General features: G+C 45.3%; 5 protein-coding genes and 2 long non-coding RNA genes across 17 annotated transcripts in view; 6 read left to right on the top strand and 1 right to left on the bottom strand.

Moving 5' to 3' along the window:
* LOC146755539 (uncharacterized) overlaps positions 1-2,605 on the bottom strand; it is a 7,505-nt gene extending 4,900 nt beyond the window's left edge. The window contains exons 1-2 of one of the 3 annotated variants that reach the window (XR_014938024.1): positions 2,097-2,604; positions 604-691 (exon numbers count right to left, since the gene is read on the bottom strand). This is a non-coding gene — a long non-coding RNA (uncharacterized LOC146755539). Of the gene's footprint in view, positions 1-603; positions 813-2,096 lie in introns of those variants that run through there. The other 2 variants (XR_014938025.1, XR_014938023.1) reach the window with 2 other exon arrangements.
* Positions 2,606-13,713: 11,108 nt separating this feature from the next.
* On the top strand, positions 13,714-19,839 carry LOC146755538 (obscurin-like). The gene is made up of 4 exons (XM_085525530.1): positions 13,714-13,729; positions 17,724-17,990; positions 18,614-18,883; positions 19,580-19,839. The coding sequence occupies exons 1-4, from the start codon at positions 13,714-13,716 to the stop codon at positions 19,678-19,680; spliced, it is 654 nt and encodes a 217-aa protein (XP_085381656.1). The 3' UTR covers positions 19,681-19,839.
* Positions 19,840-20,325: 486 nt separating this feature from the next.
* On the top strand, positions 20,326-23,651 carry LOC146755537 (obscurin-like). 2 transcript variants are annotated; one of them, XM_085525557.1, is made up of 4 exons: positions 20,326-20,588; positions 21,572-21,838; positions 22,482-22,751; positions 23,386-23,651. In XM_085525557.1, the coding sequence occupies exons 1-4, from the start codon at positions 20,339-20,341 to the stop codon at positions 23,478-23,480; spliced, it is 882 nt and encodes a 293-aa protein (XP_085381683.1). In that variant the 5' UTR covers positions 20,326-20,338; the 3' UTR covers positions 23,481-23,651. The 2 variants fall into 2 exon arrangements, with proteins under 2 accessions (XP_085381683.1, XP_085381684.1); XM_085525558.1 differs by having other exon boundaries at positions 20,494-20,581.
* Positions 23,652-24,277: 626 nt separating this feature from the next.
* On the top strand, positions 24,278-27,430 carry LOC146755536 (uncharacterized). The gene is made up of 3 exons (XR_014938039.1): positions 24,278-24,548; positions 26,679-26,760; positions 27,357-27,430. It is a non-coding gene; the product is annotated as an uncharacterized LOC146755536 (long non-coding RNA).
* Positions 27,431-27,844: 414 nt separating this feature from the next.
* LOC146755535 (rho GTPase-activating protein 33-like) lies at positions 27,845-31,365 on the top strand. 2 transcript variants are annotated; one of them, XM_085525553.1, is made up of 8 exons: positions 27,845-28,254; positions 28,627-28,695; positions 28,823-28,894; positions 29,241-29,363; positions 29,513-29,590; positions 29,775-29,855; positions 30,126-30,252; positions 30,450-30,497. In XM_085525553.1, exons 3-7 carry the CDS (start codon positions 28,841-28,843, stop codon positions 30,171-30,173), a joined length of 384 nt encoding a protein of 127 aa, XP_085381679.1. In that variant the 5' UTR covers positions 27,845-28,254; positions 28,627-28,695; positions 28,823-28,840; the 3' UTR covers positions 30,174-30,252; positions 30,450-30,497. The 2 variants fall into 2 exon arrangements, with proteins under 2 accessions (XP_085381679.1, XP_085381678.1); XM_085525552.1 differs by lacking the exons at positions 27,845-28,254; positions 28,627-28,695; positions 28,823-28,894; ... (1 more) ...; positions 29,513-29,590; positions 29,775-29,855 and adding an exon at positions 30,915-31,365 and having other exon boundaries at positions 30,171-30,252; positions 30,450-30,595.
* A 1,298-nt stretch (positions 31,366-32,663) lies between these two features.
* LOC146755534 (rho GTPase-activating protein 32-like) lies at positions 32,664-42,423 on the top strand. 7 transcript variants are annotated; one of them, XM_085525623.1, is made up of 8 exons: positions 32,664-32,797; positions 35,391-35,529; positions 36,039-36,242; positions 36,730-37,137; positions 38,381-38,863; positions 39,346-39,544; positions 40,231-40,376; positions 40,587-42,423. In XM_085525623.1, exons 5-8 carry the CDS (start codon positions 38,692-38,694, stop codon positions 40,958-40,960), a joined length of 891 nt encoding a protein of 296 aa, XP_085381749.1. In that variant the 5' UTR covers positions 32,664-32,797; positions 35,391-35,529; positions 36,039-36,242; positions 36,730-37,137; positions 38,381-38,691; the 3' UTR covers positions 40,961-42,423. The 7 variants fall into 7 exon arrangements, with proteins under 7 accessions (XP_085381749.1, XP_085381751.1, XP_085381747.1 ...); XM_085525625.1 differs by having other exon boundaries at positions 36,027-36,242; XM_085525621.1 differs by having other exon boundaries at positions 35,759-36,242.
* A 17,513-nt stretch (positions 42,424-59,936) lies between these two features.
* The window catches only part of LOC146755533 (man(5)GlcNAc(2)-PP-dolichol translocation protein RFT1-like), a 9,371-nt gene continuing 1,511 nt past the window's right edge, over positions 59,937-67,796 (top strand). Inside the window, exons 1-12 of the mRNA XM_085525485.1 lie at positions 59,937-60,027; positions 60,149-60,234; positions 60,344-60,460; positions 60,848-61,037; positions 61,664-61,765; positions 62,210-62,344; positions 63,038-63,116; positions 63,387-63,437; positions 64,175-64,305; positions 65,423-65,567; positions 66,180-66,285; positions 67,361-67,610. Of these exons, the coding sequence (XP_085381611.1) occupies positions 59,965-60,027; positions 60,149-60,234; positions 60,344-60,460; positions 60,848-61,037; positions 61,664-61,765; positions 62,210-62,344; positions 63,038-63,116; positions 63,387-63,437; positions 64,175-64,305; positions 65,423-65,567; positions 66,180-66,285; positions 67,361-67,610 (1,455 nt within the window). The 5' untranslated portion in view covers positions 59,937-59,964. The remainder of the gene's footprint in view (positions 60,028-60,148; positions 60,235-60,343; positions 60,461-60,847; positions 61,038-61,663; positions 61,766-62,209; positions 62,345-63,037; positions 63,117-63,386; positions 63,438-64,174; positions 64,306-65,422; positions 65,568-66,179; positions 66,286-67,360; positions 67,611-67,796) is intronic.

Here is a 67,796-nt window from a genome sequence, read left to right as displayed (position 1 = left end):
GTTCAGGCGGGTCTTGAATATCTCCAGAGAAGGAGACTCCACCACCTCCCTGGGAAGCCTGTTCCAGTGCTCCGTCAGCCTCACCGTAAAGAGGTTCTTGCACACATTTGTGCGGAACTTCCTATGCAGAAGTTTCAACCCATTACCCCTAGTCCTGTCCCCACGCACTACTGAAAAGAGACCAGCCGTGCCACTATGGCCCCCACACCTCAGGTATTTATAAACCTGGATCAAATCCCCTCTCAGCTCCGCCAACGACAACCCTCTGCACTCTGCCAGTCAGACAGTTCTTGACCCAATTCACTGTCCACTCATCTATCCCATACTTCCTCAGCTTTGTTATAAGGATGTCGTGGGGGACAGTATTAAAAACCTTTCTGAAATCAAGGTAGACTACATCTACCACTCTAGCCCCGTCCACCCAGCTAGTGACATCTTCATAAAAGGCCACCAGGTTGGTCAAGCACGACCTCCCCTTGGTGAACCCATGCTGAGTACTCCTGATAACCTCCTTATCACCCAGTTCTCTGGAGATGGCATCCAGCACAAGCTGTTCCATCACCTTCCCTGGGACAGAGGTGAGGCTGACTGGCCTATAATTACCTGGCTCTTCCTTCTTGCCCTTTTTGAAGACTGCAGTGACATTGGTCATCCTCCAGTCTTCAGGCACCTCCCCAGTTCTCCAAGACCTCTGAAAGATTACAGAGAGCAGCTCAGCAATGACCTCCACCAGTTCTCTCAGCACCCGTGGATGCACCCCATGCACCCATCCCATGTATTTATGGACATTAATGTTTCCTAGGAAATCACAGACCACCTCTTCCCTGACTAAAGAGAAATCTCCTATTGTCCAGACTCTCTCATTAACCTCCAGGGTCTGGGATTTCTGAGGGAGAGCCTTTTCACTAAAGACAGAAGCAAAGAAGGCATTCAGTGTTTCTGCCTTCTCAGCATCCTCTGTTATCAGAACGCCTTCCTCCCCCCCTTGTTTTTTGTTTATTAGCAAACTATTAATATACTACAAAATAATAGCACTAATTACCAAGTAACATCACCATGCCAGCATACCGACCACCTGCTTTAGAGATTTATCCTTCATTTTGTGCAACACTTCAAAAACTGCAAAGGAAAAAAGCAAGTACAGAACCAGGACACCACTTCCCTCAGGATTTTACAGTCTCATTCATGTCTCACAGATGGAGGCCCTGACAACAAGAGCTGTGTCTGTCCATAACAAGGACTCACCTCTGCAGGTGCAGGGGCAGCTCTCAGAGAAGCCTTCTTCATTTCTGCTTTCTTCTCTTTTTGTCTTTTGACTGGGAGGTGGTGTTGATCTGCCTGAGGGAAGGGAGGCCCCTTCAGAGGGATCTAGATAAGCTGGATCAACCTCACTGGGCTGAGGTGAATGGGATGTGGTACACCCAGGCCAAGTGCCAGGTCCTGCACTTTGGCCACAATAACCCCATGCAGCGCTATAGGCCTGGGGCTGAGTGGCTGCAGGACTGTGCAGAGGAAATGGACCTGGGGCTGTTGGTCGATGCTCAGCTGAACATGAGCCAACAGTTTGCCCAGGTGGCCAAGAAGGCCCACGGCATCCTGGCCTGTCTAAGAAATAGTGTGGCCAGCAGGAGCAGAGAGGTAATCATCCCCTTGGACTCAACACTGGGGAGGCTGCGCCTCAAGTCTTATGTTCAGTTTGGGGTTCCTCGCTACAAGAAAGTCATTGAGGCACTGGAACTTGTACATGGAAGTCTGTCCCTCGAGCAGCTCCCACTCATCATCAGCTCCCATTCTGAACCCCACTGTGCAAAACAGCAAAACTTCTACTGCAAATGGCTGCAGTCACCAAAGCTCAGCCCACTATCCAGGTATCAGCCTTCTCCCTTCTGTTTTCCATCTTAGCCCATAGTTTTGCTTCCAGAAATGGAACTCCTCTTTAACAGCCAAAACACAAACTAATACATCACTTTCACTGCTCCTTCCCGCACCCCCATAGGAATGGTTACCTGACATCCCCTACAGCACAGCACCTGCTCACAAGTATCATTCAAACTCTATTCTTTCATACTTCTTGAGAGAGGACGGTAAAAACTCACTTATGCATGGCGGTAAGGACAGTCTGTCCCCATCACATCACTCTGTGTGCTGAAAGCTGCCATTGGATCTCTTGCAGCCTGCTGGCTGCTGCTCACAAACACAGGGAACTGCACCACACTGATTCTAAAGAGAGAAAGGAAGAAACTCTGGTGGGAATGAGCACCCAAGGTTTGCAGAGATGCTCCAGATTGTGCCAGAGATGGAATATCAGAGTGCTGGGACATGATTGATCACTAAGGAAAACACTTGGAAGCACATTCAATCTGCAGAAGCTGTAATTACTGGGCACAGTCAGCTTTCCTATGGCTCATCTGGAGGAGGCGGGTGGTCTCACACATCTGCTCAGGGGCTTCAGCTGAGACACTTGCACAATGCTGGGATCATTCTGATGGAAACTATGTCTTCAGATACCATGGTTAAATCCATCCAAAATGATCAAGCCGAGCCTTAGCTCTTGAGCAGCACTTCTTCCCCACCCTTCACTACTCCAAGCAGCTCCAACAAACTTCTCAGAAGAAATCCAGGCCAGCACAGACCTGGAAGACCAGAACCAAGTGCAGCCTGTTGGACGGCAGTGCCCACTCCTTGCTTCCACCCTGCTCCAGCAGGTTAAGGAGTCTGAGCCTCACTGGCCTTTGACAGCTCAAGACTTTCAGCACCTCATGCCAACATTTCTCACTAAGATACACCTCAGGCATTGAATTCTCTTCTCACTACCTCCTCCCAGTCCTCTCCTAGGAACAGAAACCATTCAGATTCTACAGCAAACTACAGCATCTGCACTGCAAGAGCACACTGAACCACCTGCAACAATGAAACATGGTTTTGGAGAGTGGGTTTGAAAACACACCTTTAGACAGCTGTCTCCCTGTAGCCAAAAGGAAACCAAGCAGCAAAAGAAGAGTCCAGCCTGAAACATGCCCATGCTACTAGCCCAGGTTTTTCACAGTCAATGCAGAATCCATCCTGTTCATGAGGTGACAAATGACCAGTGGGTCTCCCCTTGCTCCACCCCTTCTCCTTCAAAGCCAGAAAAAGAAAGAAAAAACAAGCAGAAGAAACCCAGACGTACCTTTCCACACACAGAGCAGAAAGTGGAACAGCAGTTGGTCTCCTTCCTGAGACATGGTGGGGAGCATCCCAGAGGAAGCCCAAGTTCTTTGCTTCTCTCCACAGGGACTTCAAGCACTCTTGGCAAGAGCTGCTTTGGTTCTTTCTTCAACTGCTTCCATCACCAGAATCTCCTTTGGAAAAGGAACACTAAAGAAAGAATCAGCAAATGAGAAAGAATGAGCAATAACCACTTTCCCAGCTTTCTTCTGACATGCAATTAAGACTCACGACTTGGGCAAGGTCTTAAAATCAGCTGGTTACAAGAACTGTCCCAAAATATATCCAGCTTCTGTACAGCTGCCGTTATTTCTGTCAGTGAGTGTAATCACAGAATCATAGAATGGCCCGGGCTGGAAGGGACCTCAAGGATCATGAAGATCAATCGCCTCCCTGTCCCTGCTGGCCATCCCCTCTTCTGATGGAGCCCAGGGGACCATTTGCTCTCTGAGCTGCAAGAGCACGCTGATGGCTCACGTTCTGTTTTTCATCCACCAGGACCCCCAGGTCCTTCTCTGCGGGGCTTCTCTTAAGGACTGCTCCTCCCAGGCTGTAGAAATGCCTGGGATTCCTCCAGCCCAAGTGCAAAACCTTGCACTTTGCTGTCTTGAACCTCATTAGATTCACCTAGGCCAACCTCTCGGTTGAGCTCCCTCTGAATGGCATCCCTTCCTTCCACTGCATCAGCCGCACCACTCAGCAAACAGCAGAGGGTGCACTCCATTGCATCATTGGTGTCACTGATAACCATGTTAAAAAGCACTGGTCCCAAGACAGACTCCTGGATGACACCACTTGTTATCAGCCTTCACCTGGACATAGAACCATGAATCACCACCCTCTGTCTGTGGCCTTTCAACCAATCCCTTATCCACCAGGTGGTCCACCTGTCAAATCCACATCCCTCCAGTTTAGAGATAAGGATGTGGTGGAGGGCCATGTAAAAGATCTCGCTCAAGTCCAGGTCAATGAAATCTGTTACCTTCCTTTTGTCCACAAATGCCGTCACTCCATCATAGAAGAGCACCAGATTGGTTAGGCATGGCCCTCCCCTGCTAAAGCCACGCTGGCTGTCTTGGATCACATGCTCATTCCTTATATGATCAAGCATGTCTTTGAGGCAGATCTGTTCTTCAGCATTTTCATCACAGTTCTACATTTGAATCAAATAATTGGTGTTCCTGTCACCAAGAAAACCTCTTTGTCTTCTACTCCTGCTGCAGCTTTCACCAGAAGCAAAGGGAGAGGCCACCTCCTAGATCCAAATTTTAAGAAACCAACACCCAATAGGTGTCATCTGAAGTAAAATAGGAGAGAAATCAAGATGACTCTTCTGCATCCAGCTTGGATCACTCCCTCACTCAGGCACACCACCATCAGATCAAGGAGATGCTGCCTTCAGCTTAGAGATTGTATGGGAAATCACACCTTGAACCTCTGATTAATCAGCTGAGGCAAGTGTTGGGTCAGCTGCGGGAGCACAGGTGAGAGTAATGGAGCTGTGCTCCCAGAAGGGGTGGACCTCGACTCCACCTCCTCTGAGACCTCATTTAAAGGCTGACCACCACTGAGGCAGCATCTCTTGGAGATTGCTCCCCAGTTGAGACTGCCTCAGCTTTCTGGTCAAAACATCAACATTGGTGAGTTTTCCTTTGCTAACAACCTTTGACTATTTACCACCATCTTGGTTAACATCTTTTTATTAGCCACCCTTACAGAGACCATAAGGGTTTGGGCTTCCAAACTCTCAGCAAGCATTTGGATCAGCCAGCTTTCTGCTGGGGAGCCCCCTGCATCACTGCTGCCTCCTTTGGTACCGTACCTGCAGATGCTTCAGAGCTCATTAGCATGGACTTCCTTCCTCCCCTCAGCAGCTGCTCCTGCACTCACCTTCATTCCTGCTCAGATACCGTCTGCTTCCAGCACCAGCTGACCTGCAAGACACAGAAAGGAAAGGTGGGAGTCATGCAAATCCCCAAGAAGCCCAAGGCTGCATCACCACCACGTATGGCAGACTCGGGAAGTCAGCTGCAACTACAGCCTTTGTCAGAATGGAAACAGGAATCGTCAATTAAGTATGACCTCTGAACTCATTGCCACCATCAGAAACAGGCACTGAAATCGCTCACTTCACTGCAGCTGGTTACCTCCAAATTCTTTTACTTTTAGGAAAATGCGGACACGGAATTGAAGGACACTAGAAAAGTGACATCTACTTCCCCATAGGTGGTTAAACTTGGAAGCAGGACTTGAGCAAGAAAAGCTTCTCAGCTCAGAATCACAGAATTATCAAGGTTGGAAAAGACCTAGAAGATCATCTGGTCCAACCATTGCCAATACTTCCCGGATAAATCATATTCCATACATCACATCCAAACGTTTCTTGAACACTCCCATGGTCGGTGACTCGACCACCTCTCTGGGCAGTTCATTCCAGTGCCTGACTACCCTTTCTGAGAAGTAATATTTCCTAATGTCCAGCCTGAATCTTCCCTGGCGCAGCTTAAAACCATTCCCTCTAGTTCTATCACTGATTACTCGAGAGAAGAGGCCAACCCCCAGCTCACTACAACCTACCTTCAGGAAGTTATAGAGAGTTATAAGGTCTCCCCTGAGCCTCCTCTTCTACAGGCTGAACAATCCCAACACCGTCAGCTGCTCCTTGTAAGGCCTGTGCTCCAAATCCCTCACTACCTTCGTAGGTGAAGACATTCCAGAACCGCAAGGTTTTCCTGCATGGAGAGGCTCAAAACTGAATAGGTCAGACCTCCTCCTCTCCATCATTGCTGTCACGTGAAAGGCTGTCCTTGGAACTGCAGTGACTCATGCATCCTAACTGCACTCCATTGATGGAAGCACACCGTGCATGATCGCTACTTGCCGGGGTGTTCCTGCACTGGCAAGGGATGGATTCACCTGGAAAGAGTAGATACACAGCAGTTAGTGTAAACTTTCACTATCCAAGGAGGCAAAGGCTTGGTGCTGCCTGTCAAGCAGGTTTCAAGCAGCTTGCGAGACTCATTTGGGAAAGACAAGTGTCAACCAAAGATGTCAGGCACGACTCGAACGCAGGAATACAGAAAGAGGTACAAGCCCACTGAAAGCATGAATTCTACCTGTGTTGCTGACAAGCAGTGTTTTGAAAGCTGGATTTGCACCCTTACCTGCCAGGACCAAGACTTCAGCTTCAGAGGGCTCCCTGGCACTGCTCTGCAGTTGGTTCTCGGCCACAGGGGATGGTTTGCCCAGGCAGAAGCAGGAACGCCAACTGCCAGCTGCTGACTCTGCCCTCTTACTGGGAGAACTCAGTCTGGAGAGAAAACAGAGCATGCTGTCAGTCGTGGTGCAGGGTGAGGGAAGAGCTGCACCGAGCCCTTGCCAATAGTTGCCTGTTCCCAGCACTACCTGGTTTCTGCTGAAACACAGCTTAGAAAAGCCCTCTGTTTCAAACAGCAGAGGACGCTTCCATTCCTACAGCTCAGCCCTCAAGTCCTGCTGGCTACATTTGCTTTTCTCTGGGGCTGGATTCTATATGAATTTGGTCTTGTCCCACATAACACAGCCAAACAACTTCTCAGCCTGACATTTTATTGAGTCTGGCCCTCCAGAATAATTGGTGCACTAACAAGCTCACAACATGCTTGATTAAAGCACGGAATTAAAAAGAAAGTCAGCCAAACAGAGGGTCACATAGAACAAGAAATGACAAATAAACACTCCTGAAAGGCTACGTACTGCAAACAGAGGGAACGGTGCGGAACAGGCTGGGTAGGGTTTATTCCACATCGAGCACAACAAAATCTGCACTAAAATGGGATGGGGGAATTCCATTCCACCACCAAATACAGGTGTCTCCAAGAGGCAAAAAAAAAAAAAAGAAAAAGAAAAAAAACAACCCAGAAGTTTGAACTTCAGAAGTTCAGTTCCTTTTCCCATTTCTGTTACTGTGAAGAAAATAATGCCATTTGTGTCCAAACTAAGGGCAAAAGAAATAAGTAACTCACATGACAAATGCACAGGTGTTGAATCTTCAGCATCCATTAAATCCAAGTTCCTTGTTTTTGTGGGTTTTTGTGTGTGTGTTCTGCTTTGTGTTGTGGCATTTATTTATTTATTTATTTTGTTATTTTTTAGTCAAAAGTTATTAGCAAAGGAAAACTCACCAATGTCGATGCCTTGACCAGAAAGCTGAGGTAGTCTCAACTGGGAAGCAGTCCCCACATCCCCCTCTGCCCCCCCCCACAATGGCCACTCCCGCACACTGCAGCTCAGCCAATCGGAGCCGGCGGAGCTGCCGCTGCCCAATGGGAGGCCGGGGGAGGCCGGCGCTGGGACGGGGAGAGGAGAGAAGAGACAGAGGCAGCACTGAGGTGGGATGGGCTGATGGGGAGTGCGGGGAGGACAGGGGGGTGTGGGGCTGTGGGGGGGCAGAGGGGGATGTGGGGCTGCAATGTGTCAGCGTCAGGAGCACAGGTGAAGGCAGCTGAGCTGTGTGAGCAGTTGTGTTTGAGTCTGGCTGCAGCTCTCTTAGACCCCACTGAAGGGCTGAGTGCCACTGGGAAAGGATCTCTGTGTGGAGATTGCTTCTACTAGAGGTAGTTCTATCAGACTGTTCTATAGAGCTGTGCAGGGCCTGTAAAAGGAGCTGAGGGGGACTGTAGGGGGGATATGGGGCTGTGGTGGGCCATAGGAGGACTAGGGGCTCTAGGGGGCTGTGAGGGTGTGTAGGGGTTGTGGGGAGCTATTGGAGGATATGGGCAGGTATGGGGCTTTAAGGGGTGGTGTATGGAGAGATAGAGGGTTGTGGGGGCCTTAGGGTGATATGGGGCTACTGGGGGCTGTCGGGGGCAAATATGGGGAGGAATATGGAGTTGTAACAGATTGTGGGGGTGTAGGTGTGGTATATATATATCTATATATATAGATCTGTCATTGTCTTCATTCGAAGAAATCTGAAAATAAAGAGTCCCAGCTGATAGTAAAGACTACCCAGAGGGATGGGATGACCATATGGACTGTGCTGAGGATGCTTTATAATGTGTGATAAACACTGTGAAGCAGTGTTGCTCCAGGAAATGGCCCAATACGGCACAGAAGCAACTTTAAATATCTTCCAGTCACAAGCTGTTCATATCTAATGTCTATTTTACCCAATGTTTTCCAGTTCCAGAAGCAGAGGATGCCTTTATCAACAAGCAGAAGGTGCAGAAGGAGGTGAAGGCTGCACCAACAGAAAATGCCACGCTGAGCTGTGAGGTGGCCCAGGAGAAGATGGAGGTGAAGTGGTACAAGGAGGGGAAACTGATCACCTGGAGCAAGATGTTCAAGGTGGAGTCAGGGCAAACAGCGTCGGCTGGTGCTGAGCCAGGTGGAGAAGAAAGATGCAGGGGAGTACAGCTGCGAGGCTGCTGCGAGGCTGCTGCTTGACTCACCTTCAAGATTCATGTCACAGGTAAGACAGGTGTTGTATGAAATACAGCAGAGAACAGTCAAGTAAAATCTAGTTTCTATTATACAGTGATCCAGTTGCAGTAGTCTGTGCTGAGGATTTTTCCCTATACTTGATTGCCTGGGTTTGTAGAAAGTATTTGGTTTTAGTATGGCACAACGACCTGTTTCAGTCTGTCTGTAGAATAATAATTACTGATATATGTACAATGGAAGCAATATTCAAGATATTATTCAAATCTCTCCTGTGCCTGAGATCCCAAACTGTAATTCCTGTTCACCGAAACATTTGACTAAGCTAAGTATTTGCAGTGAGGCTGGAGTGCATGTTGTACGTGCAGCCTTTCATGGCAGGAGAAGCAGGAACTTCTCCTAGTAGTACACTGCCTTTTTACTATGCCTTTATGTTGGAGGCTGCATCTGGATAGGTGAGTCTGCTACTCCCAGTAAGAGACCTGGTAGAGCTGACTATTCCCAGAGCTCAAAGTAAAATAGATATCTGGAAATCACACACAAAGAACAAAGGACTGCGTTGGTGAGCATATTTCCTTTGTGCCTTTGACAGTCACAGTTGTGGCAATGGTAGATGCCATGAGGAGTCTGTTCAGGAAGCCAGGAGTACTGTTCTGGGTCATGAAAAGGCAGCCAGTGATTTGACTATCACATGTTTATATGTTTTGATGTTTCACAGTGGGTCTTAAGTAAAAGGAACTCAGGTTTTGGTTGCCTGCAGGACAGATGTTCTTTTGGGTTCAATATGTTTGCATAGTGACTTGCAACCATGGGACTGGTGTTCAAGGACCCTCTTGGTTCCTTCAGTTCCTAGGTTCTTTCTTGCCTAGATTTGACACTTTGTTTCAACAGAAGAGCTGATATTCTCTAGTGAAGGCTATTAGTTTGGGCACAAGTGGTAACCTAAACCTGTTCCAACCTGTACATACAAACCTGCAAGATGGTCTCATTTCAGTCCCTCAGTCAATACTTCTTCTTTTCTTCCCTCAGAGCCAAAACCTGTGTTTATAAACCAGGAGAAGGTGCAGAAAGAGGTGAGTGCTGCCCTGACAGCAAGTGCCTCCCTCAGCTGTGAAGTAGCACAGGATCCATGCGAAGTAAAATGGTACAAGGATGGAAGACTGCTTGCCTCCTCCAGAAAGTTCAGAATGGAATCTGTGGGCAAAACACGGCATCTGGTTGTGGAGCAGCTGGAGAAGAAAGATGCTGGAGAATACATCTGCAAGGCTGCTGGCCAGAAGATGACCTTCAAGTTGGAAACAACTGGTGAGCATTCGCTTTGGGAGCACTAAGCAGCTGTTTATGTGGCTTAGAGGAAGAGGAAGTGAGCCATGCCAAAGGGAAGGTGGTGTGGTGCAGGAATGCAGTTGAGATCAAACCCAGCAAACGTTTCCAGATTGATGAGGAAGGGGTCAGAAGAACCCTGACAATAAGAGGGATCCAGGCTGAGGACGAGGGAGAGTACTTCTGTGAGTCCAGAGATGACAAGAGCAGCATTAGCATCACCCCCAAAGGTATGTCTCTGGAAATGAAGGCTGACAGTGTGGAAGGATCCTTGGCTTCCCTCATCAGCCATTACAACACTGCAAAGCTGAGTTCATTTGTGTGCTTATGCTGTTCTCTGTGTTAAGAGCCAAGTACAAAATTTCTTTCTCTCAAAATAACTGTGGAACAACTGCTTCTGAAGAGCACAGCAGTTAAGTGGGCAAATCAGCCTTCAAGGCTGGAATTAAGCATCCCAAATGTAAGATGGGATTTTTTTTACCCCTTCTTTGCCTCTTTTCTTCTTGCATCTTTGTAGATGCAAGGAGGATCTCCTCTACAGACAGGGGATGTGAGTGTGAGTTATGGTGATCACTTCCTGCGAGTCATAAAATCTGATGCTTCCAATAAAATCATTGACTCTGTTGGCTCTTTGAAGGTGCTCAAACATAAACGAGCTCATACACTTAGGGACACATCTTTTATGTGCTCCTAAGTGGTTTCTTCTTCTCCATCAGCTCCCAGGGTGGTGAAATTTGTTACAAGCCTCAACCACGTGGCTTCTGAAGAAGGCAAAGAGGCTGTGTTCAAGTGCACTGTTTCTCCCAGTGATGCTGTGGTCACCTGGTTCAGGAATGGTGTCAAGATTGAAGCCAGTAAGAAACTCGTGATCTCACAGAAGGACACCAACCACAGCCTCACCATCACCGATCTGACACTGGAAGATGCAGCTGAAATCTCTGCCAGTGCTGAGGGCGTAGAAAGCACAGCCAATCTCAGAGTCTGAGGTAAGGGGCTGTAATGCCCCATTGATAGGCTGTCACTGGTGCTGTGGTTTGTGGGTTTCATATTGCCTTTCCTCTGGTTATGGTGACGATATGGAATTTTGCTTCCTTAAGTAGGGTTCCAGCCCTACATGCCATGGGGGCAGGGAGACACAGCCCTGGGCTTGGACACCATTGTAATGCTTGAAATAAGGTGAAAGAGAGGGCGGTCTTCCCAGCAGCCCTCAGCCATGTCATTGACATAAGCTCTTAGCTGATTCTCCTCTGGAATTTCTCACTCTGGTGCAGTCTGTTTTTCTTCATCTGTAAGGCTATTAGCAACCTATTCCCTGCTTATCCATCTGTTCTTCTCTACAAAACATGTCTTTCAAAGCATCTCTTTATAAGCAGTCAGAGTTAAATGAAAAAATAAAAATAAAAACAACAGTGCATCTATCTATGGATGCTTTCCTTTCAAGTAAGCTAACAGTGTCTCAGCTGTAGCCCTGTACTTCTGTCCTATTTCCTGCATCCTTTTGTCATGTTTGCTACGGAATGGACAAGGACAGAATTGAAGGTCTATCTGATTTTTGTCTACAAAGCCCCTGCCACCAATTGCTGCTGTGTAGGTCATCAACAGGTACTGAAAGGCTTGATAGCAGGCTTTGAGTACATAAAAGGCTCTTAGAAAGTGGAAGCAAACAATCTGTTCTCTGTGCAGAAATAATGGACTTCAATTGCAATAACAAAGATGCAAGTTCTACAACAAAAAAGCTTTTTAATGGTTGGATGACTGGATAAGTCATTTGGAGGGGCTTTGAAGCCTTCACTGTGGGTTTCAGGAAAGGTTAGTGAAATATCTGGGGCACAAAGAGCTGAGCCATGTCCTGGAGCAATGGAGAAGGGCTGGATGATTTTTGCGGGTATTTTCAGCCGTAGAATTTTGTGTTCTGGTGGTGTCAGTACATTCTGTCATACAACATGGACGGGTTGGTTTGTTGCATTGGTTCAGACTTTTGTACTAGGAGCTCAGCAGTGGTTAAAGCTCACACTTCTGCAAAGTAAACAAGCTCCTGCAATTCGTCTCTACTCTGTTTTAGCTGTGGATTAGCTTGACAGTTCCCTTCCATAAGCTTTATGGTTCCCTTCTGTAAGTCTACTTACACAGACTGAGTTGCTTAACTTGAAGTCTTGCTCCAGGATTTTGAGCATATTATTAGCAAAAATATCACAAATAATTTCACCAACAATTCTCCCCACCTATATGTAGCTTTCCTTTTTTTCACTGGCAGGTTTTACACTGGCAGATAGGGTGGGCATGTAGAAACAACCTCACCTTAATTCTCACGAAGCTCTGATTTCTCTGACTGGCCTTTGTTTTGTGATTCTGCATGCATGCCCTGTAGCTAAAGCCTGGATGTCTTCCCCAACACCTTCAGTCTCCCATCCTTACTTCAGTTACTCCATTGCAAATCTCTCTGCTAGTCCAAGAGAGATTTTATTTTACCCCTGACCTTTAACTGAGTTAGTTCCATTAAGTGGCTGAAGCCCTAAGTGATCCAAGGTGAAGCATGATCCAAACTGGAATTTAGCTAATTGTAGTAGGGAATCCAAGCCTTAATGAGACGAGTTATTTAAAATATGTGTCCTCCATCTAAAACAGCATTGAACTCTTGCCCTGGTTTATGATAGAAGTGAGAGTTTAACAGCAGAAGTCTGAAGTTATGCTCCATATTTCTCATCACTCAAGAGAATATTTGAATATATTAATTTCTTTGGCTGTGTTAGAGCTCATAATGAGGTAAGCTGATGTTCTTTAAATGCTCGGAGTCTAGCAATGTGGGGAAGTGGACTGCTATTTGCTGTTGAGCTTTAGGCTAAGAAGCCTGATATTAGAGAACCGTGGACTTCCCCTTTCACTTCCCCTCTCCTCTCCTTCTTCCTGGACTGATCCCTCATGGTTTGAGAATGATTTCAGAGCAAGGTAAATGAGGAATAGCCATGTGAAAACCTGTTGTTTTATTGCACTATAAAATACACTTATTCAAAAGACAAGTGTGTGTTCCAAGCTTAAGTTTGCAGGAGATCCTAGAAACAACTCAGATGCTCAAACCTGTAGTCTGGCTGAATATTTTATTGTCAGTTCTGGTCAGGAGGAGATGCTTGAGTAAGACAAATAAAAGGTCATGGGTAAGTTGGTCCTTCTTGTGATATACTTCTAGGCTTTCATCAGGGAAAAGCTTAATTAGTCCAAATAATTATAGGAGAAACCACACCAAGAACATGAGAGTGAAATTTCAAATGATGTGAAGGTAAATTTTACCTCGTTCTGCCATTCCCCAAATGTTTGTTTCCTTATGACAAGAAGAACTTTGCAAAAGTAATTTTTTTTTCAGTCTTGTGTGCAACACAAAAAGGGGTAAAATCTAGGAGACCACCTGAAATCTTTTTTCCATCTGGAAGGATCGATTTAAGAGCACCCATGGACCTGGTTATGAACAAGATTTCTTCTTTGCAAAGGCTGTTGCTTAATTGGCAGATAGTGTACCTGGGAGAGGAAGAGGGAAGTAACTTGTTTTGGAAGTCCTGATGCTATTCAAGCATTCAAGGCCAGGCTGGATGGGGCTTTGTGCAATCTGGTGTAGAGGGAAGCATCCCTGCCTACAGCAGGGGGTTTGGAACTGGGTGATCTCAAAGGTCCCTTCCAACCTAAACCTTTCTCTGATTCCTTTGATGATTCTATTTCTCAGATGCTGGTGTGAAATCTCCAACCTCTCCCCATTGTCTTTCAGTGCGGCAGATGAAGCTGGTGAAAGGTCTGCAGCCCCTGGAATTCCCTGAGAAGGGAACTGTCACCTTTTCGGTGGAGGTGTCCCATGAGGATGTGGAAGGGACTTGGCAGAAGGACGGCGTGCGGCTGAAGCCTGCACCAAATATCACGATGGGTGTCCAGGGGAAGAAACATTCCTTGACACTTTCTTCTGTGACCCTTGAAGATGCAGGACTCATTTCCTTTAAAGCAGAAGGCATTAATTCATCGGGGAGGCTCACTGTGACAGGTATTGGTTGGTGCAAGGTGTGATTATCTGCTCCTGTCCCAGATGACTTGAACAGCAGAACCAGCTTTCCTTCCAGCTGCAAAGAATGTTATGCACTGGGCCATTGCCACCAGAGTATCCCTCAGATATCAAGAGGATTGTTGTAACATGATTGTCCCTAGCACAAGTAATGATAATGTGCTCAAAACAATAGGTTTTTTTGTTGTTAATGACATGTTCTAGTAAGCATGGAGAGTAGGCACTGCCTTTCATTATTCCTTATGCCAGATGCTCCTAGAGACCTAATTCCCAACTAAATCCACATCCTTCTTTCTCCTTCTCAGAACTGCCTGTGAAAATCAGCAAACCATTGGCAGACATTAGCATCACTCAGAAGGACAAGGTCACATTTGAGTGTGAGCTGTCCAGGCCCAAGGTAGACGTCAAGTGGTTCAAGGTATGGCATGTAATGGTATTTTCCTTTCTGACTTCTCTGGAAATGAATGAGAGCCTTTAATTTCACTTCCAAGGGATGCAAGTCTGAGCTTTTGCTTGATAGCTTTTGCACTGCTCTCTTTTCTTTATGCTCTTTTACTTGCCCAGATCAGCCCTCTTTGATATTATGTCCTGAGTTCATTTATCAAGTTGAAATGGAAGTTTGTTTTGGGTTTCATGTGAACTCCTGAGGTCTTGCTGCACAAAATATTGTTGGTTGGAGCACAGTCTTGAGCTTCAACTCTAACACAGAAATTCTCAGCCAGGATTTTGTAGCCTTGTTGTGAACTTGGTTTTAGGGTGAAATTTCAGTTTTCTTTGCACCTGACAGTGTGAGAATTTGCTCTGGCACTTTGTGTACCTCCCCGGTGCTCAGCTGTTCCTTCCCTTACTTGGGGATAATGTCATTTATTCAAGGTGATGTCCAAACGAGCTTGTTAACAGTCCTCCACAGTGCTTTAAGCTGTCATAGGTCAGCCAGAATTTCTGCATGTTCTATAGCCATTCCTACATGTTGAAAACACTGCACTGTGCTTAAGCTTCAGCATATGTTCCAGTAAGCACAGTTCCATTAATTCTAGGGGAGTGGGTGAATTAAGCATAGATCTGAAGGCTCCCTTTGCTCAGTGCAGAGATGGAAGGACTCATGGAGATCTGACTTGATATTTTCCCTTGTAGGATGGGAAGGAGCTCCATCAAAGTAAAAAAGTGGGCATTACTTCCCAGGGAAATAAGAGAAGTCTCATTTTTCACAAGTGTGAATATGAAGATCAGGGAGGAACATGCACGTGCCAAGCAGCTGAAGACAAGACATCAGCTACCCTAAAGGTTCGTGGTATGTTTACCTGAATGAGCAAATAAACTGTGTTTTGCACCACAGGAAAAAATGCTTCCTGGGCAGTTTGAGCATTTCTTCGTTAGTCCTTTTGGATACCTTTCTCTTTCTTCTTTATGCTCAAGACAGATTTTCCCTCCTTGTGTTGCACTGGTTAAACCCCAGTTTGTAGCTCATCACCAGGCTCTGAAGCATCAGACTGGTTACTGAACACACGGGTCTGCTGTGCCCTGGTAAATGCCACCTGCCAAAGGGACGTATGAAAGGATGCTTTTTTCTGATTTCCTACTAGATGCTGTCCTCATGTGGCCACTTGGGTTCAGTGTTAGCATGAACATGAACATGTGTCCTGTCCCATGACTTTGGTGAACTCTCATTTTCTCTCTCAGTCTGCAACCAGGTTGCATTGCAGTTTCAGTACTGGCTGTTTTATGCAGCCATTCCATTTGTTCTGGTTTAGGTTCTTTTTTTTTTTTTTTCCTTTTCTTTTTTCAGGCATCATTTCTATACAGTAGACAAAGCCAGCTTATTACATTTGATTTACAGTTTTTAGCTTTTGCTGGTAAGCATTTCAGCTCTCGGGCAGTTTTACCGACAGGTTTGAAGAGCTGAAATGGACCAGCCTGGACACGATGGTCTGTTTTTGGTGGTGTAATGAATTTCTGAAGTTAAACTGATAGACCCTGTAAGGTTTTACAGTGTATGACTCACGTCTGGCAGAGCTATCACTGCAAGGAGTGTTTATGTATTTAGCATTTGGGGAGGCAAATGGTTGGGGATACTCTTTCATTTGCTTGCGTCTCAGAGTGAATCACCAGTATGTGAACCATCCTTCATCTCCTTTGTATTGCTTTTGTGTGTGTCTGTGTGTGGTTTCCCCTGTGAATTTCATCCTTTCCAGTTATATGGAAGTTCTCTTTTGAGCAGTGAAATTAGATGTTCCATCAGCAGTCATAATGGTAAAGCTGAGTTGCCACGTTATCTGTGTCCTTTCTGTCTGGCGTCTCAATAACTGCTGCCCCACCACAATATCTGCCTAATACTTCAGCTCCATGGATGCCTCCTTGTGCAAACTGAGAGCCTGGATTTGGTGTGCATAGATCTGGGCTTACATCTGTGCTGGTAAATGCACTAGTGCATGGGCTAAGCAGTCCTGCCTCCTGTGCTGTGGGCATTGAGATGGGGCTCCTACAAGCTGCCCATTGCAAGATATTTAGAAACTAATTGCTGCGGAGGTTTCCATCCTCTTTTCAGACTAACTAAAATTTGGTTAGTGGGATCAAAACAGAAGGGGCAGGGAGGGAGAGCTGACCAAGGACTACTGATGGAACAACTATGAATCCTTGGTTCCTCAGGATTCCCTGCATCAGCAGTTGGCAACAGGAGTAAGGGGGCTCAGGAGGACACTGTAGAGTAGTGTGAAAAATGAGCGAAGGGAGTTACTAATTGATGCCTCTTGGAAAGCAGTCCAAGAGTAGTCCATAAACTCTCCCCTTGTGTGTGGTTTTATCTTTATGAGGTGTTCATAACGAGTGATGTGTAGATCTCCCTTATCTCATAATGTCTTTGCCTGCCTGCAGTGAATATGCAGGATACAGGATCATATACGAGCTTCTTTGAATTACTGCTCACGTCAGGAGATAAAATCTGCCTATTCTTTGAACTAACACTGGCGAGGGTTAGTTATTCTGGCTACCAAGAGAATGACACAGCAGACTAAACTTTTTCTTTTCCTTCTTTGTCAAATGCCTTTTCATCCAACGACGTGTCCCATAGAAATTCAGAGCAGTGTTGGCTGAGGGAAGTGGAAATATTTATCTCCTGCGTGTATCTGCCACCCTATTTAGACATATCCCTCCTGGCAGAGCACAGAGATTGGAGGAGTTGTATTAGGCACAGGAAAAGAGCACAGGGTTGTTTTTTTTTAATATATACAATGTTAGGGTATATATATGATGTTAAGTGTGATGAAGAAAAGGGAGACATTTGAGTTAGCACACTACTCAAGAGTTCAGTCCCCAGCTTTGCCACTTCACTGCTGTACAGTGCTGAGAAAATTACTCCTTACCTCTGAAATTTAGCCATCCAAGTGGTAAAATAGGGATAACAGGTCTTCTTTTAATTAGCTCTTTATTTGCTGTGCGTTAGATCAAGTGCTTAACAAAGCGTCACCATCTAAGTAATCATTCATAGAAGAACTATCACTACTGAGTTAGCCTCTCTCACAGAAACTGTGCTGATCATTATATATATATATATAACATATATATATATATAAAATATATTGATCAATACATATATAGATAATATACATATGTATATATATACATATGTATATATATAATGTGTATATATACATATGTATATATATAATGTGTGTATATACATACATACATACATACATACACACATATATTTGTTTGTTTGTTTTCCTCTTTTTAGAGCTGCCTGAGAGAACTGTGAAGCCTCTGCAAGATAAGATTGCACTTGAAAAGCATCGGGGATTCCTGGAGTGCCAGGTGTCTCGTGCCAATGCTAAAGGGAAGTGGTACAAAAAGGATCTTGAAATTCATCCCAGTGACAAATATGAAATTTTGAGCGATGGCGTGTATCAGAAACTCGTCATCAACGATGCGAAATATGAAGATGAGGATACATACACTTGTGATGTTTTTGATGATAAAAGCAGTGCTCATTTCTTTGTTGAAGGTAAAAATAGTAATAATAATAAAATAAAATAAAGGCAGTGGAATGCAGATAGATTTATACAAAAGCCATTCTCGCTTACTTTGAAAACAAAATGCAAATTAAATGTATATTTAAATTCAGAGGGTTTTTTGTTTTCCCAAAGTCCACCGATATTTTTCTTGTTACAATTATAAGGGCAAGAACATCCTGGAAAATGAATTTATCCTAAGTAGAGCCATTACATTTGAGCTACAGGGACCTTTACTAGGAGAAAACTTGTTGTTCAGAGCTAAGTTGCTGTATTTAACCAAAGTAATTATCAATGTCCGTGTTTCATTGAACCTCTATTCCACTTAGTAATGCGAGGAGTTTGATATCGGGATGGGAAGGTCATGGTTTGATTTGGATGTTGGACTGGGAATCAGAAGATCTGGGCTCTCTTCAGGTTGTCAGTCTTATTGTCTGACTTCATAACAACATTCCTTTGTTTCTACTATTTTTTTAATGATGTTTTAAGGCATTTTGAGCTGATAGGTGTAGTGTTCATGTGCAGTAATGCTGACGTGAGTAAGTAGGGTGATAATGTAAGGGTTTTTTACATTCCTTCTAAATCTCTGCTTTCTCTTGTTCCATCCTTCTTAAAGAGCAATCCATTAATCTAGTAAAGGAGCTGTGTGATGAGGATGTGACTGAGCCTGAAGAAGCCAAATTTGAATGCGAGATATCCATTCCTTCTGTGAAACTTCCCAAGTGGTATCTACGTGGGGAAGTCTTACAGGCTGGCATAACCTTTATTATGCAGCAAGAAGGCACCATCCACCAGCTGACCATACCGAAAACCACCACTGATATGACAGGCACCATTCAGTTCTCAATTGGCAAATCCAAATCCACAGCCAATCTGCTCGTCAGAGGTAACATATCCTGGCTTGGTTTACATCATGAAGATGAAGAATTAATTAACATACAGTCTTCCTTCACTGGGGTCGTTGAAATATTGTGTGTGTGTCTGGAGGGTCTGCTCCATTTCCAGTTCAAAGTCGTTGGACACTAAATGAGACAGCTGCATCTCAGTAAAATATGTGTTTGAATAGTTGTGATGTGCTTACTATTCAGATCTAAAGAGCTGTGGTTTTGTCCTTGGCTATTCCAAAGAAGTCAAATCAGGTGAAATTAATTGTATTTCTGAAGTAGACAAGTTTAAGTTTGGTAGCACCTAAATTTGATGCAGTTTGTCATTGATTTCATCTGAAAGAAACTTCCAGGCTTTTTATCAGCTGTTTTCCCGTTGCAGCGTAAGAGTCTCCATTCACATCCTAAAGTACTTGTTATATTTTCAACTCACTCTTATTTGAATAAAAGCCTTAACTGGGAGCAGTTTAATAAGCACAGAACAAGAGCTGGACCTTGCATTTGGTAGATAATATACAGTATTACTTTATAGAAATGTAGTCAATGGCATTCCCTATAGGCAATCGTTTGTTTTATCTTTAGAGTGGTTCAAACAACCATTGTGAAGATGAAATTAATTGGGATGGAATACACACAAGAGACTTTCCTCTTCTTCCAATTGTCCTCATCCTTTCTTCTCTTCCACCCCCGTTTTGCAGATTACCATATAGAAATCACCAGGAAGTTGGAGGACAAGACAGCTTTGGAACATCATTCTGTCATCCTGTCCTGTGACTTCAGGCCTTCTCAAAGGTTGTGAAATGTTTCAAGGGCCACACACCCATCGAGCCCTCTGAGAAATACAAGATCAAGAGGGATAAGCATTCAGCAGAGCTCAAGATTCTGAAGCTGAAGCCCGATGATGCTGGTGTGTACAAGTGCAAGGCGGGAATTGCAGAGACTGAGGCCACGCTGACAGCTGAAGGTATGAGCAGGGAGGGTGGCCTCTTCCATGTCCTATTTCACCTCAGATTTCTCTTCTCTTGGTTGATTTCTGCCGTTCTCTCCTGCTAACTTTATAAATGTATAATCTTCACTGAGAAGATTACACAAAGATCATCTAGTCTAACCATTCTACCACATCCCAGTATGCGTTAGTAGTGTCACATACATAGTGACAGCGCTGCTTCTAGCCTCAAAATACGAAGAGATGTACTCTCCTGATGTAGCAGACTTTGTTTATATTACTGATAATACCTACAGCAGTGCTGATGTTAGAGAAATGGAGATCACGATTCTGAAAGAACTGAACTTTGATTTGGGACGGCCTCTTCCACTTCACTTCTTAAGAAGAGCATCAAAAGCTGGGGAGGCGGATGCTGAGCAACATACACTAGCAAAATACCTCATGGAACTGACGCTGATAGACTAGTGGTAACAGTTCACCTTGTTTCCCCACAGCCCGCAATGTAGAAGTAATGAAGCACCTGCAGGATGTGGAAATTGAAGAAGAGAGCTCTGCTGTCTTCTCCTGCGAGCTGTCCCATGATGACGAGGACGTGGAATGGTTCCTGAATGGCAACCACCTTTACACCAACAATTACAATGAAATCAAGAACGCTGGCAATTGCTGCACACTGACAATGAAGCAGGTTAAGCCTGAGGATGCTGGCACAGTGACAGTGAAGTCAGACAAGGTGTCAGAAGGCGCGCGCCTGAAGGTGAGAGGTGGGTCTGATCACAGCCCTCCTGGATGCAAGAGATGCTAAGGAGCTCCAGTTCATTCTGTTGTGCAGCAGTCCTGCTTCTAAAGCTCACCTCTCTGGGGTGACAAGTCATCAGGGGCTTTCTTCCAGTGGAAGGTTCCATTGCAGCAGATATCAACGAAGGAGGATGGTTTTGGTGTCCTGCCAAAGCATTCCATTGCTTTTTATCATCGTTTTACTTAACACAAGGAGAGTTACAAGAGCAATTTCTTTTACTGCTTCAGTAACATGCAGTGTCAATGCTGTTGCCCCAAGGATTTATGACTGCAGGGAGAGATCATTCAGTGTGTGTTTTGCCTCTGGAATGACTAATGACCAGGCTGTGAACAACCTGATCTAGCTGTGAATGTCCCTGTTTATTGCAGGGGAGCTGGGCTAGATGGCCTTTAAGGGTCTCTTCCAATTCTAAGGATACTGTGATTCTAATCTGCTCTCCCCAGCAATTAAGCTCTTTTATTCTATGCGCTCAGAGTTTGAAGGTTTTCCTCTTTCTCCTTTCCTTTGCATTTGGTGGATGTTTTTTCCCCAGTATAAACATTTGATGTGTGAAATAGAAGATAGATAAAAGGAGTCAATAAAAGAGGAAAATCAAAAGTGTTCAGCAGCTTATCCTCTTAATCCTGTGGCCTGCTGTATGAGCTCTGCTCCATGTGAGGGCAATGCCAGCTCTCCAGCTTTAGAAGAGCTGCATCCCAATAACTTCATATGATATCAGTCCCACCCACAGCAATGCAGGCTGTCCCTCCTGTTCCCTGTATTCTCCTACTGATTAGTTCAGAATTCCTTAAAGCGCATTCTGTCAAGAGACATGAAACCGCTTTAGGTTCTATATTGGTGTTGTCAGTACTGGTAAAGATTTATTGATCTCTCCTTAAAAAGCTGAAAGCAACTGGAAATGTCTCAACTTCTGTATCACGTTGTTCTGTTTTGGCTGTTTAATTGCAGAGAAGCCTGCTGTCTTCATGAAGTCCTTGGATGATGTTTTTGGTGAGGAGCGGGGTGTGATTAAATTGGAATGTGAAGTCTCTAAAGAGAAGGTCAAACCAGTGAGGAAAAAGGACGGTGATGTGCTCACTTCTGGCAACAGGTATGAGCTGGTACAGTCTGGGAAGACCCTATGTCTCCTTCTCCATGACCTCGAGAAGTCAGATGCAGGTTTCTATACCTGTGATATTGGCACTGATGTTGCCAAGTCAAAGGTCAGCGTTCAGGGTAAGTACTGTGGAAAGTAAAGGAGTGCTAAAAGCACATTCAGTGTGGTCACTATGTCTTACACCTATTCCCCCACGAGCCTTAATAGTTTCTACAATAGAAGTGTATTACTGCAATGTAGCGCAGTGATGTCTGGAAAATTCCCATTGCTTTTGATGTAAATGTATCTCCTTTTGCCATGAAAATCACCAAACATGTCAAGAATGTCCTGGAAATGTTTCCTTTCTAAACATCCCTAAAATGGAGAAATGGTTTGAACACCAGTAGGGGTAGGATGGTAACAAAAGAGCTAATAGAAACAGTTAATTTCTTGTCATAGGCAAAACCCTTTTTCTCACCCAGCTTCCTAGAGTTGTCCTCTCTGTTAGGTTTTTCCCTCTGTAGCTCATTGAATCTTCATTGTGCTCCATGGACTGAGCTGCTCTCCTTGTAGTTCTTCCAGAGCAAAGCCAAGAGATTCACGTCTCTTTTTTTTATAGCTTTCTGGTAATTCTGAGTGGAGAATGTCTTAGAGAATACATCAGTGAGGAACGCAGCCATGTTCTGCAAATCCTGAGTTAAAACACCAGTCCTGCTACTCACGTCAGTCACAAATGCCTTTTCTCCATATAAACCTCATACTAACCTATCTCTTATCTTCCAGAGCTGAATATTGGCATTAGCAAACGGCTGAAAAACACTGAAATCCAGGAGGGAGAAGATTGTACTTTTGAATGCATTCTGTCCCATGAAAGCATTGATGAGTTCAAGTGGACACTGAATGGAAGCAGAGTGGAAAGTGGTGGGCGATTTAAAGCTTCTAACTTGGGTTGGAAATATACTCTCCTTATCAAAAGTGTGACTCCTACTGACGCTGGGGAAGTCATTTTTACTGCCCGTGGTCTAACCTCCAAAGCCTCTCAGTCTGTGAAAGGTAATGAGATGGGAGAGATTCTGGGGTCTGATTCCTTCAACTGTCTTCTGATAAGATTGTCATGAGAGCTAACTCATAATATGGTTAAAGTGAATAGCAACCTTCTACTTGAACCTTGAAGCACTGAGAATTTCTCTTAAAAATAAGTAAAAGGAGGAACCATTTGACACAAATGTGAGAACTACCCAAAGCACTGGGGTAGTGTTGGAAATGGGCATCTCACTCCAGCTTGTTCCATTACCAGTAAATCAGGAATGATCTGTTGAGGGAACTGTGGGAGCAAATATCCTCTAAGTATAAGCTGAAGGGATGGCCTTCACATCATCTAGCTGTACAACAAATTCCTATCTAGAACATGTGCATCTGAGAGCATCATCCGAGGCTCCCAATGTGATGAGTGGAGAGAAGAAAGAGGCAGTTTTCAGTCATGGTTCATCATCCTCAATTGGGTAGATTTAAGAGAGAATAAATGGTGCCTTGAATTCTATTGTCTGTACTTTGCAGATTACTGCTGGCTGTAGGATGGCCTCTGTTGCAAATGCCTCTCTAACTTATCTCCAGCATGTAGATGCGTGTATTTTGAGAGAGGCATCCTACCGTGTGTGTGTTACTTAAAAAGCATGTTTTCTTCCAGAAAAAGCTACTGAGGTTACAAAGCAGCTGGAGGATACGACAGCAGCAGCAGGGCAGGACATCAGCCTAAGCTGTGAGCTGTCGAAACAGATGTGAACATCAGTTGGTACAAGGATGGCAAAGCAATCAGAAAAAGCCAGAAGTACGACTTGCAGCAGGAGGGAACTGGGGCCATTCTGATCATCCATGATTCTACTGCCAAGGACAGCAGGGAGTACACCTGTGAGACAGAGGACTCTGAAACAAAAGCCAGGGTCACTGTGCAAGGTGAGTTGAAAAGCACACTGGGGATGGCATGTAGAGAAGTCGAGGTAAATATCTGCAGCCTGTGGGTGATGTTTTTCTCTTCTGTTTCCTTGAGCGGGATCAGTTCTTAGTTTTCAGAAAATATGATGGATTAAAGTCTTTTCCTTAAAATAATCTGGAAACTGAATGATTCTCCAGTGTGATGTGGATCTGGGCAGCCTGGTCTGGTGGTTGGTGACCCCTTGGCAGGGGCTTTAAAACTAGATGATCTTTGAGGTCCTTTTCAACCCAGGCCATTCTATGATTCTGTGATCATTCTATGATTCTATGATCTTGGGTGTTAGTGAGCTAAGAAAATATGGCAATCTGAATTAGTCTATATTGAATATGTGTAATCTAAACTATATGCAGTTGATCAGATGAGATCCTACCAGCGCATGTATAATGGTATTAAACTTTCCAGATATCTTCTGGAATGATCAAGCCTATGTAAATGGGTGGACTCTGTGGACTTCTTAGATTCTTTGCATCTCTATGTGATGTTCTAGAAGTGAGGGCAAAGGAGATTCAGGACACCTCTGTATGCTTGAGACTTGTTCGGGTAACAAATCCCTTTGTCCCACACCCTCATCCTTTTTTTTTTCCTTCCAGAAAAACCTAATTACTTTATCAAGGAACTTTCAGATCTGAAAACTGAAGAAAGTGGAACTACAATTTTTTCATTTCAGTGCGAGAAATGCTCATACACCGTCATATGGAAGAAAGGCATTGCTGAGCTCAGGCCTGGCAGGAAATACGAGATGGCACAGAAAGGACGAGACCTGCAGCTGAGCATAAAAAATCTGGAGAAAAGTGACAGTGACGTGTACACCTGTGACATTGGTGATGCCCAGTCCAGAGCCAAGCTGGTTGTACAAGGTATGTGTGAGAGCCATATGACTGCGCATCCTGTTTCTCCACTCCCAAGACATTATCCTGGTAGAATTTGTACATTTATGGCAGGTCTTTGGGGCTGCAGCTGTCTGGCCTGAATAGCGGTTCACAAGCCATGCACAGAGTAAGCTGCACGGAAATGGAAAGAACTACCGACTAGAGCAGTGCCATTGAGAACTTTATGTATCATTTAAAAACCAAAAATGCTGATGTACGGTGAGGCTGGTGACCCAGAAATCAGTGTGAACTTTCTATCTCTGACCTTTCTGAGTTAAAAATAGTTCTCTAAAGTTCTAGGCAAAAATTCCCTGATGCAGCATTCTGGGTAGTTGTCACGGTTTAAACAAAAATTTACCTGTGTTCGTGACAGGGGGGCCACAGGCAAGCGAGGTGCTAGAAGGAGCTGAACCTCAGTCCCAGCTACTTCAGAAGCAGCCCGAACCCCCTCATACACGGCTAAGATCTCCTTCTCAGTTTAAGCATAGCGCTCCTCAGACCCTTTATATGCTCAACTCCAAAATCCCAGGGGTCGGCCTTGGGTCTCTCCTGAAGCTCTTTGCCACAAACTCCAAGTGGGACCTTTTTCTCCAGCAGCAGTGTAGATTATGTTTTTCACATCCTGTCCCGTCCGTACTGGCCCCAAGGCCACGGCATGGGCTATCTCTTGTTTTATCTGCTCAAAAGCCTGCTGCTGCTTAGGACCCCATGAGAAATTATTCTTCTTCCACGTTACCTGATAGAGGGGGCTCACTATGTGGCTGTAGTTTGGGACATGCATTCTCCAAAAGCCCACTACTCCCAGAAAAGATTGGGTCTCTGTCTTGTTGGTGGGCGGAGACATAGCAGTGATTTTGTCAGTCACATCTGCTGGGATGTGTCGATGCCCATCTTGCCGTTTTACACCTAAAAACTGGATTTCCTGGGCAGGCCCCTTCACCTTGCTGCGCTTAATGGGAAAACCAGCTTGCAAAAGAATTTGGATTATCTGTTTTCCTTTCTTGAAAACCTCTGCTGCTGTATGGCCCCACACGACAATATCATCAATATACTGCAAGTGTTCGGGAGCATCACCCTGTTCCAAGACAGCTTGGATCAACCAATGGAAATGGTTGGGCTGTGCTTCCACCCTTGAGGTAAACAGTTCCAGGTATACTGAACAGCTCTCCAGGTAAAAGCAAACTGTGACCTACATTTTGCAGCCAATGGGATGGAAAAGAAGGCATTAGCAATGTCAATGATGGCAAACCACCTTGCTTCTTTTGACTCCAGTTCATACTGGAGTTCTATCATGTCTGGTACAGCAGCACTCAATGGAGGTGTGAATTCATTCAGGCCACGGTAATCCAGCGTCAGCCTCCATTCTCCATTGGCTTTACGCACTGGCCATATGGGGCTGTTAAAAGGCGAGTGAGTTTTGCTAATCAATCCCTGATTCTCTAATTGGCGAATTAGCTTGTGAATGAGGAGCAATGAGTCCCTATTGGTGCGGAACTGCTGTCTTGTACCACTTTGGTGGCAATTGGTACCACTTGGTCTTTTACCTGGAGCAACCCCACAGCAGAAGGATCATCTGACAGACCAGGTAAAGCTGACAGCTGCTTAACACAGTTTGTGTTAACAGCAGCTATCCCAAAGGCCCATCGATAGCCCTTGGGATCCTTAAAATATCTCATCCTAAGGTCATCAATACCCAAAATACATGGAGCCTCTGGACCAGTCACAGTAGGGTGTTTTTGCCAGTTTTTACCATTGAGGCTTATTTCAGCCTCCAACATAGTCAATTCTTGGGAACCCCCAGTCACTCCATGGATCTATATTGGTTGTGTCCCTTGGTGACTTGAGGGCATTAGGGTGCATTGTGCGCCAGTGTCCACCAAGGCTTTATATTTCTGTGGTTGAGATGTGCCAGGCCACCTAATCCACACAGCCCAGTATACTCTATTGTCCCTTTCCCCGCCCAGGCTGTAGTCAGGGCCCCTCTATTGGTTACCTCGATGGCTTGCAGCAACTGGAACTTCCCCCCTTTTGGGGCATGTAGCCCTGTCTTTCATGTCTCATGTCCAGTTCCACATGTTGTTTGAAGCACCATCTTAGAGGCAGCCTTTATTTCTCCAGCCCACCACTCTCTTGTACCACGAGAGCTCTCCTGCTTCTCGCTGTGATGTGAGACCAAATGGAAGGCCCTGCAGAAGTCTGGGTAGGTGATGTCAGTTGCTGTTCCTTTCCCCAACTGGTGCTGGGAAAAGCAGGGAATGGGACTGGGAGACATCCCGGCGGTGGGATCCTGCCTAAGCAGAACTGAATGGCTGTTCTGATCCATGTATTTTAACCTGAGTGAATCTGACACTAATGAGGGAGGTGAGGGACCTGTGGGAAGAAAATGTATGTGCCGCAGTTTGTGGTGCAAGGTGTTCTAGGAGCTGCTGGTAACAGTGCCCAGAAGTCTTCCTTTTTTGACGGGGAGAGGATTAACAAGGTTATTTTAATGAATCTATTTCCTTTCTGTTCATCTTTCATACTACCTCTCAAAAAACTGTCTGTGGATTCTGTCATAGTTTTGTGCTGTTGCTGTCAATATTCTACATCATAACATCATGTGCAGTATGAATCATTAATTGAGGGTATAAATAGTGGAATCATGTACAAAGGAAAAAGGGTTAAAGAGAAAGTAAATTTATGTGTGGATTCTATGCATTCTCAAGTAGTAGTTCTTGCTAAAGAGAATTCGTGTGCACTCTGTGCTTTCATCTGCACAAAGGATCTTGTAATCATCTCTGTCTGTGTTTCTTTTAGACCCAGAGATGGAGCAGAGAGGAACACAGACTTGGGTGAATCTTCATTCAGGAGCAGGGACACGTCATGCTCATCTGAGGTGTCTGGCTGACAGCAAGAGCAGAGAGGTAAGTTTCATAGGGTCGCGTGCCCATTTTATTTTTTTTTTCATTCATGATGCATAGAGGCGTTCCCCAGACAAAGTGAGCATTTCTCAACTGGACTTTCTAGAAATGAGCTAGGCAGTGAAAATGGGTTTGAAGCATTCCTAAGAGCCCCGCAAGAGAATGCTGAGAGTTAATCTGGCACCCTCCTTTGGAAACGTCCGTTGTCTGTCAGCTCTTCAGCTGTGCCCTAACACCTCCCATTGCGCTGCCACACCAGGATAGAATTCCAAGCCCACACTGAGTCCTGGAATGTTGTGGTGCCGTGTTGGAATCAGATGTGACCACGTGGTCTTGGCTCCCCGCCTTGTGGGGGGTCATGGTGGACCAGGCTGTTGGCCGTTGGTGATGTCATAAGCGGCTGGAATGAGGGGAGGAGCGGTGCGTTCTGTGTTCCTTTGTGGGTGAGCTAGTGGTCGGAGTGGTTGCTTGATTTGTTGTTCTTGTGCGTTTAGTGTCGTTAGTGCCGTTAGTTAGTGTTGTTAGTTAGTGTTGTTAGTTAGTTTTGTTAGTTAGTGTTGTTAGTTAGTGTTGTTAGTTAGTGTTGTTAGTTAGTGTTGTTAGTTAGTGTTGTTAGTTAGTGTTGTTAGTTAGTGTTGTTAGTTAGTGTTGTTAGTGTTGTTAGTTAGTGCCTTTAGTTAGTGCCGTTAGTTAGTGCCTTTAGTTAGTGCCGTTAGTTAGTGCCTTTAGTTAGTTCCTTTAGTTAGTGCCTTTATTGCCTTTTTCTTCTCACCGTCGTGCGCAGCAGCTTGTAGGTAAGCTGAGCTGGCGTGGGATGGATGGGTGGGCAGTGAGGTGTTGAGAACTGCTGGCTGTCGGAGCTCACAGCACCGTATTGCTTACTCTTGACCATCAGACATAATTTTCCCCTGGTACACACGTTCCAAAGGGGGTATCCGTAAAGTTGGCACCTGTCCCGTGCTTCTTCCATTGTCTTTGCTCAGTAGTGGAAGCATTGTAAAGTTGCTGGGCGGACAGGCATCACGTAGCCTGAGACTCAGCATGTCTTGCAGCAAGTGGATGGGACGGTTGTGCTGTGTGTGTTATTCCATGACTGTCTTAGCCCTGCTCACTGACCTGCTCTTTCTCTCTCCTCTCCTCACCCTCCGCCCACTGCCTCGGTGCAGCTTTTGCTCTCATTCCATCCGAGCAAAGCGACAACTGCTGCAGATAGCTTGAGGTGATCTCACTGCCAGGTACGTGCCATGATTTGTCCCCCCGCATGGTTTTGCCGCATGGTATGTGAATGTAGTTCTGAAGAAGTCTGTCCATACTGTGCTGTGTGAATAGAGAAAACAGAAGTGTGTTTCTGCTCTGTTCCAGCTCTTCACACTTGCTGTGATGGGTGCTGCGTGCAGTGAGATCAGCCGTGAGCCTGAGGTGGCGGCGACGGAGGTACAGTATGAAGCTCTGGCCTGGGTTTGTTCCCTGTGTTGAACCATTAGAAGGAGCTGCAGATGTACTCTCCTGCAGGAAAGAATGGGCCAAAAAGGGCCTGGCCAGCTGTCTGCGCCAGTGCCATTGCTGATGAGTCTGGGTAGAGAGAGATGCATCTTTGCATGGCCTGGCAATGCACACCAGGAAGGGAAATAACTGTGATGAGACGTGCAGCTCCTTCTGAAGTGCTCCTGATAAGGACGGAGCGCATTTGCTGCAGCTTTCTTTGCAGATGTGCTCCTCACCTTGAAATCCTCCTGATTTGTCCTCAGCTCCTGACCACGGCCTGTGCTCTGTTTTGCAGGCTGATAACATGCGGAAGCCGCAGCTGGTGCGTGCTATGTCATCTTTAAACGTACCAGCAATTGCGGCAGCCCATGTTATTAGGAGCCACGTCGCCCAGGGGCCGGATGAGCTCTCTCTGGAGGTAAGCAGTTCCAGGCGTTCCTTGTTGTTGTGCACAGAGAGTAGTATAGAGTGTGAACGCCTCGGGAATACTCTCATATTTTGTGTCGTAGAAGAAGGCTTTTGTTTTAGCTGTGCTGAAGCTGGGATTGATGTTTCAATCTTTTGCAGGTTGGAGACATTGTGTGCATTGTTGATATGCCACCAAAGGAGATGAGCCCCTGGTGGAGAGGCAAGCGTGGCTTTGAGGTAGGCACACATTTTTGACTAGAGAGCACAGCTTCAGTAGAGTCGGGAATCTCCGGTTGGAGCTGCTCTGCCTGCACAGGATGGCTTCTGGATGCAAACAGTTGCCCTGTGTCGGTGTCAGAGGACCTTCCCTTTGGCTCTGGGCTTGGGCTAATGCCCACCTGTCTTTTTGTTCTTATTACAGGTTGGTTTTTCCCTGGTGAGTGCGTGGAACTCATCAGGGGAAAACTGCCCGAGTCCATCCTACATTCATTGCCAAAGCCAGGTGCGTATTTTAGATTTGACAATGCGGGTTAGTAAAATGGGGTCTGAAGGTGGCTTTCAGGGGGTTCATTAATGCCCGAGTTGAGCAAGCTTAGAAAGAGAACTGCATTAAGCTCCTTGGGCACCTCCAGGGATGGGGAAAATCCGTTCTTGTGTGTCCTTGTTGGGAACATGCTTTCTGTTGTTACGTGTTCTGTTGAATGCGTTGCACTTGGCCTCGTCCAACCGAGCCAAGCCTGAAATGAACTTGTTTCTTTGTTTTGTTGCACAGAGCCAAAGAAACGGGGCAAGTTCATCTCCTGCCTTCGTTGCCCGTTGAAGGCCCGCCCCAGGAGAGCGAAGCAGCCAGAGCCTCCAACATTCTCGGGATCCATGTCCCTGCTTGACATCGTTGAGAGGTATTTAGCCAACAGGACTTGAGGGCTGAGCTGTAGGAATGTAAGCATCCTTTGCTGTTTGAAACAGAGGGCTTTTCTAAGCTGTGTTTCAGCAGAAACCAGGCATTGACAGGAACAGGCAACTATTGGCAAGGGTTCGGTGCAGCTCTTCCCTCACCCTGCACCAGGACTGACAGCATGCTCTGTTTTCTCTGCAGAATGAGTTCTCCCAGTAAGAGGGCAGAGTCAGCAGCTTGCAGTTGGCGTTCCTGCTTCTGCCTGGGCAAACCTTCCCCTGTGGCCAAACGCCAACTGCAGAGCAGTGCCAGGGAGCCCTCTGAAGCTGAAGTCTTCGTCCTGGCAGGTAAGCATGCAAATCCAGCTTTCAAAACACTGCTTGTCAGCAACACAGGTAGAATTCATGCTTTCAGTGGGCTTGTACATCCTTCTGGCATTCAAGCCTGTGCCTGACATCTTCAGTTGACTCCTGTCTTTCCCAAATGAGTCTCTTGTCAACACAAGAGCTGGACCTGCACGAGGATCACTTTCAAGGCAGTGACACTGTTGCTAGAAGCCTATTTGCTTCTGCTCACCATCACTGCATAGCCAAATGTCAAGAACCTGTTTCATGATTCATCTTGTGAAACTTTGACACTAACTGCTGTGCGTCTACTCCTTCCTAGGTGACCCGAGCCCTTGTATATCTCCAAGACGCCGGGCATGTTACGATGCAGCTTCCTGTGATTCCATCAATGAAGAACTGTTACTAAGCACAGGATGCTGCAGTTCAGATGAAAGCCTTCCGTATAACATCAGTTATAAAGAGAAGAATGCCATCATCGTTGAAGCTCTCGTTCATCCCATACCTGCTGAAGCTGCTGACCTGAGCCTGCCAGACTCCTCAGGCACCAGCCTGAACCGAGTGCCTTTCGAGGACAGCCCAGCCCAAGCACAGCACGAGTGCCCCGACAGCAGCACAACCATGCAGGCTCAGGTCAGCATTACAGAGGAGAAGCCAAACATGTTGGAGGGGGAGGTAGAATCAGGCCAAGAGTCCCAGGCTCCGGGCAACAGCACGACTTCTGAGACACTCTCGTCAGACAACAGAGAATGAGTCCCATCTTTCCTCCAGACCTCACACCCCCTCCTTTTTCCTATTGAATAAAGGCACGCTCGTGCTCAATCAACGCCTTGACTGAATTCTGAGTTTTCATTCGCAGAGATTGGGATGAGTACAAGAAACAGCAAGACAGCTCAGCTTGCAACGCTCTGGCTGTGGGGTGCGTGCAGGGACACTGTAACCATACAGGGAAAGGCTTCCACTGCTTCCTCAAGCTGTAGTCCAGCCCTGCTACTGCTCTGTGGCACAAAGCCCTGAGGGATGTTCCATATTGTTAACCTAAGTGAAGCCAGCTTCATGCACTGTGTTTTGTTGTTGCTGGGTGAGAGGGGGATGCACGTTGGTGAGAAGATGAGCATTGCTGGATCTGCCACGAGTGTCCCTTCTGCCTCTAAGAATATGTCCTAAGTAGGATGTGAACACTGCTGGCACTTCCTCATTGCACGTGCTTGGAGGATCTTCAGTTCTTGCACATTCAGGATGTCTGTCAGTGACTACGAGGAAATTCTCAAGTACTAGGAATTCCATGAAACAGTTGGAACGGGTAAGTGTCATCTTTGTACAGAAACAGCACGCCTAACAGTCTGTCTCACCACTCTAGAATTAATCTGAGAATAGATTAACAGCTCTTGTCAGTTCTCTAAGTCAGGTTTCATTTGTATAAATTTGGAATTCGTTTTTTAAACCAGTTGGAAATTGTAATATTATATTAGAGAAGAATTCACACTCAACTTTAAGCATCTGTGTTTTGATTTGTAGGTGGTTTTGCAAACGTAAATCTTATGCGGCATCTTCTTACTGGTGAAAAAGTTGCACTAAAAATCATGGAGAAAGTTACTGTAGGGGTAAGCCAAAAGGCATTTAAATATGAGAATATCTTCTGTTGGAGTTGTGGAGTTCTCAAGAACACGGGGGCAGGTGGGATGGTACATACGAATGCAGCCTACTGGTCCCATTGCCTTTTGAAAGATGCTGTAGAGCTGGAAAAAGTTTAACAGAGCACCACAAATCTTCTTCCTCGTTGTTCAGAGGGCAGAATTCTCTGGCTGTAAAATGGAGGAAGTTATTACGTTATTACATTACATTACATTTTTGTTACATTATTACAGCAACTTTACCAAAATACCAATGAAAATGCTGAATGTTTTGTTTTTCAGTTTTCACAGCTCTGTTTCAGAATTTCTATGGGAGTGATGTCAGTCATTGCTGAGTTGATGTTGAATTGTGTACTGTCCCATATGTGCTTGTTCTGTTCCACAGCAGTCAGATGTGGTACCTGGTATGTCACAGTAGTTAGCGATTTCATCGCTTGCTTTTATGGTCTCTTAAGGATGACTTGCCTCATGCTAAAACAGAAATTGATGCCATGAAGAACTGAAGTCATCAACGTGTTTGCCCATTGGATCACGTAAGAGAGACACCAAAGAAATATTTATAGTCGTAGAGGTAAGAAATAGTTTCTGCTTTCTGTGCTGTCATTGTTACTTACCTTTCTCTGATACTCTCTAAATGCATTTTCAGATAACCTTATCTTACAGGGAAGCTGTTTGATTGCATTGTTTCTAAGGACCACCTTTTGGAAGAGGAAGCTCCAGTCTTTTTTTGACATATTGTTTCAGCAATTGCTTCTGTTCACAGTCAGGGTTATGCCCAGAGACCTCAAACCAGTGAGCCTGAACTGCAGTCAGTCTTCCATAAATAATAATGAATGTGTTTTTATTTTTCTGTTGGGAGAGAAAGTTACAGTACTCCACTCCATTCCAGTGGATTGCAGGAGAGAACTTAAGGCGGGAGAAGTAACACAAAGTAGAACTCATGGGTTGATTGAATTGATAGAATTATTTACTGAGATAAAGGATAATAGTTATGATGAATGCAAAAGCAATTGCTCACCACCTACCAATCAGTGTCCAGTTAGCCTCCTAGTAGTGGAAGAGATTTACATGAAGTTCTACCCCCTTCAAAACTCCTTCCACAATATGTCATATAGTATGGAATATCCTTTGGCCAGTTTAAGTCAGCTGTCCTAGTTCTGTTCCTTCTCACTTCCTTGGGCTCTCAGCTGAGATTGACTGTGGCTCTGTACAACGCTGCCTGGCAGCAACTGTAAGCATCACTGCGCTATCTCCATTGTTTCTCTAGAATGAAAACGTAGTATTAAATCAGACACTGAAGAAAATAATTCAGTTCCAGCTGAAACTCAGAGAATAACTTGTGCTTAGGATTCTTTCCCTACAGGAAATGTTAGATAATTATTGCTATTTGGTACTGTGTTCTGTAGCTGAGCTGGATTTTGTTATCCTTGAAGAAGTATCTTCCTCTGAAAGGGGAGTAAAACATGATGCTCCTAATGAGCGGAGCAGAGACACAGATCTGATCTGAGTGTTGGTTTCCCATTTTTGTGATGCTCTTTGCTGCAGTTTGTATCTCGAGAGAAGCCCTTGTGGTGTCAGTCTGTTGTGTAACCTGCTCTAGTTTTGTGCCTCAAGGAAGAGTGATCCTTTAAACAAATGGTGGCTGTACAGAGGGTATGGGGTGAGATGCATTCCTCTGGCCCCATCCAATGGATTTTCTGTCACTGAAGACATGAAGCACAGGTTAGGTACTGGAAGGCTTGAATATTTCCTCACCAATAGGTTAGAGCTTGGCATTTTGTAAGCTGCTGGTATCTCTCAGTAAAGCAAATCATTACAGCACGAGCATTTTCCTAGGCATCTTATGAAATCCCTCTATCTAAGGCTACTGGAAGGCACTCTGAACAAAAATCATTCTCCCCAGCTTCTCTTCTCTGAGTGGGAGCTTCAGCCCCCTGCACAGGCTGGAGGTCATCCCCAGAACTTGCTTCAGGTTGTTATCCTTCCTGGCCAAAAACCAGATACAGTATTGTAGATGTGGTCCAGTGAGTGTTGAAGCAGGAATGACTTGTCGTGGTCTGGTTGTGCTGCTTTTTAATGCAGCTGATGATCTTGTTGTACTTCTTTTCTGTCAGAGCACACTGCTGGCTTGCATTCAGCCTGTGGTCTCTCACCACTTGTCCTCCTAGTTCCATACAGTTCGGTCTGTTCATTAAAATGTTTCAGTAAGTTGGTCTGGTCCTACGAAGCAGTATGACTGCAGTAAGCAGTGTACATGGTGCGCTGTGAGTACTGCACACATTCCTCTTGGCAGCTTGTGGAACAGACATTGTGCATTGTTTGGATTGTGTAAGCATTCCTGTTGGTCTCTTGTGATGCTTACCTTCTTAGAGCACCTTTCCATGTTTGGCTCTACATATTTTGGTACCTTACTTGTTCTGTTTGGCTTAGCAGGGAAGGTCTTCTTCTGAAGCATCCTCAGTCTTGGTCTGGGCAGCATACTTAGAAATGACATGGACGTTACATGAGTGGGTGATCAAAGGGGGAAAGATCTCACCTTTCTGATCTGTTTCCTTTTAGAAGACAGTCCTGGAGAGGATTTGCTTTCCTTGTTTCCTGGAGACTTGGATTCTTAGATGGTTTTGACTGCAGCTATTTCTGATGTTAATTCCTTTTTCTGTACTTTAGTAGCAAAGTGCACGTGGAGTGCTTTGGAATTGTCTGAAGTTGCCAGGTTGCTTGTGATCACATATGTAACGTGGAGTTATGTGTGGTGCCAGTGATAATTCAGTGTGATGAACTTGAAGGCTTTCAGTAGAATTGCAGCCCTAATAGAAACAATGACTTGAACTCTGGAATTCTGTGTAAAATCATTAGCTAGCTTGTGGTCCGGGTCTTCAAACCAAAGGCTATGAGGTGCTGCTCTTGTTGACACAGGCTGTGAAAGATGACTTGAGCTCTAAGAGTAATTTCCCTTCTGCTCTTGATATGAACGTCAAATCCAAAATTACAGTATTAAGAACATAATATAAAAGTTTTTGCTGCTGGCTTGTGGACCTGCATTAGCTGTTAGCCATAGTTTGGAACTTGCAAAGCAATCATATTTAGATTTTAGTGATGAAATCTTCTAATGAAATCTTCCTTTTAATTCTGCAAAAGAATCTCAATGGCACATTTCTTTTCAGTCTGAAAAGGCTCTGACATAATGAAGATGTGCCAGACTGCAGCCATGTGCCAGATGTGTTTGGATCCATGGAATTTTCTGATGTAGCTTCAGTGTTTGAAGAATCTCCGCTTGATCTAAATACTCAGAGAACAAAGCAGGTGTGTAAAGATGTAGTGCTAGTTTCTTACAGAAAAAATATAGCACTTAATCCAGAAATTTACTTCTCATTGTATATAGTGCTTACTCCATACTTCAGTATCTAGTAAACCTTGACCGAAGTAAGATACAGATTGAGCAAAGTATGTTAAGCATAAATTTTGGTGCCTTCTACCTGTAGGCCATGGTTCATTTTACAAGAACCCTAACTCCAGTGTTTGGTTTGCACAGAAATAGCAAGCAAGGGAACAAGTAAAGGAGTCAGTGAGGATTTTAAAACGCAATGGAAAGTGATAAGGCACAGTTGATAAGATTTTGGAGTTAGGTTGGATGTACACAGAGCTTTAAAGAGGAAGAATCTTCAGGAATAGTCAGCATGGATTGACCAAGGGCAAATTGTACTTGACCCACCATTGCTAGGTGAGCTTCTGCTTTAAAGCATCAAGCTGCATAAAGAAGGCAGTTTTAAAAGCAAGCTTACCAATTCGTTTTTAACCAGTGATTTTTTCAGGAAGGAAAGCTTTTAGATGCTGTTTGCTAATGGAAGATGGAGAGAGGAAAAGCAAGAGAAAGGCATGATGTGTGCATAGCCACCACATCCCATCTGCAGCGTTCTCCCCCTCTGCAAACGAGGAGCAGCTCATCAAGCTTGGTCTGGGCCATGGAAAGGGAGCATGCTAACATCTGGGCCAACCCAAACGAGTTAGTTCTGCAGGTTGGTTGTTTTCTGCTGTTTGTCTCACGTCCTCTTGCTCAGCGGTAGATTTGTTCATGTTCAGTGCCAACAGGAAACACCCAACAGGTGGGGTTTGCGGAGAAAGAGGTCCTGCAAGTCTTGTGTGACACCCATGGAACCGTAGCGAGGCTGCATGTGTGTAAAACACCAGGAATCAACAGAGGTGTGAAGGTGAGCTGTGGGCTGCAGTACCACAGGAAGGGATGTGTGTGCTCTGGGTTTGGATGCTTCTGTGTGTTTTAAGTGACTGAGATACCACTGCTCAGTCTGTTTGAGTGTATAGAAGAAGTGTAACATCCATTCTGATGGAGTATTGTGAACGGAGCCCTGTGGGTTTGAGACCTGCCTTTAAGCTTGTGGGCATCATCCAGGAGTTGGGGATGGGGCAAGGGAAGTTGGGGTGAGGGATGAAGCGTAGGAACAGAAACTTCTTCGGTCCATATTAACTCCTCCCTTTTTTGATTAGGAATCGATGTGGGTTTCTTTTATAAAGAAACAGACTCATTGTGAAGCCTGTGAATGAATTGATTCACGCCTGCTGATTGGTGCTGTTCTCTACAAGGAGCTTCAGTGGAAATGGACACTTCTGGTCCACTGTCTGGCCCCCTCCTATGTGCTCAGATCAGCCAAGTTGTCAAGGCCTGGCTCTTGGTTGGTGAGTTGTGCCAAGGTCAGAGAGTTGGATTTTCTGGGCTTTGAGACACGTCTTCAAGATGCACATTGTGTTATTTCTGATGTGTTGACCTGTTGAGGTCCAGCCCCAAATGAGGATTCAAGTACTACCACAGCAGGAATGGTTTAGATTGGAACTGGAATGCAGAAGGTTGGAGTCAGCAGGAGCAGGGAATCGATCATCCCCCTGTACTTGGCACTGGTGAGTCCTCACCTTGAGTTCTGTGTTCAGTTCTTGGCCCCTCACTGCAAGAAGGACACCGAAATCCTGGGATATGTCCAAAGAAGAACACTGAAGGTGTGAGGTGTCTAGAGCACAAGTCTTTTAGCAAGCACTATCTTAGAGGCAGCCTTGATTTCTCCAGCTCCAAGCTTTGTGCCACAAGAGCTCTCCTGCTTCTAACTGTGATGTGAGACCGTATGGAAGGCTCTGCAGAAGTCCTTCCTTTTCTTGACTGTATTTTGTGTGGCTTTGGACTTGTTTTCATCTTCCTCAAAGCCCTCTGCCCAATTCTGTGTCCTTCTCTGCAGCCATGAATTCAATATGGAGCAGGTTCCTGAGCTCAGCGTCCAAGACATTCACAGCGTGAGCTCCCTGTGTAAGATGTATTTCAGGGAGCTCCTGAACCCTCTGCTGACCGAGCAGCTGTATGCCAGGATCTCTATAAGCTCAGGGCAATGTCTTGGAAATGACACGTACCAGTTCCCTGGCCATCCTGGTTAGTGGTTGTAGCAGTGCCCCAGCTCTGAGGTCTTCTTTCTGTTAGCCCCATGAGTCACGTCTTTGCCACATCCTGCCTCTCACTGATGGCACTTGTGGTGGTGCCAGGAGGTGCTTATTTAAGCTATTCACAATGGTTGTGAGAATTCCTTTTCCTTTGCTGTTCTCCTGCTATTGGTAGAATGGGGTTAATAGCAAAGTGGACTTGGAGACGAATGCCTGCTGCGAGGAGCTGCACTGTGCAATCAGGCTGTAAAGCTGCCCAGTGCTTGCACCGCTTGGCCTTGATGGCACGGGCTGTGTGTATAATCAGGAGGGGTGTTAACTCTTTGAAAGGGCCGATAATATCAGTTCAAGAGGAAATGGTTTTATGTTGAAAGAGGGAAGATTAACGTTGGATGTTAGGGGAAAGTTCTTTACTAGGAGAGTGCTGAGGTCCTGGAACAGGCTGCCCAGGGACGTTGTGGATCCCCCATCCGTAGAGGTGTCCAAGGCCAGGTTAGATGTGGCCCTGGACAGCCTGGTCTAGTAAATGTGGAAGATAGGTGGCCCTGCCAGGCAGGGGGAGTGGAGCTTCATTATCCTTGAGGTCCCTTCCAACCCGGGTCATTCTGTGTTTCTGTGTTCCCCAGATGCCTCTTGGAAGGCATCAAGTCTGCCTCAGTGCTGACCACCAGTGCACTGTCCCCATGGGACTTAATAAGACACTTGATTTCTCTGGCAGGGATCTGCTCGGTGATAAACATGCATGCTAAGAACTTAGCGATAGTGTGGGTTCCAAACCTCTTAAGGTAAACTTCTTCTTCCATTTCAACACGATGCTTAGTTCTGCTGTCCCCCAACCCAGGTGCACAATTTCTAGATGACAGTTTCTACTCACTTGTTTAGCTGGGACTGCTGTGTCTCTGATCATCCAGGAGAATTAGTGGCATCACATCAGTGGCATCGCTGTTTGCCCACTGCGGAAGTCTCCAGAGCCCAGCTTGACAGTTTTTGGCTACAGAAATTCAGACTTGGGGAAGTGACCTCGGGGAAATGACTTGTAAGATCTGCCTTTTCTTCAGATCCCAGCAGAGCCAATCTTCCTGCGCCAGCAAAGCTGCTTGCGTGGAGCTGCAGATACAGTCAGCTGTTGTGGAATTACTCATCAGCCACACAGATGTCATCTTCTGCTCCAAATCCACACCTGCCATGGGAGAGGGAGTAGGTGAGCATCTTCCTCCATTAGCTTGATCTTGATCTGACAGCTTCATCCAATCCAGGGCTTCTCCAAGACCTTTGAAAATTCTATTACTGTTGAGGAGACAGCAGGCTTCTGGGCTTAGATTAGAATATGGTGCCCCATTCCTGGATCCTTAGTGTGTCCAAACACAAACCTTACATGGAGAAAACCATCACTGCTGTTAAGATTTTTTGCAAGCAGTTGAAGCTTGATTGAAATGTGGCAGCAAAGCTTTCTGAAATCCCAGACCCCTAGTTTTTCTAGGATTTTTGTTTGCCTGTTTTTGATACAGTGAGCTGCTCTTAATTGTGGCTGTGTCCTTTGCCACGAGCATACCTCTGAGCACACGGTTATTTTGAGCTCCTCTTCTTCCAGTGTCTCGGATAAGCAAGTCTGAGAGAAATGCAGAACTGGGATGGCTGTGCTGCTGCTTCCTCCTCCATCTCACCTGTGGTTTTCCCTTGCAGGGCACAGTTCTCTGCCTGGGCCCAAGTCTGTGTGGGTGTCTCCATCCACAAAGCTGCTCACCGTGCAGGAGGCACAGGCTGAGAGGAGAGGCCAGAGCAGCTCTCCTGTTGCAACACGGAGCAGCAAGATACAAGTGGAGGAAGGGCCTGCAGCTGTACTGAGGAACTTCAACGCAATCATTGATTTTCCATCTGAAAGGTAAAGAAAGAGGAATTCCCTTTCCAGCCCCTATCATCATTGTTCAGGTGATTTCTATTGGTTTATTTTTTGTCCATTATATCTCCAAGCACTCAACTAAAAAACAGTTGCACTATGGGCTCAGTTCAGCCACACAAGGTGCCTTTCCTTCCTGGTTGGGCAGGCAGTCACAAGATGCAGAAAGCCACGCTGGTGTCTATCCTGGCCTGTTCTGCCTGTACCTGGAAACACTGGGGTTTTCCAGATTTCAGGGCCACGCACCTGAAACCAATTGCGCTTCTCCTGTAAGCAGAGCTGTTGGTCGGACTTGCTGGCACTAGAAATTAAAGATGGCAGTGAGCTGAGGCCAAGGAGGTGTTAACGTAAGAGTCAGAGATGCTTTTGAGCTTCCCTTATGGCTGCACCATTTTCTCAGAAAGCAGTTACGCCTGCCAGCTCCTTTCCTGCTGCTGAGCCTTTGCTCACATGCTTCGCATCTTGCTTGACACGGTTGAGAGGAATGTAGCCAGCAGGACTTGAGGGCTGAGCTGTAGGAATGGAAGCATCCTCTGCTGTTTGAAACAGAGCGCGTTTCTAGGCTGTGTTTCAGCAGTAAGCAGGCAGTGCCAGGAGTAGGGAACTGCTGGCAAGGGCTCGGTGCAGCTCTTCCCTCACCCTGCACCACGACTGCTCTCTTTTCTCTGCAGACCATGTTCTCCCGGCAAGAGGAAGGAATCACCTGCTGGCAGTTGGTGTTCCTGTTTCTGCCTGCGCAAACGATCCCATATGGCCAAACACCAATTGCAGAGCAGTGCCAGGGAGCCTTCCAAAGCAGAACGCGTGGTCCTGGCAGGTAAGGGTGCAAATCCAGCTTTCAAAGCACTGCTTGTCAGCAACATGGGTAGAATTCATGCTTTCAGTGGGCTTGTACGTCCTTCTGGCGTTCAAGCCCATACCTGACATCTTCAGCTGACCCCTGTTTTCCCAAAGGAGCCTCTGAAGCCTTTGCCTCCATGGGCAGAGGAAGTTGGATGCTAACCCCTGTGTATCCACTCCTTCCTAGGTGAATCGAGCTCTTGTGAACCCAGAAGAGCCAGGTCAAGTGCTGATTGCTCAGAGAGTGCTTCCATCAACAGAGACCTCATGGGAAGCACAAGTTGCTGCAATTCAAATGAGAGCCTCCCGTGTGCCAGCAGCGACGGAGAGCAGGAGGTCATTGTTCAGGCACTCATTTCTCCCAGCTCTGCTGAAGGGGCTGATCTGAGCCTGCCAGAAAACACAGTCACCAGCCTGGACTGTGGCCTGGTGCCTTTGCAGAGCAGCCCAGACCAAACACAACCCGAGTGCCCCAACAGCGGCACCTCCAAGCAGGACGAAGTCACTGTCACTGAGGAGCAGCCGAGCCTCTTGGAGGGGGACTTGGAGTCAGGCCTCTAGTCCCAGGCACCCGGCAGCAGCACGAGCTCCGAGCCACTCTCTCCTCAACAGCAAAGGATGAGTCCTGTCTTTCCAAGTGACTAAAGGCACGCTCATGCTCAGTCAACGGGATGGGGTGTTGGAAGAAGAAATGCTTAGAAGAGAAAATTTCCAGTGTTCATTTTAAAATATGGCATTTTTAAAAAGAGAAGAAGATAGAATAAGCAGATGTTGACAGATAAAGGGCACCTCATTAAATTTTGGGAAAGTCCATCTTGAGGAAACTTGGATAAGAGCAGAAAATAACTGTTTATGGATATACCCAATCACTAAAAATACCACCCTGAGTGCCAGCTCATGGCCCCAGACCCTTTTCTTCATTTCAAGAGCTGTCATCACAGAGGGCATCTTCCTGAGCTGGAGACCCTGAAGTAAAAGAATCCTTGGTCCTCAGTTAGTCCATGTAACTGATTTGCCTCGGAGCTGTGAACGTCACAGTGCACTGCTGAAAAACTGGCAGAGTTCCCCTGGAAACCCTGATTTGAATTCAGCAAAGTTCATCAAATCCAACAAGATTCAGAGGAAATGTTACAGGAACAACGAGTTGATATTTTCTCTGAAACTTCCTGGTAGGAGCACTAGAAATGTGGTCAGAAGTCTTTGTGGCATATGTAGGCCTCTTTTAAGAGATCAACATCACCTTTTGCAAAACAGAAAGATGTGGTGATTTATTCACATGAATACTGTGTCTGAACTCCACTTGTACCTGCCAAAGATCCTGCTACCTTCTCAGCTCAGTGAAGATTTGGCCTGCTGTATGCCCTGAATTATGGTATGGTCTTACCAGATTTTCCGAGTGAAATAACACATGACCAAACACTGCTCCTACTTCAGAATATATCCTGAGTTCATCCCACCTAATACAGACAGAATCATCTTATGCTCTGTTATTAGAGTATGAGAGATGGTTTGCATTGTTGACTAAACATACTTTTAGCACCTTAGAACCATAGAATATCCCAGTTTGGAAGGAACCCAAAAAGATCATCAAGTACAACTCCTGGATCCACACAGGACTACCCAAAAATCAGACCCTGTGTCTGAGATCACTGTCCAAAATACTTCTTGAAATCTGGCAAGCTCAGTGCTGTGACTACTTAATCTGGGGAGGCTGTTCCAGGGCCCAATCACCCTAAATCTTACTTCACTGATTCCTGAGAATTTCTTGGATGACCACGTTCCTATGTCATATGTATCCAGGTTAGATTGCATGAACCAAGCAGATCAATGTGATCTCATCCTCAACAATTTTGCATAAACCTAAAAGCACTGAGTTTTGTAAATGGGAAAGAAACACAAAGCAGACGCAGTTCTTATTCAAACTATAAAATGTCTAGGTGTTTCATGGGAAAAATAAATTTATATTGAACATATTTATATGTAAATTTTATTGTACAATAGAAATAAAAGAACATTAAAAACAATGAGAAACGTGCTGTTGTTTTATTCGTCTTCACAATGATGATGAAGAAAATTAAGTACAGAAGGATTTGGCCCAATATTCACTGACTTGTGTTGTCCCAGATTAGACTTCTCTAAGTGTAAACTCAGAGACCGAAACTACTGTCTTGATGTTCAGATGTCCTTTGCCGAAACCAGTGGGGTTGCTCAGGTGTGTATAGGTCTGTGGGTATGTGTGCAAGGACGAGCATGCACATATATGTGTGTGCACAGGGGTGTGCAGAGTGTTGGAGCTGCACAAGGACATTGTGGTACCGGTGTGTGCGTGCACTTTGGGAGTGAAAGGAAGGGGTTACACATGTGTGTCTAATGTCTGGACTGTGGCAGCAAAGAGGCTGCAGTGTTGTTCTCTGTAGGAAGAGGCCAGTAGTTGCCCCATGTCAGACAGAACCAGTTCAAGTGCTGGCCAAAGCTGAGTCAAGGAGTGATGCTGCTGGCACTTCTGTGATAACTTTGTTAAGGAAGGTTAAAACCACTGCATAGCATATGTGAGAGCTGTGAGCAAGAATGATGTGAGACAAACAGCCCTGCAGTCACCAAGGTCAGTGAAGAAGGAGGAGAGGAGGCTTAGTGGACATGGTGGTGATGGACTGATGATTGGGCTGGATGATCTAAGTGGTCTTTTCCAGCTCTCATGATTCTATCATTCTGTGACAGGTGATGTTAGTTTTGTTGACAGGTTCAGCAAGGTGAACTGGGACCAGAGGTACATCCCAAAACCTTTGAGTTGCTGGACTGGAGATAATCTTCCCAAAATAACTAATGAAAATAGTAGAACCATAAAAGGAATTTCTTTCTCACTACGAGAAAAAGGGAGGGATCCTTTGGCTAATGAAGGCCTGATTTGGCAAAGCCAGAGACAGTTTGCTTTGCACCACATTTATTTGACTTTCCAGAATGGTGTACTTACTTTCCAGGTATTTCTAAACAGTGATTTTTTATTTCCAAACATGGCTAACAGCAGGTTAAAAATTCTTTTCTTTGTTTCCTTTCTGCTAAGAATGAATGAATTTAATGTGGTCTTTTTCGTGCTTCCTTCTTTACGAAGGAGACAGCTGCTGCATCATGGCAAACAAACATTCAGATGGTTTGGAGAACAAGTCCTTACACAGACTACAGTGTACAGCAATAAAGGGCACACACAACAACATGCAAGACATTCATTCAGCCTCCAAACACTTCTCCCTGTTGACCAATTCAGAACATATTAAACCATTTAAGAAGGGCATTAAGCTTTAGAGTTGATGGGACGTTTTATACCTTGTACTTTTCTCCAACTCCCATAGTAAGCAAGGAAAAACAGAACAATAATAATAAAATCATATACAAAACAAACAAAGAAAGAAACATACAAGCAGAAAACGCTGACAGAAAAAGAATATACCTCGCAAGGTGTCAGGATCCTTTATATCTAATCCTCAAGGCAGAGGATGAAAGCTTTGTCTTTTCTAGGTAACTTGTGACTAAGACTGGGAGCTGGGAGGACTTTATACTTTCCCTGACCCGGTGGTATGTAAACTAAATATAGAAGGTAGTCAAATAACTATAACATATGTAACATATATATTTATATATATGTATTTTTAAATCCCAGACCTTAAGCCTGAAGTTCCTTGAATGGCTGGAGCTTTTAAATAGTGTTTTGATAGAAATTCTCTCAGCTATCTAAGAGTGCAGCTGGTCAAATCCACAAGCAAGCACGAACGATAAGCTTCATTTATAAGAGCAAACACAGAAGAACAACATGGAGGGAATAGTTGTTAGTTTCTTGAGTGAACTAACCCAGGCACCGTGTAGCCTCTACTATTGCTGTTCCTGAAGGAGAATCTGTTCCTCCCTTTATTTCTGAGCTTCACCCACCTCTACCACCTCTCACAAGAAGTGTGTTTTGGGGGAATATTCATATGGAGTCGAAAGGAGCTGGCTGTTCTATCCAATCAAGAATGGGAAGGCATATGACCTGTAGATTAGAAGATAATCCAAATATTTTACAAGAAATCTCTCCATTTATTTTAACAGCTCACTTGGAAGCTGTGGAAGAATTATCACCTATTTACAAACAAGACAGTGAGAGATAAAATTCCATTGTACAGTGAAATCCATGAGATAACAAAGACAGAAAGTCAGTAAGTCCATCTGCCACAGCAAGCAGCACTCACCAGGTGATGGGGGAGTTCCTCAGTTTTCTGACATCAAATCTGGATACTGTAGTGGGTTTAGAAATCAGCCTCCTTGAGGTACTTCTTTATTTGGATATATTCGGAGCTTAAAGTAACTTACTTTAAGAGGAAAATAGCACCAGCTGAGTCCTGGCAGATGGTGATGTGTCTGGGTGGAACAAAGCAGCAGAACAGTCCCTGGCCACTTTTCCCTCTTGCAGTTGAACTCTGTGTTACTTTGTACATTTCTTAGGCCAATTTTAGTGGTTGGGTTTTTATTCCAATTTTGGTTTTTGCCCGAAAATAAGAGTAAGGTTTGTATGTGTTGGAACAGAACAGCACTGAATGAACTGCAATGGAACCAAACTTTAAATTGCACACCTTGCTTCTGAAATTTGAGGAACTTGATGTGCAGAAGCAGCTCGTGAATGCTGAGTTTACAACAGCAAACCTGAAACTACTTTGAATGAGAGGGAAGAAGCAGAAGCTAATTGTGGCAGGGTGATTCTCTTCATTTAATGCTTCCATTTTCTGTTTTGCCAGGGTTCACTGGATTTCATTTAACGTGAGGTTCTTAATGACTATTATATGTATCCATTTAGAGTGTCATTTAGCCAAAGTCTTTCTGAAACAGACAGGCCTTCCTGTTCTGGACTGTGAACACCGTGTAAGTTTTGCCTCTTCTGCCTTTGCCTGGTCTCTCAGTGGGTTCAACTTCTTTATTCAGTCCTAACTAAGTTTGGCCTGTAGGAAATGGAGAATATTCTCATCTGCTAGAGAAAGATGGCTTTAGAAACTTGGGATGTTTCACGGCACTGAGAGACCCTCCTGCTGCCTGCTTATCTTCTGTGATTTTGCTTCTCATAGAATCATAGAATCACAAGGTTGGAAAGGACCTACAAGATCATCCAGTCCAACCGCCCTCCCATCGCCGTTGCTGCCACAACCACATCTCATAGCTCCTCATCCAGACACCCAGAGCGTATAGTAAAAAGGAAAGTGAGAAATTAAAATTTCCTCAGCAAAGCTTCAGTCATACCAATAGTGGAGGGTAAGACCAGCTCCCGTGGGGCTTCACAGTCAGATTAGTACAAAACTATTCTCAAAAAGGATGCCATCACCTCTTGTAGGCTGAGCTGCCATATCTGCGGCACCTGCTGTGATTCTGGTGGTGGACAGCTGATTGATTCAGAGATGGCTATTTGTGCCAAAGCATTATTTCCATTTCTATGACATGCAGAACAGAAAACAATCATGGCACTCATTGCCAACTTCTTTTTCATAGAGCAGTGCTTATCAGAGGACTTCACTTGTCTCTCCTTCCTGAGCCTTGTTTCATCTGTTCTGCTTGTGGTGGGGCTATGAAAAACTCATCTGATTGCTGTCCGCTTTTGGACTGATGCCCTATTGAGACAGGAGCTCAGTCTCACGGTGTGACTGGAACAAGGCTTTGTTTGCAGAAAGAAGAAATGTGCCCTACTGCAGCCTGGTGTGAGGACGTGGGAGCACCTGATTCCTGGTTTCGTTGTCTGCTGGCGTCATTTTGAAGTGTAGTTTGACCACTGTGAACAGACAGCTCACTCTTGGCAGCTGGTGCCTCTAACATTTAATTCTCGTGTATCGGTTCTTGTCTGCTTGGGTATTTTTCCCTGCTATATGGATACTTAACAATGTTGTTCGTAGGTTTTCACGTTCTTCTAGGCTGTACTCCTTCATCCTTCTATTTGCCTTTACTCTGGCAAGTACTAGTTAGACCATAATTGTGTTGTGATAATTGCTTAGTTGGATTTATTTTTATTGGTACAGCAACTGCTGGTATCAAAAGTTGAGCACAGTATCGTTGAAACAAGGTAGCATGTGAGATAACTCCCAGTAAACCTTTAAAATGAAAGTAAATACCCATAATTAAACTATAGCTTGTGTGTGTTTGCACAGGACGAGGGTGGAGTGGCAGACTGGAGTTGCCCTCCCCAGGCACGTCATGGTTACGCTGAAGCACAGAGGGAAAGTTCCATGTCCTGGATGGCTTTACAGTGTCACAACATAGTTGTTGAGCCATGCAGCTTCACAGAGAGATGGCAAAATGCTTCTCCTTCCCAACTGTGTCATGCTGAGAGAGCGTTTGGTGGGAATAGCACTTCTACGTTGATCTTGCCAAATAATAAGTGGACCAAACTCCTGCTTGTGCTCATAGCAGAGTTGTCCCTTAACAAAGTTGCTTGTAGGCAGTTGAGCTGAGGGTCCCCCCTGAGTTGACATCCTGAGGATAATCTGGTAAAGGTGGCATGTGGGAGCCCTGAGCATGGCGTGCTCTCCGGGGGGTGTTTTCACTGACAAGAAAAATTACAGCCTCAGGATAAGCAGGAAGAGATGGAAGATGTTTTCTTGAATTGTCACAGCTGAAATCTGGCTAAAATCTATACTCCCTTTGCAAGGTTTCATTTGTTCTGCTATCTTGACAGGTAAGAGGCTTGGGCATTTTTGCATCTTGTTTTTTGTGATGTGAATTTGTTTTGCATTTTTTTTAGTATCAATAAATTACAGGTTTTCAGTCTGTTTTCTAGAAGACCAGGAGGGAATTGCTCGTCTTAGTCATCGTAGAGTCATACACAAAACAAAGTTTCATCTGGTTGTGAAGCTTAAAGCGTGCCGCTGCACAATTAGAAAGCAATTGCTTTGTACTGGGACTGTAACAGCACTCCCAGTTCTCACTTCATGTCTGCCTGTAAAGTACAAAGTTGTCAGTGCTGTTGGAGGTGCCCTGAGGGATGATGCTGACAGTTGTGTTGATGTTCCCTAGCAGCTCTGAAAAAAAGCATTCAGCGCTCTCTCCTTTATTTTTAATACAGTGATGTCACGTACATGTATCGGTTTTTAAATGCCTTTCATGTTGGGAAGTGGGATGTAGGGATATATTCAGTTTCAGGTTCCTTTTGATGAGTAATTTCATAGGCTTCTTTAGAAAGCAGGGCTTCTTTACTAGCAATTTAGAGCACTTGACCAAGACTTCTCTTTTGACTCATCTGTAGCGGACTGTGTTTCTTTGCACTTTGTAGAGGGACCCAAAAGCAAATGGTGAGAAGACCTCATGGCTGCCATAGGGAGAAAAACCAACCAGCGCCACCCCGACCACACCTGAGCTGTTTGTTACCAAATGTCTGTAATGTCAGTTTCATTGGACTGACTGGGAGCAGCCAGAAAGTCTGAGCAGGGCCACTGCTATGTAGACAAGCACTCTGTATGCAGGACTGCCACAGCTGAAGGTGAGACCATGTGTTTGTGTAGGTGCTGATTTCTGACGTGGATCCTTGATGTGGACAGCTGAGCAGAACTTAACTAATGGGGTGCTTTTGTGAAGTGGAAGGAAGAGCTGCACAAGCAGCACAGTGCTGCACCAGAGCAGGTTCACACTGGATTTGGGGAGAAATTTCTCTCCAGCAGTGTCCAGGAGGCGTTAGGACAGTGTCCTCAACGTGAACTGACTTGTGCTCAGCCCTGAAGCTGTCATGCAGTTAGACCTGATTATCTTTGTAGGCCTCCTCCCCCGATCTGCTATAAACACGATGAATTTTCTTCCTCTTTTCTTCAGATTACATAAGCTCAGTGAAGGGTTTCTGTGCTTGAGAGAGATGCAGGATAAGAGCACAACAGCACAAGGTCTGCCTTTTGGCAGCTGGAGCTGTGATAATTCCAACATGCATGAAATGGCCTGATGTGCAGCGATTTAATTAATTGTGATTGCAGTCACATTTGGAGTTCAAGAGTTGCAGTTTGCATTTTGTCTGTGTCTTTTCTGGACCACGTGCAATTAAGTTTGAAATATTTCAGCATAATGTATGTAAGTGTACGATGAAGGACACTGCAGTTGCTCTTTTGAAGGTAAACATGTCTGTGTGTCCCTGTGTGTAGGTCCTGAAGCTGATCAGACATACTGTCAATAGTAACATCTTACAGATCAAGCTTGCTTGAGTTCTGATTCCAGTGATGTGGAGATGGGAGGAACAAAAGATATCAAAGCGCTGTTGCTATTCAGAAACATTCAGGTCTTGATTTTAGAAGTACTACTTCACCTTCTTTCTCTGTAAGATGAAAATAAAACCAGTTACCTGTTGTTTTAAGTTCACTGCTGTCTCTAGGGGAAATCTTTCCTTACTGTTATATATTAATAGATTAAGTTCATCTGCAGGGCAAGTAGAAAGAACGGCAAAGACAAAGAAACCACACCTGGGTCTGCAGGAGCTGAATTAGTGGAGGTTCCCAGCTGCTGCTGCTCAGGAGGCATCACCCATAGAGCACAGGCTTGCAGGATATGATGCCTAATTGCTTGTTCAGTTTGTTTCAGAATAGCCTGTTATGTTTGAAGGACTTTTGTAGAACATGAAGTAAATTGATATTTTCCTTCTTGTTTGCATAAGTCCTCAAATTCTTGGCTTCCCAGGCTTTGATTGGAGGAGGTGCAAGACAAAGGAGCAGCATCTGAAAGGCACAGCTTTGTGGAAAGGCTCTTACTGTTCTGTCAGGACCTTAATGCAGCACTGCACAACACTGCAGAGCACTGCAGTGAAATGGCTGAGGTACTTGATCAGGCTTTACCTTCAAGGGTCAGTGTTCCTCATAATGAGAAACAGAAGGGTTTTTCGCTGTGGGAAAAACACTATAAAGAGCAATTAGAGCACAGAACCCTGAGCTGCATCTGCTGCAGGCTTCATTCCAAAGTGTTGAAGTCTGGAAGAATTCACTAAGTTACTGTGCGGTGTCAGCTCAGACATATGTAAAGTACAGGTAAGGATCTTCAAATACAAAACCACTCACATTAATAATCCCCAGGGGACATGAAGGAATGCAGGTCTCGGTGAAGGCAAACAGCATCTGTAGGCAGAAGGCCACGCATCAGAGACCTTTTCTTGTTGTTTGCTTGCATTGTAAGTGAAACATCTAAAATGACACTCCCAGAGGAGAATTATACCCAGGCAGTGGTGCACAGGCATGTATTAAAGTGCTCTTAGTACTTGTAAACACAATCAAATCAGATGGAAACATAGTGCAGAGTTCACTTCCAAAGGTCTTGAAGTTTGTTATTTTTCAGGCAAGATCTGATTGCTCAGGGTGTCAGTTTCATCACTATCAGGATGATTTCCCTCCTGAAGCAGAATCTGTTCATCCCAGTCTCACAGGAAGGCTGAGGCTCACAGTCCTCATTTCCACATAGGGAAAACGGTCTTGTATTTTGTATTTTGCAAGTGTAGCTGCAGGAGAAAGTAGATCAAGTCTGTCTTTGATGCCAGGAATGAAGTACGAGGAACTGTGCTCGTTTCCCAGTTAAGGGCCATCAAGGTAATTAGACATCTTGAAGTACATTATACTTGATAGATCAGAATATTGCATCTCATTTAAATGTCAGTGGGGTCTTTTGGTGTTTTTTCTGCATCCATATTATTTTGTTTCCTTGTCTTTTGTTCTTTCTAGGGCTCATGTGCTTCTGTTACTGTCTGATTCCTTTCTCTGCTGTTGTTGTTTAAGGTTTTCAGGTATCAGGTGGAATATTTTCCATGAGTGAGTCCACAATAATAGTTTAAATGTCTGTGGGATTTTTTTCCATGGTGCACAGCAGAGGTTAAAGCAGTTCATCTGTCCTTGCACTTGAGGCCTGATTTATGCGTCCTAGCCTTCCACTCGTGACCAGCTGCTGTTCTGTAAGGTGCTTTCCTAAATAGCTCAAGTAAAATCTGAGCTTCATAAATAGGGAGCAAGACGATTGTTTAACAAGGAATGCTACTGTTTTCCGAATCCTATTGTGTTCTTTATCAAGTACACTTGTCATGTCAGCCCTTTTACTTTCTCTTGGTGCTTTACTGTAAACAGAAGAAGTAGATTTGAGAGACCAGAGGAGGAAAAACATCAGGATGTTGTGTTCTCACTGGGTGAAACTTTGCAGAAGTGTGGAAGAACACATTGTTCATCATGTGATTCTTCCCTGTTGTGTTTGCTCTCATGCTCACATCGAATGACCGTCAAATTCCAGCTTCAAACCGGCACAGCATCACAGCTGATGGTTTTGCTGTTCAAGTTATTGGAAGTCTTATCTGAACTATGAAAAGTAGGGATTCTTTGCTTTCTGAACATATGGAGTGTGTTTGAGTCACAGCTCGATGCTTTTGTCCCTCAGCTGTGGCAGCTAGAAACTTCTCTTACGTGATAGCTGCCATTCTTATGCAGGCATCTGAATTTGACACCTCAGTTTTCAGGAGAAAAGTCTTCAGTTATTAATATTGCTTACTATGATTATAGCTGATAAGGAGCCCTTGTCACCAACCCTGCGTGGATTCAGAAAATGAATGATCTGAAAAAAAACAAACATGACAGCCATAAGGGGGAAAGAAGAAGTAGAATGTATGACTGAATAATGTAGGCAGTGGCACAGAGTAGGTGGCTTATTACTGTAATTTCTTAAATGTTGGTTGTGAGCTTATTTTGGGAGAGGCTTACGTAAATCAAAAGGGAAGGATGGTCTTTGATCAATCAACAGGTGAGCAACTGTGGGTGAGGGATGCTGGTGAGGAGTCAAGCTGATTGAAGAGATTGATGAGGGTGTAGGAGATATTTAGCATAAAGAAATCTTTGGACTAGGACAGAAAGTCCAGCCCAAGTTAGAATGATGGCAGTCTGTAAGTTCCTTCCTTAGTGGATTTTGCTGGCTAGAGATTTCAGATGTTTTCTTCCTGGCAATAAAATAGTTTCCTTCTAGGGGAAAAAAAAACCCAAAACATAACTGTAAACCCCACAGGATTATGATATCACAGATGTGAGAACTACTGACAGAGACTGCTGGATCTCCTTCATGGAATGGCTTTTAAACAGAACCAGGCGCAACCTTTTGTTTCTTTACGCTGCCCGTGGTTTGTCCTTTTACTCTGGGCTCCTTAGTACTGAATGTGCAGCTCCAGGGTTCTTCAGGAATGAATCAAGTGAAATGATGGATAATTCTCATGTTCTCTTTAAACGGCGAATAACAGAATTTTCATTTCTCCTAAATATTTCTGAGACAAAATAGTTAAGGACAGTGGAAGTGGTATTTCAAGTTACACTGCCAAAACATATCACAGTACAGTGCTACTGGCCTGGTTTTCCATTCTGGTCACCATTCCAATCACCAACATGCTGATCCTGTCTCCAGTGTCAGTCTTTGTGCAGTGCTGTTTTGCGCACTAAACAGGCAGTGTGCTGCCCTCCACACCACCCACGAAGGAGCTATGTGTGTGCATCAATGTGCTTCTGACACATTCTGTGATGGAAGTCACTATGCCTTAGGCCATTAAATAGATATGGTCTGAATTTGATTTTTTGTACTGATAAAGTTAGTGTTTCTGTCACTCTATGCCAGTAGTCTGGTGACTGGACTTAGAAAGCATGTCAGTTTGCTCCTGTAATTGCACCTAACTTTGAAGAATAATTGATTTTCAATACCATTGTTCCATAGTGCTCCTCAAATATTTCACAAATTAAATTCCATTTGAAATGCTTCAGGCAATCTGAAAGAGGAAACTCCCCTTAAAAATACCTGTTATGCAGAGTTTTCTAACTTCCTTGTTTGTCTGGCAGTGATTCAGCCTGGTTGATGCTGACTCAGTTATAACTCTTGTATGTGACTCTTTATGTTCCTGTTTTCATGCTTTTGTTTTATTGAGGGACTGGTTCTTCTGGTCATGGGTTTACATACTGTGACTCAGGTGCAATGCAGACAACACGGCAGTTACAGGAGAAAGCCTGTTAATATCAGGTATGTTAGTACTTACGTTTTCCTTGTGCCTTTAGCTGAGAAATTCATACAGTCATAGAATGCTTTGGGTTGAAAGGGGCCTTAAATTTCCAACTCCCTCCAACAGCTGGTTGTCTCCCACAAGGACAGGCTGCCCTCATCCAGCCTGGCCTTGGCCATCTCTAGGGTTGGGCACCCACAGCTTCTCCAGACAACAGTGCCAGGGCCTCACTGCCCTCTGAATAAAAAGACACACGAGGGTTGAGCAGGTGATCCAAGACAGCTGGCACAGCTTCACCAAGGGTAGATTGTGCCTGACCAACCTGGTGACCTGGTGACCTATGATGGAGTGTTGGCATCACTGCACAAAGGGACAGCAACTAATGGCATCTACCTGGGATCCTGCAAAGCCTTTGGCACGGCCCCTTATGCTCTGCTCTTGTATGGCCCCAGCTGGGGTAGTGCGTCCAGGTTTGGGGTCTTTAACGCAGGAAAACTGTGAACTTCTAGCGATGGTCCAGAGGAAGCCATGAGGATGCTCGAGGGCTGGAGTGCTGCTGCTATGATGACAGGCTGAGGGAGCTGGGCTTTTCAGTCCGGCTTCAAGGAGACCTCGCTATGGCTTTACAATACTTAAACATAAGTAGGAGGGGAATAACATTTTTACACAAGTGATAGGACAAGGAGGAACTTCCTTTGTATGCCCAGCAGAGGCAACGCTTCGCCCGCCCAGTGCCAGCCCTTGGTGCTCCTTGTGCCCCACTCCGCTCGCTCAGAGCTGCGTGCCGCTGCCGACTTGGAGCGGTGTCAGACGCGCCGCGGATGCTTTGTAATTTTAATGCTAAAACGGAGCTGTGCCCGAGGGCTTGCACGCACGTGCCAGGAGGTGGAAAAACAGCAAGCAAACAAACGCGGCCTTTCCAGCGGTGTCGGGGCTCCCTCAACTCTGCCGCAGGCAGGAGCCGCCTTCTTTGTTTTACTCCGTGTTTGGCTTTTCAGATGTTGGAGCGCTCTGCCTTTCATTAGTCTTGGATATGGTGAGGACAGGCCGTATCTGTTGGCTCCCAAGGGCTAAGAACCAAATGTTTAGCTGCTCTGGATAAACCTGGCATTGAAAGTATGTTTGTACAGCTGTCACCTTTGTCCCTATGGCTATTTATTGTCTCCTGTGGTCAGTGGGTGTTTCTCGTGCATCTTTCGGAGGACAGCCCGGGAAGGGACACACCTTGTGGGAAAGGTTCTTGAAGTCTGTGCCCTTTTGACACTGTCCCGAGTGGAGCAATGTCCTGAAAACCTGCATTTTCCTCAGCCAGCATCTAAAGTTCAAAAGTACAGTTGAAAGTTAAGGACAGAGAAGTCGGGTTTTTTGAATTCCTTCTTATAAATGCATCAGTGTAGGTGTGTGCTGGAAGGGATTCAGAACGAATGCTGTCTTTCTCAGAGCTCTGTGCACAGCACAGATTCAGTGCAGCCGCCTCAGGTACCTTCCAGCATTCTGTCAGTCCTGCTTTCTTTCTGAACAGCAGCTGTTTAACACTGACCTGTTTGCCTTGGGGATTTCTGCAGAGGTGCTTTTCACATCCAGTGAGTTCACTTTTGCTTTGAAGACTGCAAAGCCATGTTTTGCTGTTGACGCTGGGTGAGTGTACAGTAAGAATGAAGTGACACAAAAGGCTCAGCTGACCTCACCTCTGCCTTATAAGAACGTGTTCTGCTCGTTGGGGGTGCCAGGAAAGCAGTTCTGTCAAGTGCATTTGTCAGCAAGAGTTACCAGCCCTCGTTTAGAATCAAGGGTTGCGCAGATTAATTGCGTAGTAGTTTAGCTGTGCTCAGTGCAAGGAGTGCAGGAGTTGAATATCACTGAGTAACCGCAGGGGAACCCCGAGTTAATCAGTGTTCCTGCTGATGGTGAGCAGTACTGCATCACTCAGCAGAGCTGCTGCAGGAGTCCTTTGCAGCCTCCTATTTTTAGACCTCGGAGGAGGGCTGTGTCCATCGTCACACATGGTGACTAACCCTCCTGGAGTGCTCTGTGGGCCTATAAATACTGGGTGTGCTATTTCAGTCTCAGTACCTGTGAGGCAGATCGGTGCGTGAGGGCAGCTCTGTGCTGCTGAGGGCAATGTTCCGTCCCACACCTGCCCTCAGGTTACAGCTGGGCTGTGCTGCTGGGCTGTGCTCACACACAGAACCAACCCAGGCGGCTCTCGTTTCTGAGCCCATGTAAGACAAATATTGGCCAGTGAGAGTTTCTAAGGGAGATCTGCCCAGTCTGGAGGCGGAATGCTTCCAGCTGTTCATTGCAAACAGCAGACCTGCACTGAAGGATGTTACTGTTCTTAGCACTGTATATTGTGTGCGGTCTCATTGCTGTAAAATAACATATATGTACATATGTTTTAAGATATTGGAGTATCCCTACTGTTGTGGAAGTGTGTACTTAGGCAAGCATTATAAGTGCGAATGCAGCTATTTAACATGCACATGTAGCACTTCATCACTATTGTGATCCTATAATACAGCTGGCTGGTCTTTTTAATTCAGCTGGAGTACTTATCAGGAAAAGAGCTGAACTGGACTTGTATCTCACTTGCTGCTGTCTTGTAATATTGGCCCTTCTGCTTAAATTTAGCCCATCTGTATTCATATTCTCAACCAGTGACCAGCCTCTTCCTTTTGCTGTGTATGCGGCAGTGCCCAGCTACAGGCAAGGTAAGTGAACTTATAGGGCTGCTCTGTCTTTCTGTTCTTATTAAAGTACAAGCTGGATGAAGATTTCAGGGCTGTTTTGTGAGCTCTGACAACTTAAATGTGCTTAATGTTGCCAGGGAGAGCAAAGGAAAACTGTTCTTTTTATGTAGGTGTTGAGATGAAGATTTGCTGTGATGCTCTCAGCTTTGCGGAGGAACTTCTAAAAGTTCCTAATGTAGATTGCACCAGGTGAGCAACCTGGAAATTAAAAAGCCTTTGTTCCCATCTGCAGCTTTGGACAGATCACGTGCACTGCAGCAACTTACAGATCCTGAAACAGGCAAAGAAATAGAAAAAAAAAAAAAGTTCAGTCTTTTGCTGTAGTCACTGAGCTGCATTGGATTCCTTCTGGCAATGCTGTATAGCAGCTGCTCTGTCAACTGCAAGACAGCAAAGTTGTGTCTTTTTAAAGATGGGGCTGTGTCTGTATGTCGGGTCTGCATGACGAGGGTTTGATGGCAGCTGCAGCAGTGACCTCTGGTGGTCTCCAGCAGCTGCCCCAGCTCAGCTCAGAGCCAGATCCACCCAGGACTAGAAGGGTGGTGCTGGTGGCCTGAGCTGAGCCTGAGCAGTGCTGTCTATGCTCTGGGGATGTGGGGAAGGTGTTTGCATTTGCTTTAGCTCTCACTGCTCTGATTTGTTACCAGCCGGTAATAAATTACAGCAATCAGTCTATGCTGAGTGTTTTGACGGTGACAGTAACTGGTGATTGACCTCCCTGTCCTTACCTCAACCTGTGAGATTCCTTTTCCTCCATCCTATTTCCCCCCTGTTCTGTTGAGGAGTGGAGCATGGTGCGGTGGAGCTGAGCTACCTGTTGCTGGATCACAACAGTGTGTGTGTGCTGCTGGGAACCTGTGTGAGGATTCCACCATCATTTTAAAAGAAATCTGAGCAGTGGGAGGACGTTTAAGGAGGGAGCTGAGGGGCTGCTGGGAGCGGCATTCTGACCAGCACAGCTGCAAAAACATGAAACTTTTTCCCTGAAGATTTGGAGGAAAATGTTGGTGTTTCCTGTTGCAGCAAGTCCTGGGAATGTGTAAATGGAGCAGAGAAAGAGAAGGGAGCCTTCATCCTGCCCAGCCGTATTTCTGAAGGTGGTTTGCAAAGCCTCTGAGTCATACAGTATTATCACAGAGTCCCCCCTCCTCCTTTTTTTTCCCTCCATTCTGACAGCTTAGATTTGGGTGGGAGAATTTTTCCCTCTTGCTCTCACCCTTCTTAATATTCTGCAGTAACTGGAATAAAAACATATAAAACTCATCATGCTCTTCTAATACAGAACAATGTGGCCTACAGCCTGCTGGAAGGAAAACTTGCATCGGCTTAGAGTATAAATGAAGAAGCTTGAGGCAGAAATTAAGAAGTAACACAAATCATCGGCATTTCTGATGGTACAGAAATGTGAATAGAAGGGCCGTGTTTCACTTGGAGATCATAAGCTCAGTCAGTGTGTCAGCGGGGTGACACGTTAGTGTGCAAGGTGTGCTCAGGACAAACGGGGGCTTCCATGTGCTTTCTTTTGTTGCATCTTTTGAGCGAGCTTTCTGCTTCAGGAGCTCTGTGAGGGGGCTTAATGGCTTTCTGCTGGTTCTCTGTTATATAGTCACGTAGCTCTTCCCTTTCTATCTTTTCCCTTGGCATTAGGGAGCAGCTTCTTGCTGTTTGCAGAGGTAATAACCAGCGGGTTACTTAGCACAGCACTTTCTATATAGTGAGAACATTCCACAGTGGGTAGGTGTTCTGCTTCACCAGGCAGAGTGCATCACAGAGCATCTGTCTAACGTGCGATTAAGAACCTATGAAGCTTGATAGATCAACTGCCCGGGGAAATAAAGTTCACTTTGTTTGGAAGCAAAGACAGAAGTGGAGCACTGTGTTCACAGTAAGGTTTGTATTTCTTTCCCCTTTTTAAGAAGAATAAGAAAAACAACTGAGCACCTGCCTGGCAGAATAGTTGTTCTCAGTCATATGAATGGTAGTAACTACTTTTGGGATGTTGTCTTAGATCTTCAGCACTTCAGTAGTGTTTAGCATCTGATTTAGGCCTTAAAAGGTATGCAAATCAGTATTGGTACTCCCCAGAACCTCTTCTCTAGGCTGAACAAGCCCAGCATCCTCAGCCTGTCTTTACCCGGGAGGTGCTCCAGCCCCCTGAGCATCCCAATGGCCCTGCTCTGGGCCGGCCCCATCAGCTCAGGGTGCAGAAAATGAAATCCTTCTGGGCAAACGTAAGCCGTGGTATTACTGCACTGATTTCATTTGCCCTACATGTTTGCTTTGGATTTTATGCGGGGTCTCATACGGGTTTTATGCTAATCATGCTAATGGTTTTGCAGAAGAAAACGTCTTAGAAGCACAATTTCCTTGTAGTATCTAAATCTCCGTCATGTAGAACAGTCCCAAGTTGTACATTACCTACAGACAAGGCCGCATTTAAATGCAGAATAACTGGGGGAAGAACCTGTCTTTACAGTGGGGTTGGGAGCACGTGATTAATGAGCTGGAATACTTGCTGGAGCTGAGCCCTGACAGTGACCGTTCTTATTCCTGCTCCAGATAACATTATGCTTGCTCCATTTTATTGGCACACATGAAACACCTAAGCATGGTGCCGTTGCATCCCTCCTACTATACTAGGATAGTTGCCACCACAAATTACTGGGTCATGACTGACCGAGAAGGGCAGGGCTTGGTCTCTTGTACCTTTTTATGGTATTGCAAATAGCTATGCAGTCATCCTGGAGGAACAGTGCAAGAAAACAAATTACAGGCTAAGCCAGTCTGCCGGTGTCTCGGTGCAAGAGTTTGTTTATGTTAGTTTCACTCTGCCAGTTCTTCCAGAAAAAGGAAATACAGGGAATGCTGCCGTATCAACAAGATCTTCAGCAGGTGTAAGGTTACCAGTGAAATAAGCCACCTGGGAGTGCGCCCTGGGTGCTGCACTGGGGTAGAACAGTTAAAGACACTCGATGGTTCCTTCCTTGGATAGGAACGGGGAAGTGGACTAAATGAATGTGAAGTTCAGTTGGGACAAACACGCTTCTCCAGAAAATCATAGAATGACCCAGGTTGGAAAAGACCTTGAAGACCATCAAGTCCAACCGCAGCCTAACCAGTACCCTAACTCTAAAAACCCTCCGCTAAATCATATCCCTGAGCACCACATCCAGACGGCTCTTAAACACATCCAGGTGCAAACAAAGAATCCTCTATAGAAACGCAGTCCAGCAGAGAGAGATTTGAGAGATGCAGTGACTTATAGCCTTACTAAAACAGAACCATGTGAGCTGTGATCCTCAGGAACAGCACAAGTGCTGTCCTGGCCTGCAGCGTCACTGTCCTTTATGTCTCATGGTACCCGTTTTCTCTGTAAAATGTGTGTATTGTCAGCAGTTCTTAGTCTGTTCTTATTACAGTTAATAAAAGATAGGATAGAATATTTTAGCTAACCATTGCCATGGGGTGTGGTTTATTTTAGCTCTCTGCTGAGTTATTTCTGAGAATGGCCATCCTTCTTTCAAACATGTTTTACGTTTTGTTCCTATTCTCAGATACCGGCTTCTGCTGAAGTCTTTGCAGGGCTATGCAAATGCTAGTTTTAGCTCTAAATAGCTTCTCTATTTATTCAGAACTAAAGATTTGTGGCAAGACAAGCTTTTTTAAGAGCAAGTCTGTATCTTAGAACCAGTGATTTGGCTGCTGTGCAAGAGTTGAACTGACCCTAACCGATGCAGGTGAGGATTGGCCTCTGCACGTCCCACATCTCTGCCTCATCTCTGGAGGCGAATGGTGCCTTCAAGGCCAGGTTGGATAGGCAGCCTGAACTAAGGGGTGGAGACCAACCCAGCCCATGGCAGGAGGTTTGGAGCGAGATGATCTTTAAGGTCCTTTCCAATCCAAGCCTTTCTATGTGTCTGGGACAAATAGGCACAAATAAGCAGTTAGATGAATGATTACAGTCAAAACCGTGGTCATTCCTGAACAGGCTGTTTGCTCTGGGAAAAAAAGGGGTGATGAAAAATATATGGTATGAAGTTCCATGACTGCTGACGTTCTCAAGCCCCATAAATAGTCCGTGACTGCAAACACAAATTCAGATTTGTTAATCAGCCCAATCCCTGGAGAGAAGTGGGAGAAAACTGTATCGCAGATACTGCATCCATCATTGGTGTCATTACTGTCGCTTCCTATTTGCTCTAATAAAGAGACAGAGACCTAGAAAAGGAGTCTAAGGCTGTGATTGGCAGCACAGGGAGGAACCTTTGCAAAATGGAGCCAGCTTGTTTCCAAGTCACTTCAAAACTAACAAGCTTTCTGCTACTTTTAGACTGCAAAATATGTAATGTCTCCTGTGCTCACCCTGATACACGGGGTGCTTTTATCGTCATTCTCATCACAGTCATGCTTTAAGAAACCTCAGAAATACTGTCTTATCTGTCATAAAATCTAACCTTTTATAATAGCTACCAAAACTCTTAATTCGTGGCTGCTCTGCTTCATAGCAGGATTATGGTTTCCATTTAAGAGGAAAGAAAAAAAAAGCAGTTTGCCCAAGATTAGTGACAAGAGGCAGCAGTTTCAGTAGCAGCTATAGCCATTAAGAGTGCTTTCTTGCTAAGCCCTGTCACCTTTCTTTTAAGACAAGTGTTTCTGCCTCTGGCTGCCATTTCCCCGCACACTGAGGCCGTACATTGTATCGCTGCACACCCCGCTGTGTCACCCCGCCGCCACCTGCTGACAGGCACCACACGGGTCGGGTTCAGCTCTGCTGCCGTCCGCCCCCTCGTGACGTCATCGCGGTGCGACGCCGTCCTTCCGGCCGGTCGCTCGGTGTCATGGCGGCCGTCGGTGCTCTCCGTCAGACCGCCCGCCTGGCCTCGTCCAGCGCCCTGCTGCAGGTGCGGGCCGACCCGGGACCCCCGGCCCCGCCTCCTCCCGCTCCTCCTCGCCCTCCTGGGCGGCGCCCGCGGGAGCCGGCCCGGCCCCCCGGCAGCGCTTTCCTCCCCCGTTCCCCCGCAGGTGCTGTTCCGGGCGGTCACCTTCGGGCTGAACGCGCTGACGCTGCGCTACCTGTCCAGGGAGCTCCTCGGCGTCGTCAGCGTGAGGTGACGCCGCGCTGCCCCGGCAATGGGAGCCGCCGGGAACCGCCTCTGGTGGCCGGGTTTCCTTGGCACGGAGCGGGGCCGACCCCGTGTCCCGTCGTGTCTCCCGCAGGCTGACGCTGCTCTATTCCACCGCGGTGTTCCTGGCCAGGGAGGCGTTCCGCAGGGCCTGCTTGAGCGGCGGCGCGGAGCGGAGCTGGGCCGCGACCATCAACCTGCTGTGGCTGACGTGAGAGCGGCTCCGCTTTGCTTTAGAGCTCACTCCTGGTTCCGGCTGGAGGAGGCGGCGGGTCCTGCAGCGGGACCTGCACGAGGCGGCCCGTGTCTGCAGCCCGTGTCTGCACTGCATGCCGTGCATGTTTTCTTCTGCTGACTCCACTGCCGTTGCCTGGAAGGCTCACTGTAACAGTTACATTGGGGCTATCAGACTCATAGCTGCAAGTAGTAGCTCGCACTGACAGGTTTTACACCAAAACTTGTAGCTACAATAGCAATGAGTTTGTCTGATCTCTTTCGACATACGTAAAGTACAGCAGCGTGGGAAATTTGAATCAGATTTTCTCTTGTTCTTTTTTCTGCTGAAGGAAACCTGACTGTTTTTACATTAACTTTTTAGAGTCCCTCTTGGTGTCTTCTGGTCTGTTTTCCTGGGCTTCGTCTGGCTGCACGTACTTGAAGTTCCGGATCCATCCGTGGTTCCTCACTATCAGGCTGGCGTGGTGGCGTTTGGCCTCTCTGCAGTTGTTGAGCTTCTAGGGGAGCCATTCTGGGTTTTAGCCCAGGCTCACCTGTTTGTAAGGCTTAAGGTTAGTAGGGAAGCTGTGAGCATAGGGCTGTGTGGGACGGAGAAACTTCGTGCTGAAAAAGTGACGTAATGGGAATGAAGACCAGATTCCTGAACTGGATCTGTGCATGTTCAGGGGTGCTTAAAAAACAAATGAAGCTATGGGTTGCTTCGTGCTGTACGATGTAGTCATAATGTATTTGTAACGTTAATTTGCTCCTGTTTAAAAAAGGAAGTTAATTTGTTTAGAAGTTACCTCCCTAATGCTCATTAAATGTATAATCACAAGTGTTGCTCAGAGGGAGGCACAGACGCCTTCCACACTTCTGCTTTTCACTGTCGGTGTGAGGCTGTGAAATGCAGCAGCTGGGGTCACGATTGTGCCAAGCAGGATTTACTCCCATGTGGGTCCCACACAAGGGAGCGGGACAGTGTGATGGGGGAAAAGTGCCCTATAAGACTTGAGAATGTGCAGAGATGCTGCAGCGTGAGGTGGTCAATGCAGCAGCAGAACTGTGGTAGCCACACTGACTGTGAATGCCTTACAGGTCCTTTGTGGGTTGTGTGTGTGAAACTGGAGTGCTTTGCCTTCCTGTAGGTGGTTAAGCTGGCAAAAATGAGCGTTGTCTATTTTTCTCTTTCTTGAAGGTAATTGCTGAAAGCCTTTCGATAGTGTCAAAATGCACTTTGACAGTTGTCTTAGTCATCCTTTATCCGCAATGGGGCCTTCACATTTTTTCCTTGGCTCAGGTAAGTTTCCTGTATTCTGTATATAAATTCTTGCTCTGAAATGTTCTTTGCTGCTGTCTGTGACATTTAACCTGCTAGATAACACTGAGGAGGTGAGAGAATGTTCCTCCGAGGTGAGGGTTTAAATGTGAAGGATTTTGGTGATAGACGTTACTTGGCGCGTAGAGCCCAGTCAGTTTAATGGGCACCTTTGTTGTGTGCCTAAAGGTACATTTTGTGAATAAGGTTGTTACGTTGTGTGTGCTTTAGCTGTTCTTGAGGGCAGAGGGCTGTGATGCTGATCTGCTGATTAAAATGAATTTAAATCAACAGTACTCTGTGTGTGGGGAGGGGAGTTACAGTAACGCCTTCAGCTAGGTTCAGAGTTGACAGGAGGAAGAACTGCCTTCACTTCTCACTGAGTTCTCACTCATTCTTTGTTTTTTTCCTTCCTTGTCTTTCCAGCTTTTGTACATCAGTGTTCTGGTGCTGTGCTATGTGGTTTGTTTTGCAAAGTTCTTGGGGTCTCCTGAAGCAACAAAGAAGTCATTTCCGATTACAAGAATGAAAGGCCTGTTACCTAACTGGATGGCGGATAAGGTGGGTCACACAGTTCATTCTTAAGTCTTTGACGAGAGCGCTTTGAAAACTGGAGTTGATGGAGTGACTGAGAGATTATTTCTGCTCCTGGACACCATGGCTGGTTAGGAAGCATGGTTGCATAAAATTCCATTCACAGTTGTTGCATTCAAATCCTTGTCAGAAAACCACAGTGAACCTGGAGCTCTTTGTTTCTGGGCCTCGTTGGCTGCCTCATCTGTTGATTGGAGATGGAACATTTACAGTGTTAAAGGGAGTGAGCTGGTATCAGGTAGAAGAGAATCCAGGGTTGTCTTACAGAGCTGGTACTTCAACTTCTCCTCAGACAGAACGTGGTGGTGCACAGCGTCCTGCAGATACTCAGATCTCTGATGTCCTCCAAAAAGGAAATGGGGCAAAGAAAGAAATGAAAAGGCAAAGATGAGGAAGAGACTGAGAGATTGAGGACATGAAGGCAATTCTGTCTTGTGAGGCTTGCAGGAGTGCTTTGAAGAGCACTGAAAGATGTACAGTACTGTGAGGGGCAGAGTTATATTGGTCTGCTAAACAACTTTTCCCCCTCTCTGGTTACTGTTGAGTGATTTACTCTGTAGAAAACTTATGCAGTTCCTTTGTGTATCTGCAAAGATGGTGATTTTCCACAAGGGAGAAAGTCAGCCAGACCAGGGTGACGCTGCTTCTTTGATTTTGCAGGCTTTCCTTAACTGGAAGGAAGCATGGCTGACTTGGAGCTTCTTCAAACAGTCCTTCCTGAAGCAGATTTTGACAGAGGGTGAGGCTCGATGTGTGGGAATGCTGGGGGAAGGAAAGTGGATACAGGTCACAAAATGGACAAGGAGCCTGGGAAGGCTGGGAGGGGATGGTGGTCAGAGCGGCACCAGCAGGTGTTGGCAACCCAGGTGCAGTTACGGAAGGTTTGTGGAGGATCAGAACTGTACCGTCCTGCTGGACATGTCTCTGGAATGCGTCCTGTTAGCAGGGCCTGGACACACACGGGGAGAGATGTGGGGGTTTGTCCTTACTTCTGTGTTTTCAACTTCAGGTGAGCGATACGTGATGACTTTTCTGAATGTGATAAACTTTGGCAATCAGGGTGAGTGTGGCGATGCTGTGCAACAATGACATCATTTTCTAGTTGCTCCTTTTTGTCTGCTTCTGAAAATACTGAAAATATTAGAAACCATTTGAAAATAACATGAAAATGTTGGAGGATTTCAGTGGCACTGGGACGTTGAGGTGCATTTCAGAGAATGATGGGTAAATGGTTATTAAATATAACACACACCAAAAAACAAGAAACAAAACCAGAGCAACTTGTTTGAGGGTCGTGGATTTAAGGAATGCTTCTCCCTTGGATCAAAACTTGGCAGTTGTGCCTCTTCTGCTGTGCGTCTTGTTTCTGTTTTAAAAACTTGGAAGGAGGCAGCATAGTATCTGATACATTGCAGTTCCTTCTCTTCATTTTCTTGGCCCTGTTGTCTTCCTTTGCAGTCTGTTAGCTGTTACAGCAGGAACACTGTTGTTTGTAGCATCACATCTCCAACTGAATGTGCTCCATAAAAGCAGTGTCCTTACAGAGTAATGAATGGCAGCAGCAGTTCAGGTGACAGCACTGGCTGCGCCACAGGCTGATTCTCTTGCATCTGGATCTTTTATCTTCCTCTGTAGTAAGAACTGAAGGGGCTGCCTGGGGGTGTCTGGGGCTATTGCTAGATTTGCTCTAATGCTGCATTAAGTTCCACTGGTTCTCTCTTTGTTTATCAGAAATGTGGAATAGGAATTTGTGCCAGAAAAAAAGTGACAGCTTGTTGGTGTGTTTTGTTTGTGAAGGTGTGTATGATATCGTGAATAATCTCGGGTCGCTGGTGGCCAGGTTCATCTTTTTGCCTATTGAAGAGAGTTTTTATGTCTTTTTCGCTCAAGTATTGGAAAGAGGGAAGAATGTAAAGGATCAGAAGCAGGTACGTTTGTTAGTATTGGTTCCACATGAAATGCTTACCTTGGAGATCAATTGTATCAGGAGTGTGACTGACGTGTGTTTAAATTACTGAGTGTAAAGATATTTGGAAAGAAACTTGAAGTGGAGACCATGCCGAAGGAGTCTGGACAAAAAGCAAATGGATAAAAAGGTAGCGAAGTAGGAGTTACGAGGTGCAATGACATAATGCTGCATTGTCTGGTAATTGAAGTTAAAATCCTCTACTCCAACAGCATGGTGCTTGTGCACCATGTCTGTGCAGCTGTGCTGAGGCAATTACTGTAGGTTCAATCTCTTTCCAGCAAATAAGTGGCACTTGACAATATTTGACTGACTTGAAAATACAACAGGCTGGTAAGCATTGAGCGCTTCAGAGGGTGCCCTTTCCAGAGGAAGACAGCTGTGTTTTGGCTGAGCTTTGGGATTGTTTGCGCAGTAACGATGGTAAAATGAAGGAGGAGTTTCTGTATGCTCTAGAAGAAATTCTTGGTCACATAGGAAGGTCCCAGTCAGCCAAGTGTCGTGTCTCACGTTAATGGTAGGCTGACAGAGGTGTACCTGTGTGTGTGTTTGACGTGGAGTGTTCATGGTGTGTTTGTGTGTGGGCTTATCCCATGCACCTGGCAGGAGGTTTGACTCCTCATGAGGGGTGTGGGCAGCTGCATCTTACCATGTACAGAACTCACAAGTGGCTCCTTATGCTGTGGCGAAACTTGTAGTCCAGTGTAACAATGAAGACGTGGCCCTTTTGGTGATTCAGGCTGTGGCCCTGGGCAAATGCTGTGCTTTTCTTTGCTATTTACTGGCTGCTGTTTGCCCCTTTCCTTAAGCCCTGAAACAGAGCTGTCAATGGCTGATCTTTGTTGAGAGTTCTGCATATAATACGGAAGAGAATAAGAATACCTGAGCACAGCTGGAAGCCAGGACCAAGTGTGTAGGTGTGTCAATACCAAAAAATAGTCTTGGCTGTGCCTTGCATTGTGCCAGTGGACTTTTTCCCCCTGGAACAGTTTCTCTTGGTGACAGCAGCAGTTGTGCTGGTTCTAGTTCGTGTAATTGACTGCTGGGTTTTGTTGTTTTGTTTCTGTTTTTTTCTCCAGGATGATGTTGCTATGGCTTCGAATGTGTTAGAACTGCTGTTGAAGCTGGTGCTTCTGATTGGCCTTACCATTGCTGTTTTTGGATGTGCCTTTTCTCAGCTGGCTCTGGATATTTATGGAGGTTCAATGCTCAGTTCTGGAACAGGTAAAAAGCTTTAGCTGTGTTTTTTGTTTCTCAGCTCTGTTCTGAGCTCTTGGCTCGGTCAGCTTTCTGTCTGAAAAAAATCAGCTCAGGTTAAAAGGAGCTTCAAGTAGCCTCATTCTGGTAGAATTATTTGATTGCTTTGCCCTCCTGTAGATGCATGTATTTAGAATATTCCAACTGTAGCACCACAGCTCCCAAAGTTACCTGCAGGGATGCTTGCAGAGGCTGGAATGTAGCCCAGCAGTTTTTTTAACAATATTAGGAGGTTTACAAGGAAGGAAGGATAAAGCATTGGCTTTTCCTGACTTGTGTCACGTGTACCAGCTTATGGCCCAATAAATACAACCACCACTTTTGTGGAGGAGATCTTGTCTGTTACATTAATAGCTGCTGCCGCCTTGTACTTTGTGTTTGGGTTCCCCTTGCTTTGTTTATTCTGTTTGTCATCTTGTCAAGATGTCCAGACCAGAAGCTTCTCAAAGGGACACAGAAGTTGCTGTTATCATCGGTGATAATGTTACAGCTTCTGTTGTGGAGTATGAAACTGTGGCTTTATAAAAGAAATAATGATCTCTTTATCCTTGTAATGCTGCTGTCTTTATTTTGTTGTAGGTCCCGATCTTCTCCGGTGCTACTCGTTGTATGTCCTATTTCTTGCTGTCAATGGAGTAACAGAATGTTTCACGTTTGCTTCGATGTGCAAAGAAGAAGTGGACAGGTGAGGAGTACCCCCAGTGCATCTGTGTGTGATTTGCATGGAGTTAAGCATGCAAATGGGGAACAATTGTTCTGCTTGGATATTCGCTTGGAAATGCTTTTCTGTTACTGAGAAGGCAGTTTCTTTTTGCAGTCGTTTTAAGGACTGTGTGCAGACCTCGATGTAAAAGCTTTAGTTTAAACCTTTGGGTAAAAAGGATCCGAACTGACAAGGTTATTAGCTTTTAATACACAGCAAACTGGGAAAGTAATTTAATGTGAAGTCTTATTTTCTGTACATGTACGTGAATAGAAGCTTCAGTTTTTAAGGTGGGCTGTTATGTTAAACTCCTTAAAGTCTTGCAGCTGTTAAAACTTCTCAGTCACAGTTTCTATAGATCACATTTGGGATGACATGAGTTCAGTGGTTTATCGGCCTTGAGGAGAGCTCTGGACAAGATGACTTCCTGTGATGTTTTGCAGCCTGGATGTTTTCTTGGTTCTCTGTTGTGGTGTGTTGGCACTGCAACCTGATGGCTGCCATCGGACTTGTTTCACTTCTGTGGCTGTTGTCTATTACAGCTCTGTTCCAAATTAATTAGGCCTTTATTTTTTTTAGGTCATTAATTAAAAGAGATCCTCTTTTAGCAGTTTAGCAATTGAGCAATTCTTTTTAGATGTGCAAGGACTGCTTTTGTCCCCCTTTCCAAGTGTGATCTTCTCTTTAAAGCCACTGTTTGGAGCAGGACTAAGTGTCACCCTATTGAGCGTTATTGTTCTTCAGTACCGAATAGAGAAGGAAAAAGTCCTCAGTGTTTGATACTGCTAATTATTGTTAGTAGGTTTTCTGAAGTGAATGCACAGGTGAATAGTAGGATAGAATTTCCTTCACTTAAAGTAGTTGTTGGTTTAGTTTACTCAACGTATTTTTCATTCTTGTGCTGCATTTCTTTTCTCAGCCTTGCCGGCTGTTAGCAGATGACAGGAGTTGTTGCTCCCATGTTTTAGAAAGCGAATGGATTTTTATCTTCTGAAAATGAGTTTAGTAATTAAATAGTGCAACTGCATATGTTGTTTATATTGTTTCTTCTTCCTAGGTACAATTTTGTTATGCTGGCCTTGTCCTTCGTGTTCCTGTGCATCTCTTATTTCTTGACCTGCTGGCACGGAAGTGTTGGCTTCATCCTTGCCAACTGCTTTAATATGGGTATTCGCATTGCTCACAGCATCCAGTACATCTATGAGTACTTCAAGGAAAGCTCCTACAGACCTTTGACAGGCTTGCTTCCCTCACCGTTTTTAATACTCGCTTATGTCATAAGTGGAGGAATTACTGTTTATTCAGAGGTAAGTATCTGCCTCGGGATGTTCCTTTCACTGCGGAGGTTTGTCAGATGGCTTCATTACCAGAAGGAAAGAAATATTATCAACAGGAAAGGCTTACAACCATAGCCTTGGAGATTTCCATTACATCTTGCAAGGCTGCGTATAGATCTATTAAAAATGAAACAAAGACATGCAATTATATTGATC

This window comes from Coturnix japonica, chromosome 32, assembly GCF_054131305.1.
Source record: "Coturnix japonica strain WE chromosome 32, WE-NBRP24, whole genome shotgun sequence".
NCBI classification, from domain to species: domain Eukaryota; kingdom Metazoa; phylum Chordata; class Aves; order Galliformes; family Phasianidae; genus Coturnix; species Coturnix japonica.
The sequence above is the reverse complement of the archived record's forward strand: the minus strand, read 5'-3'. Positions and strand labels throughout refer to the sequence as shown.

Excerpts from the sequence above, each read along its gene's own strand:
- LOC146755537 (XM_085525557.1), top strand. The coding sequence starts at position 20,339 with ATGAAGCACCTGCAGGATGTGGAAATTGAAGAAGAGAGCTCTGCTGTC. Across the intron at positions 20,589-21,571 it reads CGCGCGCCTGAAGGTGAGAG|AGAAGCCTGCTGTCTTCATG; the intron begins GTGGGTCTGATC and ends GTTTAATTGCAG. Across the intron at positions 21,839-22,481 it reads GTCAAAGGTCAGCGTTCAGG|AGCTGAATATTGGCATTAGC; the intron begins GTAAGTACTGTG and ends CTTATCTTCCAG.
- LOC146755534 (XM_085525623.1), top strand. The coding sequence starts at position 38,692 with ATGACTTGTAAGATCTGCCTTTTCTTCAGATCCCAGCAGAGCCAATCT. Across the intron at positions 39,545-40,230 it reads ATTGATTTTCCATCTGAAAG|ACCATGTTCTCCCGGCAAGA; the intron begins GTAAAGAAAGAG and ends TTTTCTCTGCAG. Across the intron at positions 40,377-40,586 it reads AGAACGCGTGGTCCTGGCAG|GTGAATCGAGCTCTTGTGAA; the intron begins GTAAGGGTGCAA and ends ACTCCTTCCTAG.
- LOC146755538 (XM_085525530.1), top strand. Across the intron at positions 17,991-18,613 it reads TGCTCATTTCTTTGTTGAAG|AGCAATCCATTAATCTAGTA; the intron begins GTAAAAATAGTA and ends TCCTTCTTAAAG. Across the intron at positions 18,884-19,579 it reads AGCCAATCTGCTCGTCAGAG|ATTACCATATAGAAATCACC; the intron begins GTAACATATCCT and ends CCCGTTTTGCAG.
- LOC146755535 (XM_085525552.1), top strand. The coding sequence starts at position 30,227 with ATGTCCCTGCTTGACATCGTTGAGAG. Across the intron at positions 30,253-30,449 it reads CTGCTTGACATCGTTGAGAG|AATGAGTTCTCCCAGTAAGA; the intron begins GTATTTAGCCAA and ends TTTTCTCTGCAG. Across the intron at positions 30,596-30,914 it reads TGAAGTCTTCGTCCTGGCAG|GTGACCCGAGCCCTTGTATA; the intron begins GTAAGCATGCAA and ends ACTCCTTCCTAG.